The 63,796-nt window shown below is 37.3% G+C and overlaps 1 protein-coding gene across 1 annotated transcript; it reads right to left on the bottom strand.

Annotated features, from left to right (window-relative positions):
- Positions 1-7,318: 7,318 nt before the first annotated feature.
- On the bottom strand, positions 7,319-30,592 carry LOC145059805 (F-box/FBD/LRR-repeat protein At1g13570-like). The gene is made up of 6 exons (XM_079007590.1): positions 30,479-30,592; positions 30,231-30,312; positions 30,005-30,186; positions 8,696-9,433; positions 8,425-8,592; positions 7,319-7,600 (listed from the first exon to the last, which is right to left on the bottom strand). The coding sequence occupies exons 1-6, from the start codon at positions 30,590-30,592 to the stop codon at positions 7,319-7,321; spliced, it is 1,566 nt and encodes a 521-aa protein (XP_078863716.1).
- Between the last annotated feature and the right edge of the window lie 33,204 nt (positions 30,593-63,796).

The raw sequence follows: 63,796 nt of genomic DNA, 5'->3' as shown, positions 1-63,796 counted from the left end.
TGTATGTGACTTTCGTTTCAGATCTTGCATTCCCCATGCATCTTCGTTTCAGATCTGGAAAGAGCAAACCCACCTTCAAGCATAGTAACCTTTTTGTTCATGTGTAAAACTGGAGGTGGGAGTTATAAAGCTTGTATTTTGATGCAACTTTTACAGATTATTGAAATCGATTTTTACAATCTATGGTTCAGATCTAGGAGAGAGAGAGAGAGAGCCTATGGGTAGGTTGGACCGACATGTTTTTTAAAATTTTTCTTGTGTTTGTTTTCTAATTAATAAGGTATTAAAACAAATATGAAAATACAAAAAAGAAATGAGAAGGGAAAAATAGTCCTTTCAACATTTTTTGAACTAAAATCATAGGAAATTCTTGATTTTGGACCTTCCATGCAAGTTAAAAGCGTTTTGGACCATATCCAAAGTTTTTTGAATACCACAGAGACCAATTTTACAGTTTTGTCTTTGCAATACTTATGGTTAATGGTTGTTAGCATTTTTTAAAGGAAATGTGAGTCGCATATTACATTTTGGTAATAATCCAACTATCCAAATGTTTTCAACAACATAATGGTTTAATTAAAAGAGGCCCATAGAATAACGAAGAGAAAGGGACATGAATTCATAGGATATCAAAAGTGTCTAGCAATAATTTTATTCCATAGTTGTAAGAGTGTGTCCAACCTAGAGCAATATAAGATCTCCAAAAGCAAAATTGATGTCAATTAAAATGCATTACAAGAAACTCAGGCAACTAATCAATTACATTGTACTAAAGGGAGACCCTACAACACTAAGAGTTCCAGAAGAGTGACATCGTGTATGTACCGATGGAATACCTAAAACCCTAGAGGGGGTCACCTCTTGTGCTACAAGTTCCATCAATGGCTTCCCCTAGCAAAACATAACTTAAATCTACTCAAAAGTAAAGAAATTACATGAACACAGGCAAAAACTAGCCTAACCCCTTCAGACGTGCTCCTTCCGAAAATAACAAGTATCCAATGACATCTCGAACTGCAAATAATAAATCTTTTCAAAATGAGTTTCTTGACTATGTTTCCAATGAATAGGTGATAAATGACATCCAAAATCCAAAAAATTAAACAGAGTCAACGTATTGATTAACTATAATGAACAAAAGATATCAAAGACAACATAATTCAAAGATAATCTCTGAAAAAATTGATATAACAAGTAAAAGGGATTTCTCTTGCGACTTTCAAAAAGTCAAACACAAGGAGGTTTTCGAAGTAGAAACTTACCCATCAGCACTTCCACATAGGCATAGAGCGAGAAGTAGTTTATCCTCTCATCATTAAAATGCCAAACAATTTGGGAACTTAGGGTTTACTGCCCACCGACGAGTTTTTTACATAAACATAGTTATCGAAAATTTCATTTACCAAGTAAAGGTAGTTTCAACTTTATTTACCAACTAGTTGTATTTTTAATTAAAAAAAAACCTAGTAAACTCCGTTTCCTTCACACGATTTTCTCTCACGCGTTCCCTCCTTCGTTGTACTCGTCTTCATAGTGCTTCCATCGCAAGAACCACCTACGGCTCTCCTTCCACCGCCGGAATACCCTACAACCGCCCTAAGTCTGTCGGTCCTAGGTAAGTCCTTCTAATTGGCTTCTGTTGGTTAATGCTTTATTGCATAATATGTGTCTTTTCCTTATTGTTATAGGTTTCTTGTTTATCTTTTACTCCACTGTAATGTATGTTAATGGTTCTTTCATCACTTCAAACATGTTGCTACTGTGCGTGAGTTTCATTGCTTTTGTATTTAGTTTTTTTTACTATAATACCTGTTCTTTAAGATCTTGCAAAAGTAACTTATGTGATTCTTATAATACCTGTTCTTTTCTAGGGTAGTAAGTTTTGTAACATCATATAGTAAGTTTTGTAATATGATGTCAATATGATGTTAAGTTTTGTAACATGTGTTTTATATATTAATATGATGTTAAATCCTTTGAAATAAATACTTTTGTTTTTATAGATTTTCATAGCCATGACATCAAAATTTATTACATTATTATGTTATTGGGATGGAAAAATTTGTGACGGAGAAGAAGGTATAACTTACAACAAGTCTCCAAATCAAGCTATCAAGGTTCAATGCGGAATACAGTTCAATGAACTCATCGATCAAATCCATATTGCTACGTCGATTGATAAGCAACAAAAGCCCATTAAAGTAATTTGCAGATATCCATCGGTTGTTGGAAAAGTAATGAAATATATTCCTCTCTCAATTACGGATGACAATGTCATTGAGATCATATTTGATGCGTGTAGTCTCCATCAAGAACTAAGTAATATTGATCTATACTTAGAAGTTGAAGTCAATGGCATTAAAAATCACACAGAGACAGTATTGAAAAAAAACTAATTTTCTATATTGATTTTCAAAGTATTGATAAAAATCTTCTATATTAATTTTCAAAGTGTTGATAAGTGTGATAGTAAAATTAAAAGTCTACTCAAATTGGCCAACATTACTATAGTCTAGGGGCCAATTTTAAATAAAGAAAAAATGGCTTTACACCATATTTAGATAGTACCAACGTAAAGTTTTTGAGTTATTTCTTTTTTGTTATCTCACTGTTTCTATACGGTCATACACAAAAATTAGGAATAGATTTGGATCATCTTTGTTCCATCTCTAAACTTGATATCTTCATAATTATTTTTCATTACTTCCACGAAAATGCTAAGTTTTACTTTTATTTTTGTTGATTTTTTTTATATTAACTACAGATGTTGCGAAACTTTTTCGATAGAACAAGAAAGGGACACAACTTTATCACCTACTGCGATTCATACTATTGGTGTGTCATACATGATTCAAAATGAGGACTTCAACATGATTTCTCAGTTTTGCAGTTGTGAACAATGGAATGGATTGTAGATTTGACATGGACAATGAAGAAGATGAAATTGGTCAGGAAAATTTATATGATAATGAAAATGATAATGAATGAGATGCAAGTGTAATGAGAGATGTCATTAAGGTGCCGACTAGTTTTACAAGTTTAGAAGGAATAGATGTGGCTAATGTTGACAATTGGATGATGTCACAATCTGAGAATACAAATGATTTAATTCAAGATTTAAGAGAAAACTCTGTTAAAAGTAAGGAAGAACTTATCAGAGCCACCAAGCTTTACACGATTAAAAAGCGCCGACAATATGAGTTTATCGAAACATGTCCAACTATATGGAAGATAAGATGCAAGTTATGTTCATAAACTGGTTGTAAGTGGCAATTGTGTGCATATAAACGCCAACGTAGTGGGTATTTTGAGATAACACGATACACAGGTCCACATACTTATTTTAAAAATAGGATTACTCAAGACCACCTAAATCTAGATGCAAGCTTGATAGCTCAAGAAACAGAGCACCTTATTAAGGAACAAACATCTATTAGTGTCCCTACTTTGAGAGCAGAAATAATTGATAAATTAGGATACACTCCTTCATACAGGTAGGTTTGGTTAGGAAAGCAGAAGGCGATTGAACGAGTATATGGAAATTGGGAGGAATCTTATATTATTTTACCAAAATTTCTTACTGTACTCCAATTTTTTAATCCTGGAACAATAGTTGAATGGTGCACTACGAGATCAATTGATGTGGATCAAATAGAGTTTAGACATGTTTTTTGGGCTTTTTCTCCATCTATCAATGGATTTAAGCATTGTCGACCTGTTATTAGCATTGACGCGGCACATTTATATGACAAGTACAAGGGAAAGATGATGATTGCAATGCGAGTGATGGTAACAATCAAAATTTTTCCTTTAGCATTTGCTATTTTTTAGAATGAGTCATATAGTAGTTGGCATTGGTTTCTAAATCATGTCAAGAAGAATGTGGTAAAAGAAAAAGAGGGCATTTGTTTAATATCTGATTGCCATAGTAGAATACTAAAGGTTGTTAATGAGCGAGGATCTCCCTGGTTGGAGCCATATAGTATTCACAGGTATTATTTATTTTATTTCATTAACCACTTTTATGGTACGATTAATTTATAAATGACATTTGAAAATATTTTTACAGGTATTGTTTGCGACATTTCGTCAACAACTTCAATGACAAGTTTCGTAACTCACAATTGAAAGTTTTAGCTTACCGTGCTTGGAGTCAGAACCAAGTTCGTAAGTTCAATTCCATTATGGAAGAAATTGGAAAAGTAAGGGGATGTTTGGTATAATCTGAATTTTTAAGAGGTCTGAATTGCAATAAGGGTCTGAATTTTTAAAATCTGAATTTTAAAAGGTTGTTTGGTTGGAACCTCTGAATTATTGTGCTGAACAATAAAAATGACTATTTTACCCTTATGTATTATTTCTTTTAATTACAAATTTATACTTCTTATTAATACATCGTACTTTAAAAACTATGACCAATTATTCTAATTAGGTAGAAATAGGAAATACAATGCTATGATAGCTAAATAGAGGACAAATATACTGATAAAAATCCAAGAATCGTACGTATATAAACAATTTCAAAATCAAAACACTTTACATTTTAAATTCCTCTTTATATATATAAACAATTCCACATAAATTGTAATCATCTCTAACCTAACTGTAATCATGATTAGAATGTTTACAACTTTGAAAAACATAGATATTAAACACCATGAATCTTGAAATGCTATTTCTTCACTTTTTCCAGTCTCGTTTAGAAAGCGAAGACTAATAATAAATAATTAGAAACACAAAATCAATAAGCTTTAAACTATTAATAGCATTGAATTATGGCAGCCCCAACACAACAAAAATTGCAATCAACAATGAGAAGAACAAGAGCTAATTGCAAACTGAACACAACTCAAAAAACAATAACAGTTCATAAAACTACAATTCATATCTGAAACATAAGCACCACATTTGATTCAGTGTTTCTTTCTTAACTACAACCAAATTCACAATCTAACAGAATAAAAAAAGTGGAATCTACACATACGTTAAATTAAATAATCACATAAAGCATGAGATGGTGAACTTCATCAACAAATAAACAAGATAGCAGCAAAAAACATCACAAAAATCATGATTTTCTGAAGAACAAAACAACAAAAACCAATATTTGAAACAGTACAAAGCATCATTACCGATTTCAGCAAAAACCAAGAGAAAAGAAATGAAGAAATAGCGATTTTATGAAGAACGAAAATCATACATGCTTATGCAATTACGGCAAAAACAAAGAAAACGATCGCGCCGAAGTGAACGTGGGAGGGTGGCATACAACAAAAGCAAACAACAATCAAAGCAATTAGAGGAAGGTCTCCATTGTTGCCATCCTCAAACAGGGATAGTTGCGTAAGGTGAAGATTAGGGGATGACGACACTAAAGGAGGGATAGAGAACAGAGGCGGTGGCGAAGGGAGGTGTCGGAGGTGGTGTTGATGCTGGAAGGAAGTCGGAGCCTCAGAGGGTGTTTTTGTGTCTTGTATGCAATGGGGGGGGGGGGGGGGGGAGCATGTTTATGCGATTAGCGCAAAATGGGAAGCAGCCCTTTTTTTCTTCTTTCAGATGCGATAACATGTCTGACCGAATAAGATATAAATTTCAGATTCAGATATAAAATTAATAGCTAAACAAACACTCTTAATGGAAAAGATTCTGATATGCCTCTTATTAAGAGGCAAACAAACAGCCCCTAAATGCACAAGCTCGCCAATGGCCTTAGGGGAACTCACTTTGTAGATGGACACTTGCACATCATTGTGGAAAGCATTATGGATTGCTCACCACAAATATGTCAGAGATTTTCAACAGTGTACTTAAAGGTGCTCGTTTTTACCAATCACTTCATGTGTCCAACTTACATTCTATAGATTGGTTTACTACTTTGATGTCAAACATCTTTTAGGATCAACTGCTCAAGCTAAAGGAGATATGTTTACACCCCATGTGCTAGTAAAACAAGTAGCATCAATGTCAAAAGCTACTGCACACAGCTTGAAATCATTTAACCGAGCAAAAGGAATTTTAGCGGTGGTTACCCAGAAAGAAAAAAATGTGTAAGTTGTTTATTTGGAGATAAAATGTTCATGTAACAGAGACTTTTTAATGCTTTGATATTTTCTAAAACCCTTAAGGTCATCAGTTCGAAGACGCAAAGATATCTCCTCTCATTTATTCTGAAAAAAAAAATCATAAGATAAAATAGTATGAAACTGATTTCCTACACGCCATTTATGCTTTTTTTAATAAACAAAAAGAGACCACAATAAGATATAAGATTATTGATTATAAAATATGTTTATAAAACTATACAATACCTTAGTCTTAGTGCTTCTGAAGGTGGAGGATTTAACTATAAAACACAAAGAAATTATATAATCATGTCAATTTTCATTAAAACTAAATGAAAGTATATAATTACCTAATAAGAAATAACTTGCAAGTAAAATATTGTAATGAGAAATGAAAGTACAATGCTATAATAATTTTTGTTTTTTTGGAATCAAGAATTTAAGTGATCTAACCAAAAAAAAGTGACGAGTAAACCAGGGGGTAGGGGCATATAAGTAATTAAGCACTTGAGTTACCTATACCATAAGTCTTTCAAACCATGGAACTAGTAATTGACATTGTTCATATGTTAGTAAATTACATATGAATTATGGAGGAGGTACTCGTGCAAACAACAAAGAGCAGGTGGAGAAGAAGAAGTGTTGGTAAACCCAAAAATGAAACATCTTGAAGCAAGGTACTGATTTGGAATTACAAAACACTTGTATAAAATATACAGGTTATATTTTGATCCATGGTTGATTATGTGAAAGAAACCCCATTCTTTGCAGACTAAAGAGAGGATAGGGAGGGATGAAGGGTTTGTATATATATTTTGATACATCAAAAACAAAGAAGTTCTATTGAAATAAAGTAGACCTGATTGAAACTTGAAAAATAAACAACGAAAGTTGTTTTAAAGAAAATGTTAGATTGCACCAAGCTTATAAACTAGTTTCTAGGAGATAAACTTTATATTTTATCTTAATAACCATAGACAATTTTAATTTTAAATTATTCAAAAGTACCTATTCTTACAGTTAGAATGCCATGCCTCTAGTTATAAAACAAAGTCAATGAAGACTCTGTTTGATTGGCTTTTATGATTAAAACAAAGCCAATGAAGATGATTATAGGAACAGGAAAGCCAAAATATCTATAATCATGGAGGGAATTAGCATTTTAAACAATCAACTCTTTCATAAACAACCAAATGTAAGTGAAAATTTGCCAGATAAACAGTTCAGTAAGGTTGACGTAAAAGAACTAAAGAATACTACAATTGGTAGAACATTTTTGCTTTTGTGGAGGCTCGAGGGAACTGCATAATTTTCATCGCAATTTCAAGTCTTTTTTGAACATTAGAAGCTCTACTTATTTTAATGGTAAACTTCTGGAGAGAAGGGGAATGAGCAAGAAGAAGCTTTATAAAAAGCAGTTCCGGTTTTGATCCTTCTAAATATCTTATCTCCACAGTTGTCAGTCGACACAATTTATAGTCCAAGGAGTTTGGAGATTTCAAAATACTTGACGCAGGCCCGATGTCAGCTTGAGGCTCCTAAAATAGCATAAAAAATTCAACCACACTTTAGCTTCCAACTCGTGTATCGTATAACCAATATATATATATATATATATATATATATATATATATATATATATATATATATATATATATATATATAGGGATGAGCATGGGTCGGTTTGGGTCGGTTTTTGGCTAAAACCAAACCAAACCGTAGAAAGTCAGTTTTTCGGTTTTTAAAACCATATAGGTTCGGTTTTTGCATGGGTCGGTTTTTCGGTTTTCCGGGTTGGGTTTATGGGTTTTCGGTTTTAAACCGTGGGTTTATAAGCTCCTGTTTTTTTTTTCTAGTTTTTGGGTTCAAACCTAGTGAAAATACGTTGCGATAAATAGTATTATATCTACTTTAAATATACTAAAATAAGAGTGCGAATTCTAGTATTATAAAAACATAAAAGTGTTCAAAAGATCAAAGTTTAACACCATTAATAGTTTGTTGAAAATAAACATAAAGTATTAAAGAGATAAAATGTAAAGTCTAAAACTAAAAACTTAAATCATAATATAAAGAATATATGTGGGTCGGTTCGGTTTTTATGGGCGGGTTTATACATCAAAACCGAACCAAACCGTTATTTTTCGGTTTTTGTAAAATTCAAACCTAAACTATCGGTTATTGCTTTGGTTTCGGTTTTTCGGTTTTTGTTATGTCGGTTTTTTTTGGTTTTTCGGTTTTCGGTTCAGTTTTTGCTATATATATATATATATATATATATATATATATATATATATATATATATATATATATATAGAGAGAGAGAGAGAGAGAGAGAGAGAGACACACACACACACTTTACCATCTCCAAGTTCATAGTCAGTGTTTTAAGATTTGGTGAGTTCCGAAGCAAACAAAGAGCACCATGAAGCTGATCCAAGTCCCCAAATTGAAATTTTCCGAACCACAAATGCCTTAAGCTATTAACTGGATGCGGAAACCACTTTGGAATATTTTCTGCAGTAAACATCTATGAGGTGAAAGTTAGATTTTAACTTGCCTAACTAGCATGAGAACCACATTTGAGATAAATAGTAGTACATCTTTGTGCAAACTCTTTTTGAGAATTATACCTTGAGGAACTGAGCATCGATATAAAAAAAACGAATTTTGGTCAAGTTACTTAACAATGTGGCGAACATGGCATCAGGATAAGCAATGACAGTTAAATTCCTCAGTTTTGTAGCCTTGATGTTGAAATTGTAGACATTTGTGCATGAATACAGGGACAACGTTTTTAGCTGTGGTAGGTTGATCTTAGTTCCACACAAGTTAGCCCCAAAATCAATATCCTTCAGAAGAAGTTTTTCAATGTTGAGAAATCCTTCAAACTCAAGTGGTGGCTTAAAAAAACAATTTTCCAGTTCCAACTTTGTCAACTCAAGACAATAAAACACATAAGAAGGAAGTTCATAATGTTGATTTGAACTAGTAAGAATGAGTTCCTTGACTCCATTTCTTGATAAGAGTAGCATCCATTGATCGACTTCTTGGAAGCTATCAACAGACATGTTTGGTATATGGTGATGAAATTTCAAGATAGGACCTTTGTGAAGGGTCAAGACTTGGTTTATGATCTTTATAAACTCATTATGACCAAAAGCTTCATTTTTTGCAAATTTCTTTGAAAACTTCTTATCAAAAACCAGAGCACGTATTTCTGTCCATCTATACCTCCATGTTTTAGATATAATGCTTGTCCTTACAGCATCTTCAAATGGGACCCGCTCTAAAATTGAGTCTACCAAGTCCTCTGGCAAGTTATTGATTCTATCTTCTCCAATACAAGTTACAGAACTCCTTTTATAATTCTGTCATTAGATTCAGAAATAAAAAGGGGACTTGGTTATTCCAAGAAAAATGGAAATCAATAAGAAACACAGAACAAGTTGACATTTCTGATACTCTTCTTAGTATCCTTTTATTATCAAAGGAGGTTTTGGGTGTGGTAACATAACTCATGAGAGAGAAATTGTTTTATTTGAAGTGCATATAATTTAATAACTGTAAGCATTTTTTAGGAAATGTAACTCAAAAATTAGTATTTTGTAACCTTATTAGATGATAATCCAAGTTTCTTAAAGAAGATAATGTTTTAACAAGAGGGCCACAGAAACTAGCAATGGACCAGAAATATGGTAGGGGCTGCATATATCATATCAAATGCAAGAAGAGTAACAAAGGGACATTGACTTGTTGTTTGTTCAAAAAGACATGAATGCCCTTTCACTCTCTTTCATCCAAAATAGCCCTAACAGCATGCCCTGATTTTTATGGTTCACCTCTGTTTTTTATAGCATTTAGCGGATACAATTTCTTAACAATCATTTAATCAGTATCTTCATTTCTGTGATCCAATGATACGTGATAACTTGATAAATCACAAAAAATGAAATCCCAAAATAGAGTTTACGTATTCAACTTGAATGTACAAAGCAATCATAAACATCATGATTCAAACACAATCTCTCAAATAAGTTCATATAGCAGTAAAAGGATATCGAGATCTCCCATACGACTTTCAAAGGAAAAATAAATAAATAAATAAACATGAAGGATAACGCTTTAATGCAGTACCTACCCATCTTACCCTCTGCCGATCATCTGCGGTAAAATGACACAGAGTTAGGGTTTACTCTTTACTGCCCACGGCCCTAAATTAAATAGAGAGTATATTTAGTTATTTACCATAGATGGCCCTGATGTATAGTAAAAGTTGCAAATTAAGTTCTTTTTTGGTTTTACACCCATGTTCTTGTGGTTTTATTTTACATGGGTTGAGTAAAGAAAATAAAATATTAAAAATGTAAATAATAAGTATTTTTTAAAATAAAATTTTGAAATAATAAATGAAGAAACATATTAATTGCAATTTAGTATAATATTTATTAAATTTGATAATATATATATATATATATATATATATATATATATATATATATATATATATATATATATATATATATATATAAGTATTATATGGCTTTTATGTATAAGTATTATATGGCTTTTTAATTTTAAAAATTGAAAAAAGCTATAAATTGACATGTGAATATTATTTATTTTAAAAATATTACAAAATGACAAGTGTCAAAACTCATTAAAGATTGACATGTGGCAAAATTATCTTCATTTATTATAGTAGATTGTCCTTAAAACGTCTAATCTAATTTTTGGTTGTTTATTTTTATAGAATGATGAATTTGAGTGTGAATTTTTTTTCTTTTTATAATTTTTTAATCTTTTCGAGTCAACTACACGGATGGTTCTTATGGTTTGGAGTAATTTATTGCATCTTTGGTCCTATCAAACATACAAGTAAAATTTGTATTACTTCTGTTTGTCATTTCTAAATTAAAAAAATAATAGAAAAAAAAAATTAAAACATCCCCCCCCCCCCAAGTCCACATTTTATTCCCACCCACCCTTTCCTTTTACATTTTAACAAATTTCCCCAAACCCTTTTTCCGACGAGAGAACGCTAACACTTTTCGAGAGAGAGAGAGAGAGAGAGAGAGAGAGAGAGAGAGACACCACCCCATCGACGACCAATTCCGATAATTTTTTATGGGAACTTAGAATGGAAGCTAAAACGCAAATTTTGAAGGTATGTGGGAGAATCAACAGATTTTGCCAGAGACATAAATGAAGCGACGGAGGTAACAAATTTCCTATTCTTGATCCTCTATTTTCTCACTGTTAAGTTTGATCCTGACACTCAAGATGTTGGTCTTAATTTTGGTTTGATTTTAATCTCTCTTTAATGGTGGATTTAGTTTTGGTAGGAAATTTGGTTTTTCATGTTGCAAAATTTATGGTTTATCAACCTACAAAATCTCGGTTTCATTTGGCAAAGTAGAAGATTTTCAAAATCGATGTGGGTGTGGTGTTGAGTGTTAGAGGTGAAGTATTAGGGATTTGACGGAGTCTTTGTGACTTTTCAGGGTCGACGAAAAGAAAGATGTGTACATCTCATTTTTTTCCGGTATGTTAATATTTATGTAGTTTTATTATTTAATTTAATTATTTTAATTTTAAAAACGAAGGAAACACCAAAATAACCTAAACTGAAATAGAAATGGAGAGGAGGGGTTGAAAGGGCATGTTTGAAACTTAAATTATTAGACTTCATGGAACTTAGGGACCATTTGCGTCAAATTTGCCAAAATAAATTCCCTTTATGGTTTCAAAACGAGAATGACCTATCTTTCATCATTATTTTTGTTCTAGGGGCAACCCCAAACCCTAGAATTGCAATCCTTGATGAGTAAGAGTTCACTCCAAAAAGAAAATTTCTAGAATTCTTGTGTTTGAAGACCTTACAGTATTGTTTGGACGATCCACGAAGATCAAACATTTGGATCTTCAAGAAATTTTAACTGAAGGTTCCTACGAAACAAATGAAAGTTTTGACCGGAGGTATTTCAATTTCTCTTTCTGGAGTTAGAGTTACCGGTTTTCAAACAAGGTAGAAGTTTTAGGAAGGTTTATGGAAATTATGTTTGGTACAAGCCTTGTTTGTAGCATTCAATCTCAATGGCCTAGGTAATATTTCTTCATTATTGAGTGTATTACAGATGTAGAGACATTATGTGTTCATATGGGGATGAACCCTAGTCAATAGGGTTAGGTGTTGGATCGAAAACCCTAACCCTAGTGTTAAAATGTGGTTGAGAGAATCAATATTATGTCTTGTTCTTAGTAACATTATAAATAATTCATGGAAAGTATTTTGGACCTGAAACCCATACCCAAGGTTCAGAAATTGATTATAGTAAATTTCATTAGATTTGACCTAAGCCTGAAAATGGCTTTAATTAGGTTGATAAATGTGATATTCACAAACTTGTCAAGATTGAGTTGCATGCTATGATATGTTGTTTTAAAATATTCGTAATAAATAGTAGAAAATCGTATGAAAAATTGTGATGTGTCCTTGAAAGGTTATAATGTTGAATTTTCATTGTATGGAGTAATGATACATAATTAATGGTTTTGAGGAGGCTAAAGTAGGTTCGAACACATTACTGTTTTGCGATGTATTCTAGGAAAATAAACCAATAACTAATATATATATATATATATATATATATATATATATCATTATCATTATCATACATACTTATAAAACTAGCATTTTTTCTTGAATCTCATGCATTTGAAACACCCTTTTTTAACTTCCTCAAACCACATTCATTTGAAACCCTCTTTTTAAACTAATGCAACTCAGAAGTTTTTTTAATTATGATTTAACACTTAAAATATACTTTCTATCTCACTCTTTCTCTCTCTCTCTCTCTCTCTCTATATATATATATATATATATATATATATATATATATATATATATATATATATATATATATTATAATAGTGGTCAAAACACTTCAACCAAAATTCATTTAAAATCTAATATTGCAAATGCTTTTTAATAATAATTGTAAAAATTTCAATATGTGTTACTTAATTGATTGATTAATAAAAATATTAATGTTTTGAAACTCCTAACTCTTAAGCTTATATTATTTAATTTGTTACTTAACTAAAATATTTTTCCTACATAAAGACAACATTTTTATGTTTGGTTACTCATATTTGTTTATGTAATTAGAAAACACGGTGTATATAGAATGACTACTTCAATTTCACATAGGAATCGATACCACTAGAGAGGAATGTTGTCTTTAACCGGTGGTAGACGATCAACATACTCTTTTTTAATTATTTATATTAATGCTTAGTAATATCTATTTTATATTCCTATTCACCTTAATTTTTTAGGTACAAATTAAGGAAGAGGATTCTCGGCGCATCAACATAAAGTCAAACGTACACCTTGCAAAATATATAATTAAAATTAAATATCATATTTAGTAATCGACTTATTTAAAACTTTTGATGACATTTATGTATAATGATATATTTTGTATGACTTTATTCTTAATTTCAGTGTTTAATATTTGAAAGTTCATATACAAAATTTTGGATGTTTTGGTGTAATATAAATAATATAATACAAAGTTTATTAGTTCAATATTGTTTAGTAATAGCTCATTGAAAACAACTTATTTCTTATTTTATTTAAAAAAATATTATCGGGCATAAGAAAAGTAGGTTATATTAATTTTTTACAAAAACTTATAACATATATTGGATATTATAAAAGTAAAAGTAAAGTTTATAAGGTATGGACTATATTAGATAGTATCAAAATATAAAGTGATGGATTTTTATGTTATTTGATAATTCGGTTGATGCCCAAAACATGACAAAAACGTAAATTTCAACATATTTCTATTTTTTCCTATAATTATTTTAACCACTTAAATGCATTCTTATGCAACGCACAAGGTTACACCTAGTCTACCCTAATAAATGAAAATGTTATTGCCACTTGTCATTCTCTCATTTATTTGGCCACATGTCATTTTGTCATAATTTTGAAATATATTTATTTTTCACTTGTCAATTACTTCATTATTCATTTCCACTATATCATTAATTTAGTTTCCATAAATTAAACCTACTATAATAACTATTGATTTCAAATTTGAAATTTCAATTTAAATTTCAAATAAATTTAGACTTTAAACAATTGTGTTTAATCTACCCTAATAAATGAAAATGTTATTGCCAGTTGTCATTCTATCATTTATTTGACCACATGTCATTTTGTCATAATTTTGAAATATATTTAGTTTCCACTTGTCAATTACTTCATTATTCATTTCCACTATATCATTAATTTAGTTTTCATAAATTAAACCTACTATAATAACTATTGATTTCAAATTTGAAATTTCAATTTAAATTTCAAATAAATTTACACTTTAAACATTTGTATTTAACATTTTATTATAATAACTCGTTTAGTACACGGGTCTAACAATTAAACCCATAATTTTAATTAATTTATTTTTTGCACGTTTTTTTTTTCATAATTTTCACTTATTACATATTTCAAATTCAAAATAAACTTTTCATCTAATCGCTCATGTTTAACATTATGTTTTAATTAACCCGTATAATATATGGGTTTCACAACTATTATACTTATAAAGAAGGCATTTTTCCTTTCACCACATTCATTTGAAACTCTCATGACTATTCAATTTCTTACTAATAATGATTATAAGTTGGTTAATAAGGTTATATAAAGTTATGTTTTTTAACATTTAATATATTATACTTAATTTATTAGTTTTAATATATTGTTGGATGTAAACCATTATCATTTTAAAACTACAATTTTTGAACAATTTGTATAAATTACTTAAATTATTAATTTAAATATAACATTACATTGTCAACTTAAAATGAAATTTAGTTTAACTTAAACAACCCAAAGAATATTTTGTAAATAGTTAAAAGTGATAAATTGTAGTGTCTTTCTAATAATGATTATAAGTTGGTGAATAATCATCATTATCATTATCATTATCATTATCATTATCATCATTATATACTTATAATGGAGACATTTTTCCTTTCACCACATTCATTTGAAACTCCCATGCACTTTTCCTTTTACCGCATTCAATTGAAACTACCATGACTTTTCAATTTCTTTCTAATAATGATTATAAGTTGGTTAATAAGGTTATATAAAGTTATGTTTTTTAACTTTTAACATTTTATACTTAATTTATTAGTTTTAATATATTGTTGGATGTAAACCATTATCATTTTAAAGCTACAATTTTTGAACAATTTGTATAAAATACTTAAACTATAAATTTAAATATAACATTACATTGTCAACTTAAAATGAAATTTAGTTTAACTCAAACAACCCAAAGAATATTTTGTAAATAGTTAAAAGTGATAAATTGTAGGGTCTTTTTAATAATGGTTATAAGTTGGTTAATAAGGTTAAATAAATATCAAACCTTAAGGGTAATCATAAATAAACTAAATTTCAATATTGAAATAATATATTTACTTCTACTTGTAAGGTTATGTATTTAATTTTTAACATATTATACTTAATTTATGACATTTAATATGTTGTTTTATGTAAACCATTATCAGATTAAAGTTACAACTTTTAAACAGTTTGGACAAAATACATAAATTGTTATTTTAAATATAACATTACAATATCAACATAAATATAAATTTCAGTTCTACTTAAAAAATTCAAAGAATATTTTGTAAATAGTTAAAAGTGATAAATTATAGTGTTAAATGCAAAAAAATTGTAATATCAATGTCACAAAAATATTTCGTAAAGTTATATTTATAATCGTTAAAAATTTTCAACTAAGTAACTTAAAATAACTTATAATAGCAATAGTTAAAAATAACTATATACAAATGATTATATTGTTACTTTGAAAAAAAACAACGTTTAATGTTTTAAATAATTATAATAATAGAATTTAAAATGTTAACCAAATAAATTTCAAAAAATTAATTAACAATAACAACTATATATAAAATTAAACCATATATTATATTTAACTTTATTCATGAGTAACTCGCTGGTAGAGGTCATTCAAACGATTGAGATTATATCGTTATAACAGATGTATATATTAGCATATAATTCACAACAATCAGTATATAATATCAATTTAGTATACGAATTATTATATAAGATTTAACAACAACGTTATTGTTATAATTAATAAAACATATATTTATAAAAATTTCAACTATGTATGTTTTGCTGCGCAATGCGCGGGCGTTCGCCTAGTATATATATATATATATATATATATATATATATATATATATATATATATATATATATATATATATATATATATATAGTCGTTCAAAGTTAATATGGTTTAATATAGCCATTTTTCTTAAAGTATATTGATTTGAAACTCCAACAAAACTTTCAAGTAATTAATCACTACACTACCACTAAAGAGTTTTCAACTTATATATATTAACTTTCAACTAATTAGTTACTAAAAATCAAAAGTTCTCTCATTTATGGTACTTAGTTGTCGTTAATTGATATAGCTTTTATGTAGAACATATTTATAGAATTTGTAGAATAAGATGGAGAGAACGATAAATAAGAATACACAAACCTCCACTGGATGCATGTTTTTTGTGTAAAATGAGAAAGATGTAATCATGGTAATCAAAGATCTTAATTTGTATAAGTTAATGTATTTTTTGATATTTTTTCTTATTGTTCACATGGTCTTCTTTTATGAAATTGTAAGTTCAACTAATATAATATATATTGGTCCAAAAATTTTGTAGTTCAAATTTTATTTATATCCATTTTGTTCTATAATTCCTTCATGAGTTTGCATAAGCTATTATTATTATTATTATTATTATTATTATTATTATTATTATTATTATTATTATTATTATTATATTATATTATATATATATATATATATATATATATATATATATATATATATATATATATATATATATATATATTAGAAATTGTTAGTCTTATTTACGAACTGTAGTTGTTAATTCACTAACAAACCCAAATACTAATGAATAATTTCTAATTCTCGGTTTAATATTGTTTGTTATAACATGAGAAATAAGTAGTAATTCATATGGTAGTATGTTTAGAAGCAAAAGAATAAAATTAGGTTGTATTTATTTTTTATATTAAAGTCTTCGTTTCTTTTTATATGATAACAATCGCCATTAATAAAAATAATTAATGAAATTAAAAATTTGCAATAAAATACGAAAACAATAATTTTTAAACCAGCTAGACGGCAAACAAAATTTTTAGCAAACCAACGAGACAATATTTGCAATTTATTTGATAAAAGCAAAGTTTTTTAAAATATTTCAAGAAAAATTAAATATTATAAAAATAATTATAATGTATAATATTATAAAACAAGAAGTTTAAGTTGCGTTTGGAATATATTATATACTAAGAAAAACCTAAATTTTCTTTTACTATTTTCTAAATTAAGTTTACATATGTATAATATAATTTTTATTTCGTAAATTAGGATTATATATATAGTAACTAAAACCCATGGTTAAAAAAGTAATTTCGAACATATTTTAAAATTTTAAAATTTTCAAAATAGCTATTTTAACTGTATGATTGCAAACTTGCGCAACGCGTGAGACTACGTCTACTATATATGTGTCTATATATATATATATATATATATATATATATATATATATATATATATATATATAATACCTTATAAAACATATTTAGTCAAATGCCGAATTCTAAGTCGTACAAACCTTATTGCTATATGTACAAACTTTTTATGCATGGGTCAACATACATTCTAAATCTCGTTGGGACTTGACTAAGTCGCCATCCCCTATCCCGTCTAACAACCTCCCCCACTATATATGACCTTTCCCCCGCACTTTAATGCTATGTTCACTATTTATATAACCCATCACCTCCGACCTCACGCTCCCTTGACAACCACAAAAAAGCCATAATACACCGTTCTCCACCTCTTGCTCCACTACTATGCTATTCCAACCGCCGATCACTACCCATATGCCCTGCTTTCAGCGTCGCCGACTAGTCCCACCATCTGCCATCGATACCATCATCATCACCATCACTATTGTTTACCACCATCATTTACAATACCTAATGCCAACTTACTTCCCATTCCCCATCAACCTATGTCGGCTCCACTATAACTTTTACAAAATCTCGAAGCCCGACCACTATAGAAGAACCCCGAATGCCACTGATATTGCCATATTTATACATATTTTTAGGCAATATTGATTTACATTTTTATTAATATTTTGGTTATTTGCATAGAATAATGGTACTTATAAGCTAAAATTATATTTTGCAGGCAAATAGGAGCATTTTCGAAGATAGGGACTGAAACTGACAAGACATGGAACTTTGGAGGCTTGAAGAAAAGAAGAATGAAAAAATCAGCAAAAATATGTGCTCACGACGTGAGTATTTGATAACTCACGACGTGAGTGGAGATTTCAAGAAGATAAGCGTCCGGGAGGAGGAGTCCTTGCATAACACGGATATATCCGAACTCACGACGTGAGACATTATTTCTCACGACGTGAGATGTGAATTATCAGAATGTATAAATACCCTCCTCCATTACGACTTGAAAAACTTTTGGCTGAAGAAAGAGGTTCCATAAGGCAATTTTTAACAGATGAAAGGTTCTGGAAAACGGGTTTCAACACCAAAAGAATAGAGGTTCATAATTAGTTTACTTATTTGATACTTATGAACATGTTTGCTTATTTAGTTTGTGTTTGTTTGTTAGTTGCTATTATGAGCAGCTGAATCTAGCTGCTCTTGTCTGGCTAGATGAAGCTTCAAACTTATGAATAACTTAATTTTACATGGATTTATTTAGTTGGTGAATTGCATGTGTTTGATTTACTGTTACCTAGCATGCTTATTTTTGTTGCTTTAGTTGCTCAAATTCATGTTCTGTGTAGCTTAGTGACCATTAACTACAAGAACTTGATAACCTAATAAATTAGTGAACATTGAATTGCTAGAGCTAGGATCAACCAAAATCTTAGTTAGTGTAACACCGTGAATTTTCAAAATAATTTTTCGCAAATATAAAAACATTTCTCATTTAATTTCATAAAACATTAAGTTTAAATTTTCAATCCGTATCATACAAATCCCAAGATCACATAAATATATCAAAAGTCCCCTGCGTGTGTACAGATCAAGCCGGCGCCTTCCCACGGTCATCGCTAGTACCTGAAACAACAACACTAACACTGTAAGCACGAAGCTTAGTGAGTTCCCCAAAATACCACACAAAAAAACACATATTAGCCACTCGAGGCTATAACTCTATGGGTCCGTGCACCCAACTCTGTGAACCCTCAGGCTCTAACTCTAGGAACCTTCCGGTTCCAACTCTGTAAACATGCACAGCATATATCACATAGAAATAATGCAGTACAACCTATAAGATACATAACATACAAATACTCTGTCACATAACTCTGGTTACCTACTCAAGGTAAAGTATAGTGAGAAGACTCACCTCACGTATCTCGGTATCTCACGAATCCTGGAAATCCCTCGTGCTCGATCCTCCGAGCTCTACTCCTCCTATAACATCATATGTCTCTAATTAACACTTTTTATCTCTAAGCCTGACTATCCCTACAAAGTCAACACAGGTCAACTCTGGTCAACGGTCAACGGTCAACTTTGCCCGGACTCGGTGAATGCACAAGGGCAACTCGGCGAATCTAGACGTTTTCACCAACTCTCTAGGATTCCCTTTTTACACGTCGAGTACTCCCCCTGACTCGACGAGTTCCAACTGGCAGAATCGCGGGGCCACCCCGACTCAACTCACCGAGTCTCAAGAACAACTCGGCGAGTCCCAGCTCGACTCAGTCCACTTGACCACCCTTCCTAACTCGCCCTGACTCACTGAGTCAACCCATGACTCGACTGGACCACTCACTGGCCGATCTAAGGGAAATCTTCAAGCTACTCGCCGAGTCTGCTCATCGAACTCGGCGAGCCCATGCCATGCAATCACTCAAACTCGCTTCTAAGGTCAGATCTGTTCCATCAATTCATAGATCTGGCCTTCCTAGACTGATTCACCACGTAAAGCCCCTATCTTGGCGCACATAACACACCCCATGGTTCATAAATAGCGATTTGACCTAAGGCATAAGGATTCCAATCCAAAACCTCCATTGATTCCCAAAAAGCTTGGGCAAAGGGACACTCTGGACCCCCAAGGGTCCAGATCTATGGTCTAAATCGCTTAAGGGACCAAAGGAGCACTAGATCTAGCCACAAAAGGGTTCAATAAACCCTAAATCAATGTAAACATCAACATAGAAGAGGATAGCTCGAAGGTATTACCACAATAGTGATGCTCTGGACTCCAAACTCTCAGAAGATGGCTCCTCTTGCTTTCCCCTTAGCTGATTTTCCCTTTCCTTGCAAAATGACACCCCCAAGATCACTAATGGCCTCCTACTTTGCTCCAAACGCTCACACTCGATTAGGATTTCACTCAAGGGACTGGTGAGCACAAATGACGGCCATAAGGCCCTTTAAATAGGTCCCAAACCCGAGAAATTAGGGTTTCATTAAACAGCGCGGACTCGCCGAGTTCATATCCTGGACTCGCCGAGTCCATATCCTGGACTCGCCGAGTCCAGGCGAATCCCGCGTCCAGAATCGCGATCCTACTCGGCGAGTCTGAGCTCCAACTCGCCGAGTCCCCTCTCAAAACACCAAAAATTGAAAGCATAAAAGATACCTGGGAATTCGGGCTGTTACAACTCTCTCCCACTAGAACTAGACTTCGCCCTCGAAGTCTCGCTCTATAAATAGCTCCGGATGCTGCTCACGCATCTCACGCTCTGACTCCCAGGTCATTTCTGATCCCTTCCGATGTTGCCACTGAACCAACACCAAGGGTACCTCCTTGTTCCTCAGAACCTTGATCTGACGATCTCTGATGGCCACCGGCCTCTCGGCATAATTCAGGCTCGCATCCACCTGAATATCCTCTAATGGAACCACTGCCGACTCATCGGCTATACACTTTCTCAGCTGCGACACATGAAAAGTGTCGTGAATCTGCCCTAACTCTGCTGGTAAATCCAAACGATAGGCTACCCGGCCTACCCTCGCAATCACACGGAATGGTCCAATATATCGGGGCCCCAATTTGCCCCTCTTCCTGAATCGAATCACTCCTTTCCAAGGAGAGACCTTCAGGAGAACGAGATCGCCGACCTGAAACTCAAGCTCGGATCGACATCTGTCCGCATAACTCTTTTGTCGGTTCTGGGCGGTCAATAACCTCTGTCTGACCTGCTGAATCTGCTCTGTCATCTGAAGCACGATCTCTGTACTACCCATCACTCGCTGCCCAACCTCTCCCCAACAAATGGGGGTCCGACACCTCCTACCATACAACAGCTCAAAGGGTGGCATACCAATGCTCGAATGATGGCTGTTGTTGTAGGAAAACTCTGCTAAGGGTAAATACGCATCCCAGCTACCCCCGAAATCCAACACACATGCTCGAAGCATGTCCTCAAGCGTCTGAATCGTCCGCTCACTCTGACCGTCTGTCTGGGGATGATATGCGGTACTAAAATGCAATCTAGTACCTAACTCCTCATGAAATTTCTTCCAGAATCTGGAAGTGAAACGCACATCGCGGTCCGAAACAATCGAGATCGGCACCCCATGCCGAGATACCACTTCTCTCACATATACCTCCGCCAACTTCTCCGCTGAAGAACTCTCACTGATGGCAAGGAAGTGAGCGCTCTTCGTCAACCTATCCACAATCACCCAAATTGCATCAACTCCTCTGGCAGTCCTCGTCAATTTGGTGATGAAATCCATAGTGATCTGTTCCCACTTCCACTCGGGAACCTCCAATGGCTGCAACTTGCCATGCGGTCTCTGGTGCTCGGCCTTAACCCTGCGGCAGGTCAAGCATCTCTCAACAAACCAGGCGACGTCCCTCTTCATACAGGGCCACCAATACTCTTTCCTCAAATCCAAATACATCTTCGTAGCCCCGGGATGGATCGAAAATTTCGACCGATGAGCCTCTTCCATCAAAGTAGTACGCGTACCGCCCACAAACGGTACCCAAATCCGACCCTGAAAAGTCATAAGCCCTCGACCATCCGTAACGAACTCTGAAACCAAACCAACGACCCGTTCCCTCTTCTGCATCTCCGGTTGCACAGCCTCGGCCTGTGCCCCACGAATGGAATCCAATACCGGAGCTATCACGGTCAATCTCAAACATACATCTCGTAGTGGAGTGCTCTCCGCCCTGCGGCTCAACGCATCGGCTACCATATTGGCCTTGCCCGGGTGGTACAGGATCTCATAATCATAATCCTTGACCACATCCAACCACCTCCTCTGCCGCATATTTAGGTTGGGCTGATCCATCAAGTACTTCAAACTCTTATGGTCCGTGTATATCGTACACCGAACCCCATACAAGTAGTGACGCCAAATCTTGAGGGCGAACACTACTGCCCCCAACTTTAGATCATGCGTGGGATATCTCGTCTCATGAGGCTTCAGCTGCCTCGATGCATATGCTATCACATGTCCCCTCTGCATCAACACCGCACCCAGCCCCAAAATCGATGCATCACAATATACTACAAAATCCTCCATCCCTCCCGGGAGAGCTAATACCGGGGCCTCGCACAACCTTTGGCGAAGTGTCTCAAAGGAGGTCTGCTGCTCGGGACCCCATGAGAATGCAACACCCTTTCGGGTCAATCTGGTGAGTGGCACTGCGATCTTGGAGAAATCCTTGATAAATATCCGATAATACCCTGCCAACCCAAGGAAACTCCTGATCTCAGAGGGTGACTTTGGCACCTCCCAACTCATCACCGCCTCAACCTTGGCCGGGTCGACCAATATCCCTTCCTGATTAACAAGATGTCCAAGGAACTGGACCTCCCGCAACCAGAAATCACACTTGGAGAACTTTGCATAAAGCTTCTCCGATCTCAAAACCCCAAGGACCTCCCTCAAATGTTCCTCATGCTGCTTTCTAGATCTCGAATACACCAGAATGTCATCGATAAATACAATCACCGACCGATCCAACATCGGCCTACATACCCTGTTCATGAGATCTATGAACACAGACGGGGCATTGGTGAGCCCAAAAGGCATCACCACAAACTCATAATGCCCATATCGTGTCCTGAACGCTGTCTTCTGGACGTCCTCATCCCGCACTCTCACCTGATGATATCCCGACCTCAAGTCAATCTTGGAGAACCAAGATGCTCCCTGCAACTAGTCGAATAAATCGTCGATCCTCGGTAACGGGTAACGGTTCTTGACCGTCAGCTTGTTCAACTCCCGGTAGTCAATGCACATCCGGTGTGAACCATCCTTCTTCTTGACGAACAGAATAGGTGCTCCCCATGGCGAGCTGCTCGGCCGAATAAATCCCTTCCCCAGCAACTCCTGAAGCTACGAGGATAACTCTTGCATCTCTGGAGGTGCAAGACGATAAGGCACCTTAGCGATAGGCGCAGCCCTCGGAACCAAATCAATACCAAACTCCACTTGCCTCACAGGAGGCACACCCGGCAACTCCTCGGGAAAAACATCTGGAAACTCACGCACCACCGGTACCTCCTCAACTGAACTCGGTCTCTCGGAAGTCGCTCGCGTATCCATCACATACGCCACAAAACCCTTACAGCCCTGCTGTAAACACTGGCTCGCCCTAGCGGCTGATCAAAAAGCTGATCCTGAACGTGTACCCTCGCCGTACACTAAAAGAACTCCTCCACTAGGGTTTCGTATGGTCACCAGCTAACGCTCACAGTCGATAACCGCGCCGAATCGGCTCAACCAGTCCATGCCCACAATGACACAGACATCACCCATCGCAATAGGAATCAGATCAATCGGAAACTCAACCCCGAAAATCTCTAACACACATCCCCGGAGAACCTTCGTGGCACAAATCACTCTATCATCAGCTATGGAAACTCTCAGAGGCCGACTCAATGCCTCACGACTAACACTGATATGCTGACTAAAGGCCAAAGATACAAAAGACCGACTCGCACCCGAGTCAAATAACACTAAAGCAGGTACAGAGTTCACAAGGAAAGTACCTACGCATAACATAGTATAAGCATAATATCTCAACATCAAAATAAATACATGAAAGGAAACATACCAGCCACAACATCGGGCGCAGCGCGGACCTCCTCCGCAGTCAGCTGGAAAGCTCTCCCTCGAGCTCTCGGCGCCTCGGCCTTCACAGGCCGACTCTCTGTAGCTCTGATGGCGGTAGGAGCAGATCCCTGAGATGCTCCGCGCAACTGCGGACACTCGGCCTTCCGGTGTCCGGTCTGGTTGCAGTGAAAACACACTGCAAACCCCTTGGGGCAGTCCTTGGCCATATGCCCCTCCTTGCCACATTTGTAGCAAGATCCCGCTCGGTAGACTCCATCATGACCCTTGCCGCACTTCCTGCAAGTGCGGCTCTTCTGGCTCCCTGGTTTGGGATCAGCGGGCTTGGCCCGCTTGGCTGCCAGCTGAGACTGTGCCGGTCGCCGATCCCTCCCCTGAGACTCCGCCTCCTCCCTGGCCTGAGTCTCAAGCTTAATCTCCCTCATCCGGGCATTTGCCTGAAGCTTAGCAAATGTCCAGTACGAGGAGTTCGCAGCGAACTCCCGAATATCCCGCCTCAAAATGCTCAAGATGCGGCTCATACGTGCCTGCTCAGTGGACACGTGCTCAGGGCAGAACATCGCCCTCTCATGGAACATCCTCGTGATCGCTGTAACTGACTCAGTACCCTGATTGAGGGTCAGAAACTCCTGTGCCAAACGCTCCCTCTCCACCTGGGGAACATACTCATCCCGGAACATGGTAGTGAACCTCTCCCAGGTCACCGCAGAAAGCTCAGTAGGCGAATAATGTGCCGTCACAAACTTCCACCAGTCCTTCGCTCCCAAGCGAAGCTGGTTCAGTGCGAACCGAACCTTCAAATGCTCAGGAGACGAGCAAGTGAAGAAACACCCCTCAATATCAGATATCCACCTCATAGCTGCCACCGGATCCTGAGTCCCATCAAACTCTGGTGGTTTTGTGTTGCTGAACTCGCGGAACAGCAACGCATCACCACCCTGCGGCCTCGCAGCAACAATCGATGCGGTAGGTGCTGCAGCAGTAGCCTCAGAAAGAGCGGCATAACGCTCATCAAACGTCTCAATCAGTGTGGTCTTTATAGACCCAAACATCTCCGGTATCTCTGCCCTGATGGCCGCAACCACGTCCTCCTGGATGATCCGGCGGATCTCCTCCTCACTGGTACCACTGCTCTCGGGCATCAAACGTGTCCTCACCATGATCTACCTCTGAAATACAACATACGATAAATTAGAATCCACACGAGCATACTCACACTCACCAACTCTTCCCTCCTTGATTCTTGGTATTCCAAAGATTCTTACTTGGGCTACACACCGCTCCGGTGCTTCCAGTAGTACGGGCCCAATACTACTATCCGCACCGCACCAGAATACACTCCAAGTCCTCCTCTTCGGATCCCAAGTCTCAAGTACTCTATCATACGTAGACCACTCTCTAATAGATCTCTCATAAGCCCCTCGCTGCTACCTACTCACTCTCAAGCATCTCATAGCAGCTCACCTCTCCCTAGGCTAAGGCATCACAAATCAGGCCACTCTAGTCCTAATAGCATTACCTAGCCTACTCTAGCATGCAGATACATCATATCAATATCAATATCACATAATATAAAGGTATTTTGGGAAATCACCGTTCGGGCGGTGACTGATCGTACACACATCTCTTGCTCTGTGTTTTTCAAAAATGTTTTACTCTTTTTGAAAATACATCTCAAATACTCAGTTTGAGTTCAAATACGCCCGAAGGTGTACTCGAATCCCTCAAACCAAGGCTCTGATACCAACTTGTAACACCGTGAATTTTCAAAATAATTTTTCGCAAATATAAAAACATTTCTCATTTAATTTCATAAAACATTAAGTTTAAAATTTCATTCCGTATCATACAAATCCCAAGATCACATAAATATATCAAAAGTCCCCTGCGTGTGTACAGATCAAGCCAGTGCCTTCCCACGGTCATCGCTAGTACCTGAAACAACAACACTAACACTGTAAGCACGAAGCTTAGTGAGTTCCCCAAAATACCACACAAAAAAACACATATTAGCCACTCGAGGCTATAACTCTATGGGTCCGTGCACCCAACTCTGTGAACCCTCAGGCTCTAACTCTAGGAACCTTCCGGTTCCAACTTTGTAAACATGCACAACATATATCACATAGAAATAATGCAGTATAACCTATAACATACATAACATACAAATACTCTGTCACATAACTCTGGTTACCTACTCAAGGTAAAGTATAGTGAGAAGACTCACCTCGCGTATCTCGGTATCTCACGAATCCTGGAAATCCCTCGTGCTCGATCCTCCGAGCTCTACTCCTCCTATAACATCATATGTCTCTAATTAACACTTTTTATCTCTAAGGCTGACTATCCCTACAAAGTCAACACAGGTCAACTCTGGTCAATGGTCAATGGTCAACTTTGCCCGGACTCGGCGAGTGCACAAGGGCAACTCGACGAGTCTAGACGTTTTCACCAACTCTCTAGGATTCCTTTTTTACATGTCGAGTACTCCCCCTGACTCGACGAGTTCCACCTGGCAGAATCGTGGGGCCAACCCAACTCAACTCACCGAGTCCCAAGAACAAGTCGGCGAGTCCCAGCTCGACTCGGTCCACTTGACCACCCTTCCTAACTCGCCCTGACTCACTGAGTCAACCCATGACTCGACTGGACCACTCACTGGCCGATCTAAGGGAAATCTTCAAGCTACTCGCCGAGTCTGCTCATCGGACTCGGCGAGCCCATGCCATGCAATCACTCAAACTCGCTTCTAAGGTCAGATCTGTTCCATCAATTCATAGATCTGGCCTTCCTAGACTGATTCACCACGTAAAGCCCCTATCTTGGTGCACATAACACACCCCATGGCTCATAAATAGCGATTTGACCTAAGGCATAAGGATTCCAATCCAAAACCTCCATTGATTCCCAAAAAGCTTGGGCAAAGGGACACTCTGGATCCCTAAGGGTCCAGATCTATGGTCTAAATCGCTTAAGGGACCAAGGAGCACTAGATCTAGCCACAAAAGGGTTCAATAAACCCTAAATCAATGTAAACATCAACATAGAAGAGGATAGCTCGAAGGTATTACCACAATAGTGATGCTCTGGACTCCAAACTCTCAGAATATGGCTCCTCTTGCTTTCCCCTTAGCTGATTTTCCCTTTCCTTGCAAAATGACACCCCCAAGATCACTAATGGCCTCCTACTTTGCTCCAAACGCTCACACTCGATTAGGGTTTCACTCAAGGGACTGGTGAGCACAAATGACGGCCATAAGGCCCTTTAAATAGGTCCCAAACCCGAGAAATTAGGGTTTCATTAAACAGCACGGACTCGCCGAGTCCATATCCTGGACTCGGCGAATCCAGGCGAATCCCGCGTCCAGAATCGCGATCCTACTCGGCGAGTCTGAGCTCCAACTCGCCGAGTCTCCTCTCAAAACACCAAAAATTGAAAGCATAAAAGATACCTGGGAATTCGGGCTATTACAGTTAGTAATTGAAGTAATTAATTTAGGTGTGCTAGAGAGCATATATTATGACCATAATTGTGTTTGCATAATAAATCTTACACAACATATTCATAATCATAATTGGTTTTGTGTTTAATTGTGTGTGACTATACATAGTTTTACATTAATTAATTAATTATTGCTAAATTTTAGACTTAAATTACTAATATAATAATAACCAACTTGATAATCCATAAATATTATCTAGCCAGAAGAATGAAGTGGATTCGAACAAGATAAGAGTATTTTTAGTTATTGATTGAATTTGAGTTATGTTAGTCTGATCTTGTAAAATCAAATAAAAACCCTTTTTAAACTTGTTAATTAGGCTAATTTGATAGCAAGTAAAATAATTAGTAACACCGTTCTCTGTGATCGACACCCGACTTACCCAAGCTATACTATAATCTGACTAGGTACACTGCTTATAGGTGCATAGTTAGTCCAAGTCTATTAGGTTATAAATATTAAATTTAGTGGGTACTTTTGTGGACATCAAGTTTTTGGCGTCGTTGCCGGGGAACGACTTAGTTTATTATTTATTTATTTGCCTTAGGTTAATCGATCCTTTTTGTGGGATAAAACCTGCAAAAAGTTAATTTTCCAAAAGGCGATTTTTAGCAGAAGAAAGGTTCTGGAAAAGGGTTTCAACACCAAAAGAGTAGACGTTCATAATTAGTTTACTTATTTGATACTTATGAACATGTTTGCTTATTTAGTTTGTGTTTGTTTGTTAGTTGCTATTATGAGCAGTTGAATCTAGCTACTCTTGTCTGGCTAGATGAAGCTTCTAACTTATGAATAGCTTAATTTTACATGGATTTATTTAGTTGGTGAATTGCTTGTGTTTGATTTATTGTTACCTAGCATGCTTATGTTTGTTGCTTTAGCTGCTCAAATTCATGTTCTGTGTAGCTTAGTGACCATTAACTGCATGAACTTGACAACCTAGTAATTTAGTGAACTTTGAATTGCTAGAGCTACGATGGACCAAAATCTTTGTTAGTAATTGAAGTAATTAATTTAGCTGTGCTAGAGAACATAGATTATGACCACAATTGTGTTTGCATAATAAATCTTTCATAGCATATTCATAATCATAATTGGTTCTGTGTTTAATTGTGTGTGACCATACATAGTTTTACATGAATTAATTAATTATTGGTAAATTTTAGACTTAAATTACTAATATAATAATAACCAACTTGATAATCCATAATTATTAGCTATCCATAAGGACGAAGTGGATTCGAACTAGATAAGAGTATTTTTAGTTATTGATTGAATTTGAGTTATGTTAGTCTGATCTTGTAAAATCAGATAAAAACCCTTTTTAAACTTGTTAATAATTAGGTTAATTTGATAACAGGTAAAGTAATTAGTAACACCGTTCCCTGTGATCGACACCTGACTTACCCAACCTATACTATAATCTGACTAGGTACACTACCTATAGGTGCATAGTTAGTCTAAGTCTGTTAGGTTATAAATATTAAATTTAGTGGGTACTTTTGTGCACATCAGCCACTATCAAATATCTACAAATCTTCTCCTTTGTCTCTATGTAAAAACCACGAACCACCACCATTACACAGTCAACACCTCTCTCTCTCTCTCTCTGTATATATATATATATATATATATATATATATATATATATATATATATATATATATAGTTCATGATTGGTCCAATTTCAATATACCAAGAGCAACTATCGTAAGCTGTAATATTTAATTGGTGGTGTTTGTTATACCTTGAGTAGGAATGTTTTTAATTCCATATCTTGACATATGTCATGAAAACAAGATCCTACTCAAGTTATAACATCCATCACGAATTAAATATTACAGCTTACGATAGTTATTCTTCGTATACTGAAATTAGACCAATAATGAACTATATGTTTTTTTTTTTGGAAAATTGATCGAATGGGCATTAAGGCAGGTAATAAAATTGGTTCGGCTGTTTATAAATCCATCACTTAATTTTTCAGCTTTGATCAGTTTTCTCACTTAATTTTTCTAGAGTAGGAAAGCTTCACAAGTAATTTAAATTTGGCTGTTATACACATTTGGAATACATATACTCACTGCATATTGTATTTATATTTATATATTTATGTTACTTGAGTGGTTGCTTTGGTTGTCTAATTGTATTTATATTTATATGTTTATGTTACATGTATCGTAAGTTACCTTGTGATACAACCCCCCACGATTCACCGTCGTTTGCATTTGACACACTTTTTTGTTCCTTTCTGAAGCAACTTTGTGTTCCTCCTTTTGGAAATACTCAATTGTTTTCTTCCAATTATCAACATCCAGATCATTTGGAGAGGTGGTGGTTAATGCTCTCGGGATATCCTCATTCCCTCCGACTTCCAAAAAAATTCTTTTACATCATCTTTACGCTCTTGATAACCTTTTAACCAAGCTGCTTCAAAACTCTCTAACAACATAGGAGCATCTGGATCCTGGTACATCCGATCCAAATCAAACTTTGTCTACAAAAAAAGTTAACTAAGTAAAAACCAGTCATAATTAACATCCTACTTATACCAAATACACATACCTTTACATACACATACCATATATACACCAAATACACATACATTCACATACAAACACAATAACATCCTACTTATACCAAATACACAAACTTTCACATACATATAGGGATGGAAATTTCACCCGACCCGGTGGGGAACCCGGTTGACCCGCCCCAATTGAGGACATGTATTCCCCACTAAAACGGGTATCGGATAAGGGGCTGAGGTTCCCCATTATGCTAAAACTGGGGATGGGGCCGGGGCCGGGTATAACACTCCCCAACCCGCCCTGCCCCCGCTTTGATGACTATATATATATATATATATATATATATATATATATATATAGGGAATGGTTATTTGGAAAACAAAAAACCCTAAAAATCATAAAAATGCACAAAAAAAAATACTTAGAGATCACAAAACTTTTTTTTTGAAAAAATTTCAGCTTTTTATATAAAATCGGAGAAAAAAATTTTGAAAAAAAAAATTGTTTTTATAAAATAAAATAATAAAAAAAATAAAAAAATTGATTTTTTTTTTTTGAATTTTAACAAAAACCTACGATTTTTTATAAAAAAATTCAAAGACAAAAATGTGATCTCTAAGTATTTTTTATGCATTTTTATGATTTTTAGGGTTTTTTTTGTTTTCCATAGAACCTAAACCTATATATATATATATATATATATATATATATATATATATATATATATATATATATGGGTAAAGTGAATACACCTGACAACCTTATATAAGCTTAGGTACCTAACCACATCATACTACATAATTTTGTATCATATTTGCATTGTAATTACCCAAAGTTCTTAAAATTCAACCTCATAACTTGATTGCTTCCAAAATCTTTGGACTTTCACCATTATCTTCCTTTAAATGACGTCTTTCTATCGGGGACCCCCTGGTGGGCTTCATAGACGACCGTTACAAATGAAATGGTGTTGGGAAGAATATAATGGTGAATATCTGAAAATCTTGGAAGTAAATCAAGTTAAGGGTTGAAGTTTAAGAACCTTAGACGATTGCAATGGAAATATAATGCAAAACAATGTAGAATAATGTGGTTAGGTACCTAAGCTTATATAAGGTTGTTAGGTATATATTCAATTTACCCATATATATATATATATATATATATATATATATATATATATATAGTATTGGTATAATGATCATTTATTGAATTTGAATTAAGTCCAATAAAATGAATTGATATATATTAGACAATCAGAGATAGAGTCCATATACCAAACTATGTTCCCAATTCCAAGAATTCATCAATCGTCACTTTGTTTGACGATCTGTATACCAAATCATCACTTTTCGTTTTGAAGTTTGTTAAACTTTATGATTGATGTAAACAAAATCTGATTATGGCATAATGTTTTTATCACTTATTAAACTTGGTTTTTTTTATAAGTTGAGTTTATTATGTTGAAAAAATTGGGGATGGGTTGTGGATGGGCCGGGGATAGGCTGGGGAAAAGCCCAAAATACAAAGGGGAGGGGATTTGATTCCCTACATCCATTAGGGATGGGGATGGGTATGAGGACGAGGTTAGACACTCGGGGACGGGGACATGGATGGTCAACCCCGCCCCATTTCCATCCCTACATGCATATACCACATATATACGAAACACACATAATAACATCTTACTTATACCAAATACACATACTTTCACATATATAGATAATAACATCCTACTTATACCAAATACATAAATGTCACATTCATATACCATATATAGAACAAACACACATACATTGACATATGTACACCAAACTTACATAAATTCACATACGTATATCAAATATACACATGTATGCCAAATTTCACATAATTGATACAACTACACATATTTTGCAATTAAACTCAAATTTCACAATAAATAAAAGTAAATAGAACATGTGGTGGCGGAAATCAAAGAAATGTTGCAGCGGTAGTGGCCGGTGGTGGAAACTCAACCGAAAACTAAAATTGACATTTTTTTGCAACTAATCACTAAAATAAGCTAAAAATTGATGTTACAAGAGAAAAGGGAAAGGAAACTAAGCTGGAAATATGTACTATTGCCAGAGATTAGTCTTAGTTGCCGGAAATTCATCATCACCGATGTATCTCTACTTTGCCCGTAGGTATCTTCTTCTATGTGGGCAGAATTCCTTAATCTATACTTTGCCCGATGGGGATGCTTGCGAATCGACGAAGTAGATGAAAAAAAACACAGCAGCAGATGGAAGCGAACAAAAGAATAAAAGGAAAAGGGAGTCGATAATTTTGGGTTAATTGCATCGACCTTTAGCGGCGACACCTTTACCGACGACACAAGGGGCTTTAGCAGCAAGTTTTATCAATAGTGGCGACACTTCGGAGGGAATTACTGTCGCGTCATTTATTCGACATTTAGCGGCGACAGGGTTAGGTCTTTAGCGGCGACTTGTATCGCAGGTGTTGGTTTTGTGCGTTCCATGAGTACCCCAGTCGTTGGATTAGAAACATGATCGAAAGGCTCTAGCTTACCGGAACGTGAAAACGTGGATCCGTGTCATGGCCCTTTAATGACGACACCAATAGCGGCGACTTGTACCTTTAGCGACGACAAATTGATATGTCGCTGCTAAAGAGCCATGTCGCCGCTATTGATGTCGTTGCTAATATATGTATTTTTGGTAGTGTTTGGGCAAGTTACTTAACACAGTGCCCAAATTAATTCCTTTGACTCGTTATAAATCTGTTGTGAGAGTTTTGAAAGATATACCAACCACAGTAAGGATAGTAAGGCAAGTAAAGGAGGAATAGAGTGTTTAACAACTGAAGGAGCCACAAAGCATCACCACAGAAGACGAAACTCAAAATCTGGAGTTTTGCAGCTAGGATGTTGAAATTATGAAGATTTATACATGCATAAAACAAAAACTTCTTTAGCTATGGTAAGCTGATCTGAGTTCCAAATAAGTTTTTTTCAAAAACAACATACTTTAGAATAAGTACTTCAAGACTGAGAATTCCTTCAAACTCAAGTGGTGGATTGAAGAAATATCTGTCAAGTTTCAACTTTCTTAATTCTTGACAAGAAAATATATGAGAAGGAATTTTATAGCATCCATTTGAATTGGTAAGCATGAGTTCTGTGACACCTTTTCTTGATAATAATTGCATCCACTGATCGCCTTCCTTGAAGATTTTAAGAAACATGTTTGGTATATAGAGATGAAATTTCAAGATTGGACCTTTGTGAAGAGTTAAGACTTCGTTTATGACACTCCTAAAGTCATTATGACCAAAAACTCCTTTTTGTGCAAACTTTTTCGAGATTTGCTCATCAAAAATCAGCTCCTTCATGTTGGCCCATATGTGCCTCCACATTTTTAATATAATGCTTGTCCTTACAACGTCTTCATATGGGACCCACTCTAAGATTGAGTCTATCAAGTGCTCTGGCAAGTTACTGATTCTGTCTTCTCCAACACAAGTTACCGACATACTTTTATATTTCTATCATTAGTTTTTAAAAAAAACTTGACTAAGTTATTTCAAAGAAATTGGAAGGAATGAGAGACATGGGCTATGTTTTAGTTACACTTACCCATAATAGAAACATAATACATTCTTTTACATACAATAACAATACATAACTTGAAATTTGTGTAACACTCCACAAAGATACGCATGGAGGATCGTCATTTGATCTTTCTGTATTATTACTAGTAAATTTGTTATTCCTATAAATTGGAGACACGTCCTCGGAGAACACTCCACAGAGATACGCAAGTGGAGGACCGCCCCTGTAACCAGAATCTCTTAAATAGGGAGCGTGACTTGAGTGTATAGATCTATACGGGGCTGATTACCCCGCACCTGGCTGGTAGCTACAGCCAAACCAAAAGAGTTCAAGGGTGACGAAAGTCATAAAGTGAGATGGACTACTTATTGCCATATTTAGTCTATCGTATGGCTATGGAACTCGCAATTTGGATAACAGAGATTTACTTTTTAGTAATAATGGGTTTAGTAACTAGTTTACTTTATAGTTATTAGTTTTATATACGTGTTAAAACTAACATACACTTCACAAAGATAACCAGGTTTTCAGTATACATCTTTCACATTACATTTCAGATCGGTAGTCAACTTTTAGGAAAATATGGGATTTTCCTGCGATAACAAGTGAATGTAACCAGAACCGTGTAACATAACAGATAACTAAACTTTACATCAAAGAAAATATGGGATTTTCTTGGGTCGTAACTTTTTCAGAAACCGAAAGGAAACTCGTACATTTTCAGAAAACAAAACCGCTTATGAACTCACCAGCTTTATGCTTATTTTTAAAATGCTTGTATTCTCAGTTCCGCATTAGACAGGTACCCGATGATCCTTTTGGCGAAGACGGAGTACGTAGAAGACACGTCTTACTTTTGTTCATATATATACATGTATATCACACTTGTACAACTTTATTGTTGGGTCAAAAATATGGTTTATACTTTGCTTTTCTAGGAGAATATATTTTTATGTAATGTTGTATGTGTTTGCGGTTTGTGTGTACGACCGTACACAGGGTGTGCGGCTGTACACATGTGTATGGCTGGAGGCCCATATAAATAGAGGAATGCATGTGAGTGTATGGTTAGAAGAGAGACGGCTAGAGAAGAGAGAGAAAGTTAGAGAGAAGAAGTGTGTGTGAGAGAGAATCTATTGTAAGGAGCCTCAATCAAATCATCAATACATTAGATTCAAATTATTCTTCTTCTCCTTCTCTTCTATTTGATCTGACATCATCCAATTGATTGGGATTCCGCATCATCAATTGGATCTGATTGATACACAAGGAATTTTGGGGACTTATAATTGGTATCAGAGCTTGGTTGTATCAATCAATTTTTTCAGATCTGGAGGTTATTTGATCTTATTTTGAAAAGAGAATAGCGTTTTTGGATAGATCTCGCAAAAATAAGGGGGATTACTTCTTTGTATTTTTTCATAAAAACGAGTTTTTGATCGAGTTTTAGAGCAAAAAAGGGTGAAAAACGTCGTTTTTTTTCGTGAATCTGTTGAAGGTGTGCGGCCCGGTTGAAGGAGTGCTGCTGGTTGAAGGTGTGCGGCTCAGGAATATACGGCTAGGAGTGTGCGCCTCGGACGTGTGCGGTCCCGGTGTGCGGCCTCGGAGTGTGCGGGCCTCGCCCTCGTCATCGCATCGCAACCTCGCATCGTAGCAGCCTCGCCTCGCCTCGGATCCTCGGCCTCACGTCATCCTCGCATCAGCGCTTCGCAATAAAATAAAATAGCAACGCATTTTGAGTTTGCCGGGGATCGAACCCGGGACATCAAAGTGTTCAACCAGCGCCTTAACCAACTAGTCTAGAAGGTTTCTTGTTTCATTTATCCGAACTTTAGCATATAACTCCTTCTTTTCGCATATAATTTCGCAAATTGACATTATCAACCCCAAAAAATCAATTTTCTTTTATTTTTAAAATCCTTTTTCAACCCAGAATTTTAGTTTTTAAATTTAAAATTTTATTTTTGACTTTTTACTTAAAAATTTGACTTTGACTTTTAAAAGGTGACCTTTGACTTTAAATTTTGACTTTCTCGTTTGACTTTTAATTTTTCAAATTTGGCTTTTCGGTTTGACTTTTCAAGTTTGACTTTTGAGTTTGACTTTTTAAATTTGACTTTTAAGGTAGACTTTCTCGGTTTTTAAGTCAAAGGGCAATTAAAAAATATAAAAAAAATTAATTAAAAAATTAAAAAATATATAAAAAATAAAAAAAATAAAAAAATGAGTTCCACATCAATTCCGGTAAATGAAGTTTCATGTACTCCATCTTGTAAAGCTACGATTAAATTTCTTCGCGAACAAATTGATTTGCTAAAAAGAGAAAATGAGGACCTCAAATATGAAGGCTATACTCTAAGGAAAGGTCAGAAACCTTTAAAAGCTTAATTAGAGGCCAAGACTAAGGACTTTAGGAAATTACAAGAAGAGTACAGCAACAAGTGTGAAAATTATGATCACATTAAACGCAAACTTGCTGCTGTAACTGAAGAACTTGATGCTTTGAAAATAAAGTATGGAAAAACAGATGTTAGTTTCAAAGATCATACTGCATCAAGTAAGACAGTCGAGTCCTTAGTAGAAAATCAATTGAGTTTTAAAGATAATCAAACCAAGGGTCTAGGGTATCACAGTGTGCCACCTCCTTTTAATCACAATTATAACCCACCCTTGAGACCAATGAGGAAGAAATGCCTGCTAAGTATGGCCAAACCCCTGCTCCAGATTCAGTTAAGACTGAACAATCAGGGCCAACTGAGGGTGCTGAGCTGAATGATACTAATGATTCTACTTCTTGTACAGGTAAAGTAATAGAGGATGAGAACAAGGAGAAAACTATTGAACACACCAATGACTCCTTGAACTCTGAATCTATTGCTTCGAACTCAGTTGCTTCTGATCAACCTGCTGTTGAGAAGTACAGGCCACCAAGTCAAGTGAAACAACCGACCTGTTGCAACTGTGCATGTGGGAACAATAAGAAACAAGGCAAGGACACGCCACTAGGGGTAGGAAGAAACAATTTCCCAGTGAATAAAAAGACTTGTTTTCACTGTGGAACACCTGATCATATTGCCTGAAAATGTCAAAATCGCGCATACGTTCCTTATTATGCACAAGGCTGGCAGAACGCGCCAAGAGGGAGAAACTCCAAAAGATACCCCTCAAGATCACGATCAGACATTGACGACTGGAATGCCAAGAAGGCCAAGAATTCAACTCCCAAGGCCAAGAATTCAACGCAGAAGGCCAAGAATCTAAATCCCAAGGGCAAGAAGGGAATGTCGGCCAAGAAGCCCAATCCAAGAGATGCTCCCGTGAAGCCAAAATCAAAATCATCTCAACGGCCGACATCAAGTTCAAAAGCAAGTACTGAGCCACCCATCGGATCGAAAAAGAAATGGGTTAAACCCAACGACAAATGGGTTCCAAAGGCTCAATCTCCCAAATCAACTAACGATTCTAATATTTCTATGTCTTCTGTTTGTGATAAACTGGACATGTCATGGGAGAAAGTATCGTGTGTCGATGACAAAGGTCGACCCAGTTTCAAAATGGACTGGGTTCCAAAGACCAACTAATCCCGCTGTGTCGGAGCAGCTATGGAGGCATATCATCAGACTTCGGTTTGTTGGTAGTAGCTGTTCCAGGCACATGATAGGAGACAACTCTCAACTGTACAGTACTCAGAACCTTATTTGAGAGTATGTGTCCTTGGCGGGAAAGGAATAAAGGAAGAGATCACAAATGGGGTTGTGCTTAACGACATGAAGAATTTTCGGATCTTATCTGAGTTTATGCGTGCTGTTCTTAGACCTTCTGGATGCAAATTCAATCGGTGACTTACGGTTTGCGTTTTCTTCTCTATACTCCTGAGTTTTTCTTAACCTGATTCGCTTTAAAGACTAATTTTTGTTTTAGGATAGTTTAAATCTGCGCATTTACTTTCATTTCTCTCGTATGCACAAATTTAGGGGGAGAAATAAAAACAAAACAAAAATTAGAAAATTTTAAAAATCCAAAAACATTAGAAAATCAGATAATCAAAAAAAATTGTTGGTTATGAAATGTGCTGCTTGAGGGAGATGTTCTGGGAAGTGATATTATCAAGTGATAACAGGCAATCTGAGTTTGCGTAACGTACCCGAAGTTGAAGGGTCTATGCTCTGGTTTGATGCGTCGGTAGGCACAAAATTTTTTTAAATGGACTTGACTAGGGAGAGTTGAACTTAGGAAATTTATAGACTTGACAAATCTTGACCTATTTAGATTCGTTCAGCCTGACAATACGACGCTCGGATAGGTTGAGCAGGGAGATATATATGGGAATCTACTCGTCACAATAATTGAACCCGTACTTGGAACCGTGGCTTAACTTTTCCTCGATGTGTGGATTTTGTCCTTAATTCCAGTTGGATGGGGCGACTGGTAAATTCCGATAAATTAGGTCTATAGAATATCATTTTCTTTCTTTCCATCTGTTAGTCATATGTTGTCTCCTTTGCGTGAATTCCAATCCGACCTGGTACACAACATATGCAATTCTATTTCTCTGCATGTTATATATGTGAAATACTTCTTATCTGTTAGCCATATGTTGTCTCCTTTACGTGACTTGTAATCCGACCTGGTACACAACATATGCAACCTTCTACTTCTCAACCCCTCTGAAGAAATAAATAATAAGTAATAGAATTCTGAATCTATCCTCTCTCTGAATGGTTGTCTGCTCACCCGGTGTAAGGAGTACTCTGGAAGTTCTTGATGGATGGGGCATATCAGGAAGCGGGAAACACGTTCTAGTACACTTAAAATTGAACATATACAGATTATCTATAGATCTCGCTGCTCAATTTAGGTGGACAACAATATCCCTGGTCGTCGTCAGCTAATGGTCCTTAAGATATAGTATGTAGAAACTTAGGATCAGGTATAATATTTAGGAACTTAGGATCACATTGTCTTGTCACTTATAGTATGTCCTAATTTTGTCACAATTTTTCGTGTTTAAGTGGACAACAATACCGGCGATCGACCAGACAAAGACGTGAAGATGGAAGGTACCGACAAGCGGATAAAGGCTGTCTAAAAACTTTGATCCCAAATCATTCTTAAAGTTAGATATCATTTTATTTTTGTTAAATTTGTTCATAGTTTTCCTCTATGCACAAATTTTAGGGGGAGAATTAAAAATAATTCAAAAAATTCAAACAAAAATCAGAAAATTAAAAATCCAAAAAAATAGTGTTATTTTATTTTTCCAGAAAATATCAAAAATATTTTTTTGTGTGCTAATTTTTCTTTTATTTTTGTTTTGTCTTGAAAAGTGATTTCAGGCATAGATGAGACTCGTGGAGACTATATTGAAGATCTTCTGAGCCAAGGCTTCATCCGTGAGCATCGAAGAATTCGCATTCGGAGGAGCAAGAAATGAAGATTATTCTTTCGACATTCCATCCTTCAACCCCAGAAGCAAGGTGAAGCTGAAATTGAAGAATATGTGACAGATTGCATTGAATCCTCCTCAATTAGTCTGCTGCTATCTTTCTACCTGCTGAAGTGATCTAGAAGATTATTTCTCTCTGATAGTTCTCTCTGAAGATTCTCAAGCTGAAAGTGCTATCTTTCAAGAATCCTTTCATCAAGCCTCCTCATCCAATGTGCGTTCATAATCAAATCTTGAAGAAATGCCCAACCGCTCAAGATGAAGTCATTCATAGAAGATTCAAGTTCATCTTGAAGCTGTGAAGAATTTGAAGATTAATGCTGAAGCCAAGTTCCCAATGAAGATTAACAAGAAAAGCCAACTACTTTTTAGGGGGCGCTTGTTGGGTCAATTAGAAAAGAAAGCTATAAACCAAGGGGGAGATTGTTGGGTCAAAAATATGGTTTATACTTTGCTTTTCTAGGAAAATGTATTTTTATGTAATGTTGTATGTGTTTGCGGTTTGTGTGTACGACCGTACACAGGGTGTGCGACTGTATACATGTGTATGGTTGGAGGCCCATATAAATAGATGAGTGCATGTGAGTGTACGGTTAGAAGAGAGACGGCTAGAGAAGAGAGAGAAAGTTAGAGAGAAGAAGTGTGTGTGAGATAGAATCTATTGTAAGGAGCCTCAATCAAATCATCAATACATTAGATTCAAATTATTCTTCTTCTCCTTCTCTTCTATTTGATCTGACATCATCCAATTGATTGGGATTCCGCACCGTCAATTGGATCTGATTGATACACAAGCAATTTTGGGGACTTACATTTACTTTTGAACAAATGTAAATTTTCATATGTAATGTAATGGTTGTTTACTTTGCTTACTATGTGCGTTGGATTTGATACTCAACGTGGAGTCCACCCCGGAAACGTTTCCGCCTTGGGTTTCGGGGTGTGACAGATTGGTATCAGAGCCATTATTTATAGTGAATAAAGTATACCAAACCTTACATGGTATAATACTATAAACACTAAGGGGCCTAAGTGCTCTGAACAAAAAGTATACTTCAAAATATAAGTATTTTCAAAAGTATACAAGTATACCTAACCGTCGAGATCCGTAACTACAAGTAGAACAAAACATAAGTAAATGGGTGTTGTACGCTGCGGTTAAACCTGGGCAGTTATGTAGTCGTGTCTAGGATCAATATAGCCTAGCCAACTATATTTATTCGAGACACGGCCAACATGTGCTTGGGAGTGGCTGTGGTGTTCAGCATGCCTAAAACTTACCTGTGACATCCCCAATTTCACGGCCAGAAAAGACCGATTTGTTTATGCTTTGTTTTATAAATCAGAGTGATCGTTTAAAGAAAACGGTTGCGGAATTTGTTCCCAAAATAAAATATGATAACCATTTATCAAAACATTTCTCGAAAAGAATGTATTTTCATTAAATAATAAAACCTTGAGATGTCATGTTCGTTACGGGCCAAAAGCATAAACAATATAAAATAGATCTTACAATAGTTATTTATAACTACTGATCTATAATCCCAAAATCTCTCGTCAAGTCCACCAACTTATACCCTTGTGCCATTACCTGTAATGAAAAGAAAACTGAGTGGGTCAGGCTTAGGAGCCTGGTGAGCATATAGGGTTTTCAACCCACAATAATATAATTATTATATTTAATCAACAAACAATCAACCCAATTTCCCATCCCCATTATCTTCTTAAGGTTTTACCCTAAGAACCAACTATCCTTCCTTCATTTATTCGTAAGGAATTGGCACGAATTCCATTGCTGCCAAAGCTTATTTATCAAGTACTAAATCCATAGTTATCTGGCACTAACTCCATAGTCACCAAAGTTCACTTAACAAGCGCTAACTCCATAGTCGCCAAGGTTTACTCAACAAGCGCTAACTCCATAGTCGCCAAGGTTTACTCAACAAGCGCTAACTCCATAGTCGCCAAGGTTTACTCAACGTGCGCTAACTCCATAGTCGCCAAGGTTCATCAAATAGGCACGAACTCACATCGTCGCCAAGGTTTATACAATAGGCGCTAACTCCATAGTCACCAAGGTTTATACAAAAGGCGCTAACTCCATAGTCACCAAGGTTTATCTAATAATAGGCGCTAACTCCATAGTCACCAACTATCCCATCTACCCTTGTTCTACCCAACAATTTTGTAGATATAAATACTTACACAGTTTAAATCATTTAACACCTGTATAAAACTCCAATTTCCATGTCCATCTCAAATAGACAAATAACATATAAACACATAGCACGTATTTCATAGCAAATACTTCATATTGATGTGTTAGAAGAAAGCAACTACACACCTACACATATAAACAACAATATACTTAATACACTCAAACCATACTTGTATTATTATCGTGTTTATGAAAGGTAGTATACACTCACTTGATCAGAAGATGATCGGACAGCACTACGACTTGCAGAAGTAGAAATCCTCAGCAGATCTGGAAGATCTCTACAAAAATCGAACTTCTCGCGGGCAGAGCTTCGACTCGGGAACCGCACTTCTCGGGATCTTCGGGATCTCGGGACTTGCCTCGGGGCTCGAGAATAATACCGGGGCTTCGGGGTATTTCTGGCACGCAAAACAATGCAAAACGAGAGAGAGAAGAGAGAAAATTGGCAAAAGAGCCGGCTGCCCTCGCATCCTATTTATAGGAGGTCGGAGCCTCGGAGTACGCGGGGCGTACGCGTCCGAATCCGTCAATGCATGCGTCATCCGAAGAACTCGAGTGCGAAGGTCGTCATGCTTCGCTGTACGCAGGGCGTACTTCGGATGAGTCCGATGACTCGTCTTCGGATAAGGCTGGGATTTAATAATTAAATTTAATTATTAATTCATTAATAAACTTCGAAAATTCATATCTTCTTCATACGAACTCCGTTTTCGACGTTCTTTATATCCACGCATAGGTGAGACTACGCTCTACGACTTTCGTTTAGACTCCATCAGCTAATTTTGACTTTTATTTTTAATAGGTCGGGACAAAAGTTTTCGTTATAAATTCATAACTTCTTCGTCCGACGTCCGTTTTCGCCTAACTTTTTATCGCTTCGATACCAACAACGAGATCTTCGATTCTCGTTTAGATTGCTAAGGCTAAATATCGCCCTAACGTAAATTCACTTTTTACGTCGCGCTGTGTCGTGCCGGTTCTATCGCGAAACTTCGACAGGTCATAACTTCTTTGTTATAACTCGGATTTTGGCGTTCTTTATATGCACGGAAACCTTGTAACATATACTACAACTTAGTTAGGATTATTCATCCTAAATCATCTTCTATAAAAAAGTCATTTTTGACTCTTATTGTCTCTAAATTGACTAGCCCTGATCTACGGGCGTTACATTACCCTAATACCCCAAACATCGAACCATGGTCGTAACAAATCATGAAATACTATGGGAGTATTTCTCGAGCCAATCCTTTGTAGAAATCCTCATTCAGGCGTTGTTCCTTGATCATTCCTTTAGCGATAATTTATCTGCTTTGATAACTCTTTCCTGCTTTATCGCTTATTCAGAATATATATCTGTCATATCTCTTGATTCAATTTGGAGGACTTATCATCCTCTCTTTCCTGATCTTATTAGATCAAGATGCCTCCAAGAAAGAGACCCAACTCAAAGACCAACAACCCTCTGCCACCACCTTCTCCTCAAATTGATCTTGTAACGCTTCAGACAGCTGTTACTGCCGCAGTGACAACCGCCATGTCACAAATGAACCGGGTAGTTCAGGAGGTGGTCCCCAGCCCCAAAACCAGGAAGGTAGCCAGGGACACCGAAAGGAGGGTTCCTATAAAGATTTCATGAACGCGAAACCCACATCCTTTGATGGCACTAGAGGTGTCATTTCCTTCACCCGATGGTTCGAGAAAATCGAACCCATTTTTGAAATCTGTGCCTGTTCAGACTCCGACAAAGTAAAGTTTGCTGCCTGCACCTTTATCGATAAAGCGCTGACTTGGTGGAACGGCCGAGTCAAATCCTTGACCCTACTTGTAGCCAATGCTATGGGATGGGAAGCCATGAAAGAACTTCTTCTAGCTGAGTACTGCCCTCGGGGCGAAATACAGAAGTTAGAGCACGAGCTGTGGAACCTAAAGATGAAGGGTTCTGATATTTCCGTATACACCTCGAGGTTTGATGGGTGGCACTAGTCTGTCCGGGAATGGTTACCCCGGAGAGTAAGAATATAGAGAGATTTATTTGGGGGCTGACCCAACCGATAAAAGGAAACGTCTTATCTGCGAGGCCGGATAGATATGATAGTGCTAAAAGTTTAGCCCAGACCCTGATTGACCACAGTGATGAGGTTGAGGAAACTGATGGGTTTTGAGCATTCTAACACTTCCTAAGTGTACATGCAACCCTAATAAACCTTGGATCTATGTTTGTCTAAGATACATGCAAATAATTATTTTTCCAAGGTTCATATCCTAACTAGCATGGCATGGGGAACTTGAATCAAATAAAGCTAGTAGAAACACTTACCTTGTAGTTGTAGTTGATTCCTTGGAGTTTTAGAGCCTAGCACCAATAGTGTGGATGCCTCAAATGGAAATCACAAATCACCACAAACTTGGAACTAAGAGAGAATAGTCACTACTATCTTGAAATCGGCCCTCACCTCAGCAAGTGTCAACTTGTATGATTTCAACAACCAAAGCCTCCTTTATATAGTGTGATGGATTAGGGTTACATCCATGTAAACCCTAATACCCATGTCTCTTCATTTCCATGAGATCCATGGGTTAAAGCTCCATGGAGTATCCATGGACTTTTCCATGCAAGCCTAGCCCATTCCAAATAAGCATTAGTCCACACTATATAAATATAGTAGCCCATATTTAATTAGTAATATCTTTGATCTCTAAATTAATCCTAGATTAATTATAGATCAATACTAATTAAATAATATGATCTTATATTAATATATTAGAACTTATAATATATTAATAAATCATAGCCTATACTATTCTCAAATATTATCCATAAATTGTTCGGATGAAGTGCAACCCAAATGGACCATGCCGGGTTGGGTCAAGTACATACCAAATATAGTTATGGACTTAGACACTATATCCAACAGTCTCCCACTTGGATAAGTCTAATAACTATAGTTGCAAGTATGACTTCAGGAACGGATCAGCAATCGTAGCTCTTTAAACTCTGTTGAACTAGAACGCACCATTTAGATAAGTGATCATATAATCCTCTGTTATAGATATCAGCCGGACAAATACATGGAACAATGTCTTGCTTATTGTCCAACAGTTTGTTTCCCGATTTCCGATTTGTTTGACATAGAACTTAACTGAACACATCAATTTAGTTCTGACCGGGCCCGGTACATAGGTCAAAACAAAATCATCGACGGGCCCAGATATCAACTTCTAATCCAAGAAGGAACATATAAACTTTGACTCATATGTTTGTTCTACCACTCATTGAATTATACACAAAGGCACGTTTTATAACATCGAGTTACCAATGCGTTTTCGTACAATCAATGCATAATCAACTCGTAAGTAACAAATCATATCTCTAGGTTTGAAGACTTATATGATATTACCATCTCATGATCACTCGAGATAAAGTTCCATGAAGTGATTCCAGTGAGCGTGGGTTGACTCCAATGCTCAGAACTTATGAGCACTCATGATTGTCGTAGCCATGTCCAACTCCTTAGACCTCTGCAACCAATCATGACAGTCTTGATTCATACCTACTTCGGACATATGACCGACTGTGGAGGTTTGAATAATATGATCTACCAAACATAATTATTCTGGAAGTCAAAACATGCAAAAGAAATATAGTAAATGATTGACAAGAGATAGCAACACTTTACTCATAAATAAAACACTTTTTATTCTTCATCTAATGTCAATTACACTTTACAAATTTCATAATTTATCTAACTACTAAAACTCATATCATCCTTCAGCTCTTTGCTCCGAGCATGCTGGAGATGCTTAACCCTACTCAGTCCCTTCGTGAGGGGATCTGCTGGGTTCTCATCCGATGATACCCTCTTAGCCACGAGAATTCCTTCTTCTATTCGATGTCTGATGAAGTGATATTTTCTGTCAATGTGTCTGGATCTCCCATGATCTCTTGGTTCCTTGGCTTAGGCAACCACAGTATTGCTGTCACAGAAAATCTCCATTGGCTCTTTTATAGCTGGTACAACTCCAAGGTCTCCGATGAAGTTCTTTAGCCATATAGCCTCCTTTGCTGCCTCGCTTGCTGCTATATACTCTGATTCACAAGTGGAATCAGCCATTGTCTCCTGCTTGGAACTCTTCCAAGTGATTGCTCCTCTGTTTAAGGTAAAGACCCAGCCCGACTGAGAGCGGAATTTATCCCTATCAGTCTTGAAGCTAGCATCACTATACCCTACAACTCTCAAGTCATCACTCCCACCGAAGGTAAGGACCCAGTCCTTAGTCCTTCATAGGTACTTGAGGATATTCCTTACCGCAGTCCAGTATTCCTTGCCAGGGTTCCCCTGATACCTGCTAACCAGTCTCAAAGCAAAGGCTACATCAGTTCGAGTACATGTCATAGCATACATGATCGATCCTATAGCTGAAGCATAAGGAAGTCGATTCATTTATGCTATCTCAGCCTCAGTACTCGGGCTTTGTGTCTTACTCAATCTGGCGTTACTCTGAATGGGTAACTCACCTTTCTTGGAGTTATGCATGTTGAATCTTTTCAACACTTTGTCTAAGTAGGTACTTTGACTAAGTCCAATTAGTCTTTTACTCCGGTCTCTCAAAATCCTTATCCCTAGAATATAGGCAGCTTCTCCTAGGTCCTTCATAGAGAAACACTTCCCAAGCCAGGACTTAACTTCCTGCAAAGTTGGGATGTCATTTCCTATGAGTAGTATGTCATCCACATACAATACTAAGAAGCTGACTATACTCCCACTAGCCTTGACATAAATACAAGATTCATCTTCACTCCTAGAAAACCCAAATTCCCTGACCTTTTCATCAAAGCATAGATTCCATCTGCAAGGTGCTTGCTTCAATCCATAAATGGATTTCTCAAGCTTACACACTCTATTAGGGTACTCGTTGCTAATAAAACCCTCTGACTGACTCATGCACTACTAGAAAACAGACCTTTAACGACACGCTTTTTACGACACGCTCTAATTAACGATACGCAAAAGGACGTGCCCTTAAAATAGTGTCATCTCTCCAAAAAATTTAAGGATTTACGTCACGCTTTATTGCGTGCCCTTAATTTAGTGTCTCAAGAAAAAAAATTAAAAACACGGAGGGCACCTGTGTTAAAATGAGTGTCGTGTAGAGGTGCCGCTTTATATTTTATTTAATGAAACGCGCGTTTTCTCTTTCGCAGCTTGGGGGGAAATGAAAATCCCAAAAGTTTGAAAGGCCGCCATTTTATCCTCTACATTATTTCTTTCGTTCTTCTCTTTCACTTCTCTTTCACCGATCAATACCCAAAAAAACCCTAATATCATCATCAATCTTTTCTCGTACAAAAAATCGTAACATCACCAACTTTCTACCCTTACACTACTTCTCTTTGTTAAATATGAAAAAAAAACCCTCAACGAGAGAACCACGATCACTTTTCTTTTCTCCCACATCAATCGCCAGTCGGAAGAAATCGAGGAATCTCGCGCCTAGCAGTCAATATTCAATCGAAGAGTCTCCAGTCTATAGAAACTGAGGTGCCCTGTAATGAATTCGAATTAAAGCGTCATCGTGAAAATTCAGGTACATAGTAATATAGTATGGTTTATGTTTGATTATTCCATCGTCTCTATGCCCTGAATATGAAACTTTTGATGAGATCAGTAAAAGTTATGTAAATAATATTAGTGATGCATCATTTTTGTATACCAACGATGGAGCAGTTTTATAAATTGCATTGAGTTTACACTTCCATGAGAGATCTGTTTTAATGCCCTTCCAAATCCCTTGCAAACTTCAAGTTTCTTTCGAATCGGGGAAAATTTCTTTTCAAAGGTTCTTGCTCCTTCTGTACTCTAACCATTTCTTCAGCATGGTAGTCATAGCACGAAGCTTCTTCACCATGCCACAACAATCAAGATATATTCGCCCAACTTTCTGCAAGAAAACCCCCATGGCCCTCATTCTCTGAACATCCCTGACCAAATTAATGATCTCGGATAAAAAAAGACAAATCTACCCCTCTTACCCAATCTGATGATATCACAATGAAATTGGGAAGTTACCTCTTAGATAAAGCTAAGTCGTTCGTCACATTTTTATATCTGGGGTTGAAGGTGGAATCCCTCCTCTTGTTGAATTGCTTGAATTCATTGATGCAAAGGTGCAGATAGCTGCTGCAGGAGCCCTACATACCTTAGCTTTTAAAAATGATGAAAAAAAAACTCAAGTTGAATGATTGATATAAAATGCGTTTATTGTTTGATTGTGTTGTAATTGCCTTGAACCCTAATGTCCTCTTTCCAAATTTCAAAGCACACATCTATCTCTATCTGTCATATAATCCTGTGCTCCTTCATACAAGGTTTAGTGTTAAATTAACTAAAATCGTGTATTTTGTCTCTATTATTGTTCTATTGTTTTCTTTAATTTGTTTGAACTAATTCTCAACCATCTTTCTAATGATCGTTGGTAATGAAATTGACAGGTTTCACATTGGGATCAGAGTTCATGCGATTGACGATGATCTAACTTGCTTCAAATTACCAGATGGACTTCTAAGAAAATGCCAATATCAAGGTTTGTTTGTTTGTTTTTTTTACCTTTTTTCCTAATTTTTTTGCTTCAAATTGACTTGTTTTTTTCTTCATAAACAATCGCCTGTCCTTGTTTGGAATGTAAGCAAATTTTATATTAATTTCTTCTTGTAGTTAAAATATTATGAATGGGTGATAACCCAATTATGGATTTTATATGATGAGTTGAACTTTTTCTATTGGTTTGAAGCCATTAAGCTTATTAATGTTTTATGTGTTAACAGTCAAGGGGGTTTCAACTTTTTTCACAGGTACCACAAAAAATAAGCATCATTATCATTAGGTTCTATCGTTTTGGCTCTAGCATTGTTATTCTTTTGTGCTTCAATAATGCGTGAATTTCCTAATAGGCTGCGGTCAATGGTAGTTGTCATTCTTTTATCAAATAACTTATGTGCAGAGACAAATAGTTTAGTCTTTGAGGCATTTTATCAGCCGTTCAGAGACATGATAGAAATTATAGCTAATAGGCTGCGATCAATGGTGGTTGCTGAGGTATGTCTTCAAAAACTACATTATTTCAACATTATTTATCAAGGGTATATTTGTAATTAACCGAATTATACAGGTGCCAAAGCTTGCTTCAGCAGCTGAGTACTTCTTTAAAATGGGAGTTGAAGGAAAGAGGTTTTGACTCACTGTAAGTTCATTTTTCATGATACAGTGTTTCAAGATTCTACTTGGGATACAATACCAAGTGGGGCGTCATCATTATCATCTTAATCCTTAATTGTATCCTAACTTGTATATATTGCAATGTCAATTGTCTTTTTTAACCTTCTATCCTTTTGTTATTTGGAACAGTTTCAACGAATTGGCAAATGCATGGGTTTGATAGGCCCATATACTACAAACATAATATATCCATTTCCACTTGATCCACCCCATGTTCCTGATATAACACCACCACTACCTTTTGGCAGAAATTTTGTTGCCCTAAGTGTCAAGTGGAACTCCCTCCAACATCTTTAGCCAATCAGGTTTGTTTTTCCTACATATATAGTATATAATACATGGAAATCAAAGAAATAAAGTGAGTAAATTGTTGGTGGAATGGAATCAGGTAAAAAGCGAATTGAATTCTTCATATCCACATACTACAAAGGAATTATGATGGTATGCAAACAATGCTATTATGATTTTTATTTTTTTAATTTTTTTTACTGAAATTGGATGTAAAATTTCAGTGTGATGATGAAACATGCGACTATACAACATGGAGTTTAAACTTGCGTGTTGTTGGTGAATCTGAGAGAGGAACAGTATGCCCAAATTACCTTCGTTGTAATGGTCGTCTTGTGAGATGGGTTGGTTTTCATCTCAAAGTCAAAGACACTATTTTTGTCATTACCCTTGATCAAAAACTGAAAATTTAATTTTTGACTAGTATACGGAGGCTGATGTGTACAAGCAACTCTCTACTTATGTTATCTCCTGGATGCTGATCGCTGCATTGACAAGGTTATTTTTGTCATTAGTTAAAAATTTCAGATATTGATATGAAGTGTTTTATAATTGGTTAATGTATAAAATGAGTTCGGTTTCAGGTTGATGCTAAGTTGAAGGCTACAGTTGAGAAAGAGGTTGGTAGGATAAGAGGTTTGGTTGGATTAGCTTTTTCCACAACACAGAAGGTTAGGGACAGGTGTGATTATGGTTGGGTCAAACTTAATGATCTTTTCGCCTCAATTTAGTAAAATAAGGGATTAGAGTTGATTAAATTTAAATCCCATTTAAAGAAATACAAATTGGCTTTCAAATCATGGTGAAGAAGCTAAGCTAACAGAGTTGTGTGGCTTTGTGATGAAAGATGAATGAAGATGTTATGGTGAAGCCCTGCCAATGACACATAAACTAAAAGGTCTATATTTTTTTTTCTTGATTAAGTCTTGTTTTTGTTAAGTAAACAAGAAACATAAACTAAAAGGTCTATATTTTGTTTCTTGATTGGTTTGATGCAACAGCTTCTTTAGCTGATTCAGTGGGACCTAATGTGAAGATGACATGGATTAAATTCAAGATGGAGTATGTTCAGATTATATATTCGTTTAATTAATCATAAAAAAATAAGCATCTTTTTATTGTTTGCTTGAATAAAACCTTTCTTAAAACCTTTTATTTTTCTTTTTTTGAAATCCACCTTCCTTCATTATTGTGTTACTGATTTTGTTTTTGAAAATTCTTTTTTTAAAGGATGCTAATGAAGAGGACTTTGGTGATGAGGATGATGAAGAGGTAAACAAGTATAACAACCCTTTTATATATCGATCTCTGCTAAAAGGATATCTATTGCTTGATGATCTTTCTGCAAATTGAAGTACAAACATTGTTGGGGAAGAAGGTTGAAACTTGCTCTTTGTGAAGGTAATTTTTTTTCTTAATGTATTATCCTCTATATTCTTGATATTTTCCCACTTTTAAAATCTTTTATCAAATTCTCACTTTTGTATATATGTATAAAGTTTGTTCTTATTCGGACTTTCCTTTTACCATTGATTTCCTTATTGAGGCATTGTACTTTGAAAATGTTAATTCTTACCGTTTGTCCATGTAGGATCCACCAGGAACAGGAAAAACACAAACAATTTTTGGGCTTCTTAGTGCGCTGCCATATTACATACCAACTGAGTATCTAAGTCTCTTAACTTTGTAAGACATTGATTACTTGAGGGTATTTTTAGTAACATTGTAAGAGATTGATTATTTGAGGGTACTTATGGTATATAATGTTATATTCTTTTGTTAACATGGTCTTTAGTGCAATGAATTATCTTTATTGTTTATGGTATTTTATTTTGTATTATGAGACTTTTAATGTGTTATTTAATTTGAAAATTAGTAAATCTATCAAAAAAGTATTTTATTTCTATTATTAGAAATTAAATGCAAATTTAATTTAAAAATTAATAAATATATAATTTTTTTTAAACATTTAAATTTACGATACGCAAAAATGTGTGTCATCTTCATTTATGACATGGCCTTTCTTGACAGGGGCTTTCTTGATACGCATTGCGTGTCATTAACACGCGCGTCGTAAGGTTACGACACGCGAATGCGTGTCGTCTTCCTTTATGACAGGGCCTTCCTTGATACGCATTGCGTGTCGTAAACGCGCGTCGTAATTGCGCGTCGTAAATGAGCGTCGTAAATGCGCGTCGTCTCTCTTTATGAGCGTTGTAAAAGGCTGTTTTTCTAGTAGTGATGTAAACATCTTTAGCCAACTTTCCATTAAGGAAAGCGGTTTTGACATCCATTTGCCATATTTCATAGTCATGAAATGCAGCTATGGCTAACAGAACCCGAATAGACTTAATCTTGGCTACTGGAGAAAAGGTCTCATCATAGTCCATCCAGGAATTTGAGAGAAGCCCTTTGCAACCAGTCTAGCCTTATAAGTGTGTACTTTACCATCCATGTCGGTCTTCTTCTTGAAGACCCATTTGCACCCTACAGTCTTACGACCTAGTACATTCTCAACCAAGTTCCAAACTTGATTGTCATACATGGATTGTATCTCGCTATCCATAGCCTCTTTCCATTTCGCAGACTCGGGGCCTGCCATGGCTTCCGCGTAACTGTTAGGTTCATCCAGACCTACTAGTGTCTCATCACTAATAAGTGTGTCACCTTCCGTAGTAATATGAAAACCATAGTAGTGCTCAGGTGCATTCCTAACTCTCGTGGAACGTCTCAGAGGTACATAATCGTCAATTGGCTCAACAGGAGTTTCCTCCTCAAGTTGAGGGCTAGGGTTTGAAGTTCCTTCACCACTTGACTCTTGAAGTTCTTCAAGGTCAATTTGCCTCCCACTGTCTCCTTGGCTTATAAATTCTCTCTCACGAAAGACTCCTCTTCTTGCTACAAAGACCACATTATGACTAGGTCTGTAAAAGCGGTAACCAAAGGATCTTTGTGGGTAGCCGATGAAAATACACCTCTCGCTTCGGGGTTCTAGCTTATCATGAGACTCGCGCCTCACAAAAGCTTCGCAACCGCAAATCTTGATGTGGTCTAGTTTGGGTACTCTTCCAATCCACATCTCGTGAGGAGTTTTGAGAACTTTCTTTGTAGGGACTAGATTAAGGATATGGGCGGCAGTCTCTAAGGCATACCCCCAAAAGGAGATTGGTAGCGAAGCTCGACTCATCATGTAACGAACCATATCCAACAAGGTTCGATTACACCTCTCAGCTACACCATTCAACTGTGGTGTCCTGGGAGGTGTCAATTGTGAGACTATCCCACATTCCCTTAGATAGTCAAGGAACTCTGAACTAAGATACTCACCACCATGATCGGATCGAAGCATCTTAATGTTCCTGCCCAATTGATTCTCGACTTCTTGTTTAAATTCCTTAAACCTTTCGAAAGTCTCTGACTTATGCTTGATTAAATAGACATATCCATATCTACTGTAATCATCAGTAAAAGTCAAATAATAACGATTAGCATCCCTTGTGGCATGTTTGAATGGTCCACACACATCCGTGTGTACTAGGTCCAACAAACCTTCACCCCTCTCACAAGAACCTGTGAAGGGTGACTTTGTCATTTTTCCAAGTAAGCACGATTCGCAACTATCATCTGACTTTAGGTCAAATGATTCCAAGACTTCATCCTTTTGGAGTTGGCCTATGCGCTTCTTGCTTATATGTCCAAGTCGACAATGCCATAATGATGCTTTATCCAAGTTATTATTATTAATAGAATCAATACACATCACATTATTTCCTAAGTTATCAACCACAGATACTGTTTCATACATGCCATCACAAGGTAATGATTTAAAATAAAGAACATTATTAAAGAAAACATCAATAGAACCAACTTCATTATTAAATGAAAAGGTAAAACCTTGTTTATACAATGCATGAAAGGAAATAATATTTCTTGCCATTCCTGGCGAATAACAACATTTATTCAAATCTAAACTAAACCCACTACTTAGCGACAAAGTATAAACTCCAATCTTGGTGACAAGTGTAACTTTCCTATTCCCCATGATTAAGTTTATTCTTCCTTGCTCCACATTCTCACTTCTTCTTAGTCCTTGCAAGTCACAACAAATATGAATACCACAACCGGTATCAAGGACCCAAGATTTAGAATGGGGTGAGTTATTAGAAATGATAGTGTAAATACCTGCATTGTTGGGTTTAACTTTCCCATCGTTTACATCTTGCTGGTACTTTGGGCAGTTCCGCTTCCAATGTGCCTTTTCATGGCAATAGAAGCATTCAGCCTCTTTTGGGTCAGAAGAAGGAGTGATGAAACCTTTCTTGGTTCCACTTGAAGAAGAGCCATCAAGGGTCCTAACCTTGGTACCCTTCGAAGAACTCTTTCTCTTCTTCCCTCGTCCTTTCCCGATTGCCAAGACGGGGGCGGAGTTTGTAGGAGTAGGAGTAGTAACAACCGCCTTACCCTTAAGACCACTTTCCGCGGTCTTTAAGAGTCCTTGAAGTTTGCTGAGTGTGACCTCTTCCTTGTTCATGTGGTATGTCGTGCGGAATTGATCATAACATGAAGGTAAGGAGTGCAAAATGATATCTATTGCAAGCTCCTCGGGGAAGTTCACATTAAGCTTCAGCAAACGGTCCACAAATCTTTGCATTTTCTGCATGTGGGCCGTGATGGGTTCACCATCCTTCATGCGAGTTGTTATCATGGAGGAGATGATTTCATACCTTTCTTGTCGAGCACTTTGATGGTATCTTTCCATCAAGTCTTGGTGCATCTCATAGGGGTAGAAATCTTCATAGGATTTTTGGAGATCCGCGGTCATTGTGGCCATCATGATGCATGCCACTTTGGTGGCATCTCTTTCATGTGCCCTAAACTCAGCGATCTCTTGAGGAGTAGAAACTGACTCATCAATCTCCTTAAGCTCCTTATCGAGGACATATTCCTTGTCCTCGTAGCGAGTAATCATTCTGATGTTTCTGATCCATTCATTAAAGTTGGATTCATCAAAAGTGACTTTCCCACATAAGTTCATAAGGGTAAAGGAGCCATTGGGATTAGAGCCAGAAGCAGTAGTGTTTGCTGACATCTGAAAATGAAGAAAGATGGTTTTAGTTTAGATATAGAGATAGTCCTTAATAAAACACCCAAATGTAGTATTAAGGCTAGGATCCAATCACAATATATTATAACTTAGAAGAGGTATGCCGTAGTCTAAGTAATAACATATTTGAAAGGTAGGTGAATGACGATTCACCAATTTCCACCAAAAAACGAAATAGTAAATATTAAGTTTTTGATTTGGTACTTAGAAATTCCTAGATTCTTTTGAGATTCAATGAACTTTTCAATGGAATGTTTCAATCTCGAGTGTGCCCTCCAAGTTTTGTGACTGGGATGCCGAGGATCACAAAACAAGGTGTGAAGTAACCATGCAAATTACTTGGTACCCTTAATACATTACCCCTCAATCAATGTGCCGGTTAACCACACACGCTCCATCGATACTATGATAAATATTAAGTCACCCTTCACCTACCTTGTTAGGTCCAAGTTAGTGTGCCGGTTAACCATACACGCTCCACTAACGACTTAGACAAAGTGTAAAGTGTAATTTCATGGATTAGCACCTTATTCACATTTTTCCTAAAGTAACTAAGATTGGGAATTTAATAAAACATTTAGTTACTTTATAATATTCATCATACTTTTAATGAGAATTTATAAGTCCTTGTCTTACCCGTTCGGCTAACGACCATCCACCGGTCAATCAAGCGGTGGGTGAGAGTGGACACCCATTAAGTTGCCATTTTATAGGCAACAACCTTATACCCACCTTATAGACCGGCTTCGTGAATGAGGCGTACTAGCGGTAAGACGACTTTGTTCTTATACATATATACATAATTATTAAATCATAATAATATAAGTATAAGGGTTGAATTTTAACTTTTAAAATTCTAAGGGTTGGAACTAAAGTTTTTAGCATGACTTTACTTGTTCCAAAACTTGAGGGCAAGTTTTGTAAACTTTCAAAACTTTTCATTTCTTTTAACTTATGAGTTTATTAGAGTAATATAATGAAGATTCTTCATTTTTTTCTAACTCTTGTGTTCTTTTAATGGTTTTTAATTCAAGTGTCTTTTGGTTTTCCATAACTTGAGGACAAGTTATGGACTCCATTAAAACACATTATGATCAAGAATTAAACTACCACATATGTTACAAATAATTCCTATGATCATCTAAACATCATAAGATCAAGAACATGAACATGAACACTTTCATGAATCAAAACTACACTAAAAACTTTGTAATTTTTATATCTTGTTGTTGTAAATGGATTAGCATGAACATTACACCATCTAAAACAAGTTTTCAAGTACCAAAACAGTTTAGGGTAATGTTCCTAGTCCATTTCCAGCAACTAAAGTCGAAAATCTGCACTCTGTGGCTCCTACTCGCCAAGTGCATGAACCTACTCGGTGAGTAGGTTAAAGATTCACATGAACTCGGCGAGTCCCCCCATGGACTCGGTGAGTTCATCAGGCAGACAACAAGTTTTTCGACTTTTTCAACTATTTTGCATCAAGAATCAAACAAACAAGCCTAGGCTCTGATACCACTGATGGGTTTTGAACATTCTAACACTTCCTAAGTGTACATGCAACCCTAATAAACCTTGGATCTATGTTTGTCTAAGATACATGCAAATAATTATTTTTCCAAGGTTCATATCCTAACTAGCATGGCATGGGGAACTTGAATCAAATAAAGCTAGTAGAAACACTTACCTTGTAGTTGTAGTTGATTCCTTGGAGTTTTAGAGCCTAGCACCAATAGTGTGGATGCCTCAAATGGAAATCACAAATCACCACAAACTTGGAACTAAGAGAGAATAGTCACTACTATCTTGAAATCGGCCCTCACCTCAACAAGTGTCAACTTGTATGATTTCAAGAACCAAAGCCTCCTTTATATAGTGTGATGGATTAGGGTCACATCCATGTAAACCCTATTACCCATGTCTCTTCATTTCCATGAGATCCATGGGTTAAAGCTCCATGGAGTATCCATGGACTTTTCCATGCAAGCCTAACCCATTCCAAATAAGCATTAGCCCACATTATATAAATATAGAAGCCCATATTTAATTAGTAATATCTTTGATCTCTAAATTAATCCTAGATTAATTATAGATCAATACTAATTAAATAATATGATCTTATATTAATATATTAGAACTTATAATATATTAATAAATCATAACCTGTACTATTCTCAAATATTATCCATAAATTGTTCGGATGAAGTGCAACCCAAATGGACCATGCCGGGCCGGGTCAAGTACATACCAAATATAGTTATGGACTTAGACACTATATCCAACAGAAACAACCACCACTCCTGAAACGACCAAGAGGAGTGGTGAAAAGAGGAAGTTTTGGAAAAATAATAAAGGTCAACCTTCTCAAGGATCCTCAAAGAAACAACAGACTATAGCAGACCATGCTGCTACTACCCCCGTTGCTGCCGCTTCTGTTGTGGGATCTACAGCTCAAACACCTACCAGTAGGTATGCTGGTAACCTTCCACTGTGTGAAAAGTGTAAATACCACCATAATCATGGCCCCTGCCATGATCTGTCGTGCACCAACTGTGGAAAAAAGGGGCACATGGTCCGATTCTGCAAGGCACCAGCCCAATCCGCAAATCAATCTTCTGGAGCAGGTGTTGGTTAAGCCTGCTACAATTGTGGAGAAGTTGGGCATTTCAAGAGAAATTGCCCCAAGAAGGCGACAACTGATAATACCGGAAGAGTCCTAGCCATGGGACGGGAAGAGGCAATCGTCGATCCCACCGTTGTTTTGGGTACGTTCCTTCTCGGCAACTCTTATGCTAGTATTCTTTTCGATTCGGGTGCTGAAAGAAGCTTTTTTAGTCATTCGTTCAAACATAATGTTAAACCTAATCCCCAACCATTAACCGAAACATTTACCGTCGAAATGGCTAATGGAGAAAAAGAAAGCGCCCGTGGCATATTCATAGGTTGTACTCTTACCCTAAACGATCATTCTTTTCCCATTGATCTTTTGCCAGTCTCCATAAAGAGCTTTGATGTTATCATTGGCATGGATTGGTTGAGTCCCAATCATGCTGATATCCTTTACTACGAAAAAGCCATCCGTCTCAATCTTCCTACGGGTCAAACTCTCGTGATCTATGGCGATAAACTCAGCTCCAACCTTCACATCATTTCCTGCATCAAAGCTCAGAAACTCTTGCGAAAGGAGTGCCAAACATTCCTAGCCCATGTCATTAACGAGAAACAGGAAGTTAAAGACCTCACGAGTATCCCCGAAGTCTGCAACTTTCCTGACGTCTTTCCCGAAGAGCTCCCAGGAATTCCTCCCGAACGTCAGGTCGAATTTCGCATTGACCTAATTCCTGGAGCTACCCCCATAGCCAAGTCTCCATATCGTTTAGATCCAGCAGAAATGCAGGAGTTATCTAGCCAACTCAACGAGTTACTCAGCAAAGGGTTCATCAGACCAAGTTCCTCATCCTGGGGAGCCCCGGTTTTATTTGTAAAGAAGAAAGATGGATCCTTCCGGATGTGTATCGACTATCGTGTATTGAACAAGTTAACCGTCAAAAAACGATATCCCTTCCGCGAATAGATGACCTCTTCTATCAACTTCAGGGAGCTAGCTACTTCTCAAAGATAGACCTTCGGTCAGGGTACCATCAGCTACGAGTTCAGGAGAGTGATGTTTCCAAAACAACTTTCAGGACTCGGTATGGACACTACGAGTTCGTAGTGATGCCCTTCGGTCTAACCAATGCATCGACAGTGTTCATGGACCTGATGAACCGGGTGTGTCGTCCCTTCTTAGAAAAATTCATCATCATGTTCATTGATGACATCCTTGTCTACTCCAGAAGCGAAGAAGATCACAAACAACACTTGAGGTCAGTGTTGGAAACCTTTAGATCCGAAAAGTTGTACGCAAAATTTTCCAAGTGTGAATTCTGGATTTGGAAGGTAACTTTCCTCGGTCACGTGGTAAGCGAGGAGGGTATTCATGTGGATCCTTCCAAGATTAAAGCGATAGAGAATTGGTCGGCACCGAAAACACCCACAGAAATTCGTCAATTCTTGGGTCTCGCTGGCTATTATCGGAGATTCATCCAGAATTTTTCCAAAATCTCCAAACCTCTAACCACTCTAACACAGAAAGGTGTACCCTTTTGTTGGAGTGAAAAGCAAGAAACAACATTCCAGACATTAAACCAAGCCTTGTGCAGCGCACCAGTTCTGTCCCTACCCGAAGGGACAGAAGACTTCGTTGTCTATTGCGATGCATCTAATCAGGGCTTAGGCTGTGTGCTTATGCAAAGAGGAAAAGTGATTGCTTATGCTTCGAGACAACTGAAGGCACACGAGGTCAACTATACCACTCACGACTTGGAGTTAGGAGTCGTAGTCTTTGCACTGAAGATTTGGAGACATTATCTCTACAGAACCAAGTGTACGATCTTCACTGACCATAAGAGCCTGCAACACATCCTCAATCAGAAGGACTTAAACATGAGGCAACGACGATGGGTAGAGCTGCTCAACGATTATGAGTGCGAGATTCGCTACTATCCCGGCAAGGCCAATATGGTAGCAGATGCCCTTAGCCGAAAGGAAAGTTCAAGTCGTAAAGTAAGGACACTAATGATGACTATCTATTCCCATTTATCCATGCAAATCCGAGACGCCCAGATAGAAGCCCTCAAACATGAGAACAAATCAAGCGAAGCCTTGAGGGGTATGGATAAGAAACTTGAGATCAGAGGTGACGGAGTCTACTGTTTCATGGACTGAATCTCGATTCCAAAGTCCGGAGGATTCATGGAGATTGTCATGGAGGAAGCACAGAAGACCAAATACTCTGTTCACCCAGGTTCGGACAAGATGTACTTGGATCTCAAGAAACAATACTGGTGGCCAAACATGAAAGCCGAGATTGCTACATTTGTGGGCAAGTGTCTGACTTGCGCCAAGGTGAAAGTCGAGTACCAGAAACCCTCAGGTCTGCTCCAGCAGCCCGAGATACCCAAGTGAAAATAGGAGATGATTACCATGGATTTCATCACCAAGTTACCCAAGTGTCTGAGTGGGTACGATACCATTTGGGTAATTGTTGATCGTTTGACCATGTCCGCTCACTTCATCCCGATTAAAGAATCGTTCAAAATGGAAAGACTCGCGCGGATCTACATCCAGGAGGTAGTTCGACTGCACGGTGTACCTGCATCGATTATCTCCGACCGAGATAGCAGGTTTACCTCAAGGTTTTGGCAGTCTCTTCAGAAGTCTCTTGGAACCAAACTAGACATGAGCACGACTTATCACCCTCAGACCGACCGACAGAGTGAGAGAACTATCCAAACCCTAGAAGACATGCTTATAGCATGTGTCATCGATTTCGGAAAATCGTGGGACACACATTTGCCTTTGATCGAGTTCTCGTACAACAACAGTTACCACACCAGCATCAAGGATGCTCCGTTTAAAGCCCTCTACGGTCACAAGTGCAGATCCCCTCTGTGCTGGGCTGAGGTAGGGGACACGCAGCTAGCCAAGAGTTGATTCCCCGACAGTGCTCTCACTGGTCCTGAAATTATCCGCGAAACCACCAAAAAGATCATCCAAATTCGGGAACGATTGAAAGCTTCACGAGATCGCCAAAAGAGTTACACTGATATACGACGGAAACCTCTAGAGTTCCAGGTTGGAGATTGTGTCCTGTTGAAGGTCTCGCCCTGGAAAGGCATGGTACATTTTGGAAAGCGTGGGAAACTTAATCCGACGTACATTAGACCCTTCGAGATCCTCGCCATGATCGATCTGGTAGCCTATAACTTCGATTACCTCACGAGCTTAGCAACATCCACCCCGTCTTTCATGTCTCGAATCTTAAAAAGTGCTTATCCGATGAAACCCTCGTGATCCCTCTGGACGAGATCGAGATCAACGAAAACCTAAACTTCGTGGAGGAGCCAATCGAAATCATGGATCGAGAGATCAAACGCATGAAACAAAGTCGCATCCCGATAGTGAAGGTTCGCTAGAATGCCAAGCGGGGACTGGAATTCACTTGGGAGCGTGAAGACTCGATGAAACAAAAGTATCCACATCTCTTCCCAGATCCATGATTTGTATCTAAATTCTAAATTTCTAGACGAAATTCCCTCTAACGGGGGGATAGTGTGACAACCCGAAAGTTCGTTCCATCATTTGTAACCGTTTCCGTTAATAAAGTCGTTGTAACACCGTAAATTTCAAAACAATATTTCGCATTTTATAAAAAGATAATTCATATATTATTCATAAAAACATCATTGTTTGAAACTCAAATTCATAGTGTATAACAATCCCAAGATCTCATGACATAAAAATCCCGTGTGTATACTGATCAGGCCGGCGCCTTCCCGCGATCCTCACTAGTACCTGAAACAAATAACACCAAACACTGTAAGCACAAAGCATATTGAGTTTCCCAAAATACCACATATAACACATATTAGCCACTCGAGGCTATAACTCTGTGGGTCCGTGCACCCAAACTCTGTGAACCCTCAGGTTCTAACTCTGTAAACATGCACAGCATAAATCACATAGAATAATGCAGTGCAACACATAACACATATATAGCATACAAACATTGTATCACATAACTCTAGTTACCTACTCAAGGTAAAGTAGAGTGAGAAGACTCACCTCGCGTATCTCGGTAACTCGTAAATCCTGAAATCACTAGTGCTCGATCTCCTGAGCTATAGTCCTCCTATAACAAAAATACATCTCTAATTAACACTTTCCTAACTAGGGTTGACTAACCTTATCAAGTCAACACCAGTCAACTCTGGTCAATGGTCAACGGTCAGCCCAACTCGCCGAGTCTGGCGTGGACTCGCCGAGTCCCTACGGGGACCCGATTCCTCTGAATCCCTTCCGACTCACCGAGTCACTCACCCAACTCGGTTACTCAACCCCTGGTTCGAAAACACTGAACAACCCGCGCCAACTCGTCGAGTTTGCTAATGGACTCAGCGAGTGCATTCCATGCACAACCCTAAATGACCTTCTGAGGTCAGATCTGTTCCACTAACTCATAGATCCAGTCCTTCCAAGCTTATTTATCACGTAAAGTTTATGTCTTGGCGCTCATATCACACCTATTGACTCATAAATGGTGTTTTAACCTCAAGCACCAAGATCCCAAACCAAAACCTCCATAGACTCATATAAAGCTTGGACAAGGGGACACTCTAGACCTCCAAGGGTCCATATCCATAACCTAACTCACTTAAGGGACCAAGGAAGCACTAGATATAGTCACAAAAGGGCTCAATAAGCCCTAAATCAACATGAACATCACCTCAATAGAAAATGGTTCGAAAATAGTACCTTAAACATGATGTTCTTGACCTCAGATCTTCAGGAAGTTAACCCTCTTACTTCCTCTTGGCTATAACTTCCTTTCCCTTGATAGACAACACCTCCAAGGTCAACAATGGCTACTTCTCTCACTCCAAACGCTCAAGCTCACTAGGGTTTCGCTCTGGGGGCTGGTGAGCACAAATGACGGCCATAAGGCCCTTTAAATAGGCCCCAAACTTGAGAAATTAGGGTTTCATTAAACAGTGCGGACTCGCCGAGTCCACCAATGCGACTCTTCGAGTCCGGTCATTAATCCGGATGAGAAATCGCGTGTCTACTTGGCGAGTCTACGCACCAACTCGCCGAGTTCTTCCACAAAACTCAAAATAAAAAGAATAAATATAATACCTGAAATTTCGGATGTTGCAGTTCTCCCCCACTTGAATCTGACTTCGCCCCCGAAGTCTCATCCCTGAAATAGCTCGGGATGCTGCTCCCGCATCTCACGCTCTTGCTCCCAGGTCGACTCGGATCCTTTCCGATGTTGCCACTGAACTTGTACCAGAGGCACCTCCTTATTCCTCAGAACCTTGATCTTCCGATCCACAATCGCAATTGGTCTCTCTGCGTAGTTCAGGCTCACATCCACCTGAATGTCCTCTAGCGGCACTACCGCCGACTCGTCGGCTATACACTTCCTCAACTGAGACACGTGGAATGTATTATGAATCCGCTCCAACTCCGCAGGTAGCTCCAACCAATACGCTACCCTGCCCACCCTCGCGATCACTCTGAACGGCCCAATATACCGGGGCCCTAGCTTGCCCCTCTTCCTGAATCGAATCACTCCTCTCCAAGGAGATACCTTCAGGAGAACATAATCACCGACCTGGAACACGAGCTCGAATCGTGCCTATTCGCATAACTTTTCTGGCAGCTCTGAGCGGTCAACAATCTCTGCTTGACTCACTGTATCTTCTCTGTCATCTGAAGCACGATCTCTGTGCTACCCATCACTCGTTGCCCTACCTCTCCCCAACAAATGGGAGTTCGACACCTCCTCCCATACAAGAGCTCAAAAGGCGGCATACCAATGCTCGAATGATGGCTGTTATTGTAGGAGAACTCTGCTAAGGGCAAATACGTGTCCCAACTTCCGCCAAAATCCAACACGCATGCTTGGAGCATGTCCTCGAGCGTCTGAATCGTCCGCTCGCTCTGACCGTCAGTCTGTGGGTGGTATGCGGTACTAAAATGCAGCCTCGTACCCAACTCCTCATGGAATTTCTTCCAAAATATGGAAGTGAAACACACATCTCGATCTGACACAAGCGAGATCGGCACCCAATGCCGCGATACCACCTCTCTCACATATACCTCTGCTAACTTTTCTGCAGAAGAACTCTCACTAATGGCGAGAAAGTGAGCGCTCTTTGTCAAACAGTCTACTATCACCCAAATCGCATCGACACCCCTCGCCGTTCTCGACAATTTGGTGATAAAATCCATGGATATCTGCTCCCATTTCCATTCTGGGACTTCTAGTGGTTGCAACTTACCATGCGGTCTCTGATGTTCGGCCTTAACCCTACGACAGGTTAGGCACCTCTCAACAAACCACGCTACATCTCTCTTCATACAGGGCCAGCAATACTCCCTTTTGAGATCTAGAAACATCTTAGTGGCCTCGGGATGGATCGAGAGTCTCGATCTATGCGCCTCCTCCATCAAGATGGTACGCGTTCCTCCAACAAACGGCACCCAAATCCGACCCTGGAAGGTCATAAGCCCTCTACTATCGGTTACAAACTCTGATACCTGACCGCTAACTCATTCTCTCTTACGGTTCTCCCGTCTTACTGTCTCAGCCTGAGCCCCTCTAATGGTGTCCAACACCCGAGTTATCACCGTCAATCTCATACAAATATCCCGAATCGGGGCGTTCTCTGCCCTACGAATCAGGGCGTCGGCTATGACATTAGCCTTGCCCGGGTGGTAAAGGATCTCACAATCATAATCCTTTACTACATCCAACCATCTTCTCTGACGCATGTTCAGGGTTGGCTGATCCATCAAATACTTCAAACTCTTGTGGTCTGTGTATATCATACACCGAACCCCATACAAGTAATGGCGCCAAATCTTGAGGGCGAACACCACAGCCCCCAACTCGAGATCGTGTGTGGG

This window comes from Lactuca serriola, chromosome 1, assembly GCF_051521515.1.
Source record: "Lactuca serriola cultivar US96UC23 chromosome 1, Lser_US96UC23_V15, whole genome shotgun sequence".
In the NCBI taxonomy this organism is placed as follows: Eukaryota; Viridiplantae; Streptophyta; class Magnoliopsida; order Asterales; family Asteraceae; genus Lactuca; species Lactuca serriola.
The sequence above is the reverse complement of the archived record's forward strand: the minus strand, read 5'-3'. Positions and strand labels throughout refer to the sequence as shown.

Bases quoted from the DNA above. Each gene is read 5' to 3' on its own strand.
- LOC145059805 (XM_079007590.1), bottom strand. From the start codon at position 30,592: ATGGGGAACCTCAGCCCCTTATCCGATACCCGTTTTAGTGGGGAATAC. The intron at 9,434-30,004 runs GTAACTTACGAT...ATCTAATGACAG, and splicing joins GTGGGGGGTTGTATCACAAG to AATTATAAAAGGAGTTCTGT. The intron at 7,601-8,424 runs GTAAAGTGTGTG...ATGCTATTTTAG, and splicing joins TGACTATGAACTTGGAGATG to GAGCCTCAAGCTGACATCGG.